Below are 71702 nucleotides of genomic sequence, written 5' to 3'. Positions count from 1 at the left end.
GGCTGCCTGCTGCTCCTGAGTAACTAGGATGTGTCAAATGCAGAGGACAAATTACCTCACAGCGTTCAATAAAGTTTATCTTCTTCTCTTATTGATGTAGAAGCAAGCTCAATAATACTGTATAGGTGTCCTCTGGCCAATGGTTTCCTGTATGTAGAATTACAAAACATGGAAGGACTGGGTAGAGAATGTCTGGAGAAGTACAAGATATATAATTGTTAAAACACGCCAACGTGTTTTAACAATTATATATCTTGTACTTCTCCAGGCAGAGGATATGTAATCTCCTGCATACTTTAACAATTTGATGTGTTTTTGTTTCGATCTTTTGATTCAAAGCACTTTAATTTTTCCTTCATGTTTTCTTGGAACATTTGAGTAATTAAGTCAGTGCATGCCTTTCTTTTGTTTCCAGTTGATCCAGGACAGAGACTAATCGACAACAAACATGAATTTTCCTTCACCTGCTTTTTCTGCAAGTTTGGGCCTCTTATATTTGTTACAAACGAGTGAAAAAGAAATCCCCCATCATACAGCACTCTAAAATCCATGCATTGCTTTTAATCAGAGCATAAAGTTTGATTTGATCACCTGGTCACACTTTAAAAAAAGGTTAATAAATTTGCATTAACTAATGTAGTTGTTAACATGAATTAATTATGGACAAATATGTTAATTAAGAATGAACTTTTAATGATGTACAAATACATTAGCAGAGCTGTACAGATTAACTTCTCAGTGGTAGTTAGTTAACAACTAGGCCTACATTAGTTCATGCCAATTCATGGAATGTTATTGTAAAGTGTGACCGACCACCTTTTGATGTAGGTCTGGCCTATTCAACTAAGCATTAAGTCACAAGTGTATTTGCTTGCCATCAAATGTTTACTGCATATATATTTTTTCCAGGTAAGAACATTCATTGTATTCTGAAGATAATGTGGCTCAGAAATGAAAGGTCTACATGGAGATATGACCTGAATATTTTGGGATAGGCTAGAGTAGCTACAACTCACAATCTCCAGAAATATTTTCAATAAATAATTCGGCTTTATAACGAAACCTATTGCAACAACACAAACTTGCAGTTTCGTTGCATTTTTTCTTGTGTCAAGTAGGGTTTTCCGTTACAGGGAACCACACTGCCTCCTAAAGGATATACTGAAACCAATTTTCCTAGGCAGGAAGATATATCAATTGAAAGGAGTAAGGGAAAAATAATTTGGAGCGTTGATTGTTTTATTGGTGATACCGAGAGAGGGCCATTCACCATAAATGCCTTCGATGGTGCAACTCAATGTCAATTTGTGAAACATTATTACATTATCCAACTGTTGTAAATCACTTCAACAGGCAACACTGCCCATTGGTCCCTGGGTAATTCCAGTACTGATCAATTTTATTATGAACTTACATAAACAGTTTCTGGTCTTTTCCTTTTCATATTAATGCAATCTTATCTTCAAAAAGCTATAGCGCTACTGCCGAGGGAGAAGGCAAGGAAGCACCTGCTTCTAACAAGGAGGTGGAGAAACGGCTTTCATTTAAATTTAAAACCGAACTTCTCTTGTGGCTCCATAACGCGCACGAGGCTATACGTCGAGTTGCCTACCTTACACGCTCTGGTCCTATTGGTCTATTCTGTTTCGCACTGGGCTAGACGGTGAACTGCTGTGTGTCGGTGTGAGTTTGGGAGCGGAGGAATGAGAGAGCCATACAACGAGCAAGTTAACGAAAATACGTAGAAGATTATCAGCATCATAAATAGATAATTCACCAGGAGGGACTTTGTAATTAAAACTCTGCCTCACCAAAATATAGCTTGAATATATATTTTTTACAACATGCCATTGACCTAGTTTGATTTATTTATCGCGATGTTAGATTTTACACACGTTACACGTTTTAACGCACTCTTGAGAATTTATTAGAGTTGCATGCACTCAGTTGTACGTTTTATCAGAAGCCAAAAAACCGCAGCCAAGAGTAGACATGCTTCAGCGCCTGGGCGCAATGTGCAGATTCCATCTGAAGTTTCATATGATTGTTAATAAGATATGGTTTGGACTAAGAATAACGGCTATTATAGCAGTGACAACGGCGGTGGCAGAATCCATCAGAAAGGCGGGATTGGAACTTTTTTTTTCGGTAAGAAAATTGATGTGTGTAAAGTAGGGATGCCAGCCAGGCGTGGCTTGTATTTGAATATCCAATATGCGAATGCTTGGGGAGTATGTATATAAACGGCTCTTTCCATCTGATAAACAGACATTTCCACAGTGATGAATAGCAAGGGACGATCAATGAAAGAATTGACAAACACCCATTCTAGCACGGGCGAAGTACTGCACGGCGGATACGTCTCGAGCTGCAGCATCTGCATGGGTTTGCTTTATCTCTTTCGCAGTGGGCTAAACTTTTTTCTCAGAGTGGACTGAACTTTTAATTGGGCAAACAGACCTTCCTACTGTGCGCGATGGCAGAGGTCGGAGGCTTTCTTGGGGCGCTCGATTTGGATTTACAAGGGTTTCCTTCGCTGGGGAATATTCCTTTGCCGGAATCGCCTGTGGGCTTGAATGAGAGATTGGGACAGATTGAAGGGAGGTTACAGCGAGGCTCTCTAACGGATTTTGGCCACCTGAAAGGCATTTTGCGCCGACGGCAGCTGTACTGTCGGACGGGTTTCCACTTGGAGATATTTCCCAATGGAACTGTGCACGGGACCAGACAAGACCATAGTAGATTCGGTGAGTAGTCTAAATATATTCGATGCCTATTTAGTACTGTTCTGTGGTTCCCATAATGTGACCCGGTTGTGAGATGAAATTCATTATTTTAATAGGTCTTGTCAGTTATTTCCGTTATGTCAGTTATTGTTTTAAATGTAGGCCTATGTTATTTAACACGACTTTGTACATGAGTGACAAGGTTTGGCATACACACACTGACATTCTGCTAATGAATGTGGGGGGAGGGGAGATCTTCAAACTCGTTTAAATATTCCTGCTTTATTAGCCGATTCTTACCACCGACTGCTGTCTTCAGTGCCGTAGTCGCATTGACGTTTCCTGTAGGCTACTTTTCTTGGAACCCTTCTGTCAGCAGAACAGAAAGCGACGCAGGTGTTTTTCCTCAGAAAAAACAAGCGCGCTGCACTGGGCTGTTTCTTCTTATAAGCTTGTTCAAAGGATCCAACCGACACAGGCACATACACTACGAATTACGCTATTAGTATAAATCATCCCGAGGAGTGGTTACAATTAGAATGGTAAACAAATGAGGGCACGACACAGAAATGCGAAGTTTCATGTCCGCAGTGACCCTGCAGGTGTAGCCGTGCTTCACAGGGCGGAATAACTCTAAATTAAAGCATGGCCATTGAAGAATTCGAGAAAGTTTAATGCTTACGTCTTCAGCCAAAACAAGCGAATTAACAAGATTGGGTGGTCCGTATGTTTGGATTTTGTCATCACCAAAGCCCGACTGCAATGCATTTGTCAGTTTTGTTAGAAAGACACGAGGGCAGCCTGACTTTAATTAAGCTGATTTTCAAACACGTTTTTACTCAGCAAGCGCTGGAAACATTTTTCGTGTATCCTGTCGCACCATCGCTTTTGACGCGTGTGAACTGGTGTTAAGCAAAATACCACACAGCACGCAGCAGCAATTTTATTAATATATTCATACATATTCATAAAACATGAATCGCCTACGTTGCGTGTCATACTATTAGCCTGTCTATATTTCAGTATGAATATTTTACCTTGTACTTGCTTTTTATAGTAGCGAACGTAGAATATATGGGAAAATATAGTACGACAAAGTAGATTACTTAAAAAACATTTCAAATTTATGACTTCACCACATGAGTTACTATAGGTCTGTATACAGTTTCACAAACTGCTTAAACTAACCGTGTTATTGCTTCTGTTGCTTGAATTAAAAGTATAGTTTCCTATAATCCTCCCACCTGCCAAGGTTTTGTGACATTTCATTAGCAGAGCATGTTCATTCAAACCACAGCCAGCTTAAACTCCTACACAATGTCTATTCTCTTGTTGAGAGAGATGTCAGAACTGAAATGGGATGAATGAAGGAAGATAAAATAACTTGGCAGCTGGTTAGATTTGCTGTGGTATGACATTAAATAGACTTCCCCCATACTAACAAGGTGAAATAACATAATTAATATAATACACTGGCAGAATTGTCCATTGTATGTTTCAAGGAAATGATCTGTCCATGGTCCTGCGCTGGTTTGGTTATTGTCATTTGCACACATATCAATCATATCAATCATTGCTGTGTGCATTTCACTCACCAACTCTGATTTTGCACCTTGCAGTCATGGGGTAAGTACACTCAGTGACCACTTTATTGGGCATTTTAAGACTTATTTTTTAGACTTATTGGTCTTCTGCTGCTGTAGGCCATCCACTTCAAGGCTTGATGTGTTGTGTGCTCAGAGATGCTCTTCTGCATACCATTGTTGAAACATGTGGTCATTTGAATTAGGCTACCTTCCTGTCAGCTTGAACCAGACTGGCCATTCTCCTCTGACCTCTCTCATTAACAAGGTGCTTTTGTCCCACAGAACTGCCGCTCACTGGATGCTTTTTGTTTTTAACACAATTCTCCATAAACTCTAGAGACTGCAGTGTGTGAAAATCAGTTTCAGAGATACTGAAACCACACTGTATGGCATAATTAATTATTCTGGTCAAAATCATTTGGATGACATTTCTTCCCCATTCTGATGTTTGGTCTGAACAACAACTGAACCTCTTTACCATGTCTGCATGCTTTTATGCATTGAGTTGCTGCCACATGTTTGGCTGATAAAATATTTACATTAACAAGTTGGTGTACAGGTCTGCCTAATAAAGTGATCATGCAGAACCTACATTTGCACCAATCCACCTGATTTTAGATTGGCAAAAGTTGAACATGTACAGTAGTCTTGCTGCTTGTACAGAACAGTACAAATATAGAAACCATAGCTCATGGTTTGCATGCCTTGGTTTCTTATTGCTAGAGTCACATGAGGAACTATAGCAGTTACTGGGAGGTAGAATTGGCAGTGGTGTACACCAGATTATATCACAAAGGAATCATGGATTCCTGTTTCAGGAACATTGCACCCTAATAAGCATATTTTTTCAGCTTACATACACAGACCTGAATACATGAGCTCACATTATGGTCAAACGCAGCATAATGTTGGGTTGATTCATCATAATAATTTAAAAAGTGTGACTAGATCTGTGGTATGTTCAACCATGCTGCTTCAATCACTGAAAATCACTGATGACCCTTCTTAAATAATGCTTATACATATGGTAAAATTAAATACTGGAAAACCCTGAAAATGCAAACATTATGATAAAAGTGATCATTTAAACTCTTGGGTTCATTGAAGTATTGTTCATTTTTACTATCAAATAAACCCAATATTTATCGTTTTTAAGGACAAAAACAATTTTATGGTGGTTACTGAACGTAAGAAACTGTATTTGTTGTAAAAGTCATATGTGCCCGCCACATATGGTCTTCTGCACCCAGTCATGTTATGTCCACCTAACTTATAAGTTGTGTCATTTTGTTTCAGTCACACAAATCACGTGCATGTTAACAGTGTTTAGCCCTTGCTGTGAGCAGACAAAGCAGGGTTGGTTGTTTTACCGGAAAGTCACCAGTGTCTTTCCTGTTGGAGACTGACTGATGTTTTCTTTGTCTCAGGGATTTTGGAGTTCATCAGCCTGGCTGTTGGACTGGTCAGCATTCGTGGGGTGGATGCTGGGCTCTACCTGGGCATGAATGCGCGGGGCGAGCTCTATGGGTCGGTAAGTCAGAGCCACTTATGTACGTGCTTAAACATACTTTACTTTCTCTCTGGATTGAGGGTCACAGAAGGGTTTGCTGCTGATCTGTTCTGTATGCAGTGAGGGCCTGCAACAGGCCTGATACCACTTGGTGTTATTTTAGTGGTAGCGGTGTGGCTTTATGAACTAACACAATCACCAAAATAACCAATTTAAAATAAAAACTGGCCAGAAATATTTAACCTTATTCTCTGTAAAATGTAAAAAAGTACTGAAGAGACAAACTTAGATCCACACCTTCTCACTGACCTTGACCACTATGTCTTCTAGTTTGAATTTTGCCCATTGCAAAAATAAATATTTTATGTAATTTATATTACATGCATTCGTTTTCTGCAAAGTAGGTTTCACATGACTCCGTTCTCAGAAAAAACCTCAGGCCCAAAGTGGCTGTCCCCTCTCTGTTCAGTGGTAAGCCTCAGCATTTACAATTCTCGTACTCATAAAAATATTTACATATTTCCATGGCACGCAGAACTGTTTTATAACCAGTAGAGACATGGCGGAGCCAGAACAGTGCACTGCTCTTCTTACTACACCTGCACAACATGTAGAAAACAATGTAAACCAGAGATACTCAAATCTGGCACTCCAGGCCTGGGTTACTGCAGCTTTTCATTCTTCCCCTCTAATCAGGACTGATTCAAACTGGGCACACTTGGGAACTATCAAGTAGTAAAGAAAAACAGCAGTACTACTGTCCTTGAAGGCCCGATGTGAGTATCTCTGATCGAAACAAACTACGATATTATAGTTTTAAGAGTCAATAAAGAAAGAAACTTAACTCAAAATGTAGAACTAGCGACATCTTAGCGAGGTGTTGAATTAATTAACAGCGTATTTCATTACATTTTAACCATAAATTCACACACATCTTGCCGTATGTTTTGCATAGAGCATGATGCCCAGCCTCATCACTGTCCTCTGTCCATGACCAGGATTACACCATGAGTCTGGAAACATCCTGATATCAAATGTAGTCTTAAATGTATTCTTGGGCCACTGAAAAAACATGATGCATTCATGTGGTGCATAGTAATCAAAGCAACACTTGATGAAGTGGTACGAAGACCATATTACTACATTTCCTCTTAATAATCAAATACAAGCCATCTCAGCTGTCATAATAAAAACATTTTTTACCATGTTTCTTTCTGATACCTGATACATTTTCTTTTATATAAAATGAAAGAATTTAGAATTTACAGTAATTCTATTTATTCTAATTCAGCTCAGTCTTTTAAGGAACTTTGGCCTTTGATCACACACTGTTTCACTAGAGTATAAGAATGAGGTAACACATATAAATTCCTTCTTTATCCATCAACAAAGAACCAAAGAACTTTCAAATCAAAAGAGACAGACAATTCTTGAGCTACACAAATTAAGTAATAGGTAGGGGAGACCGGGAACAATTGTAACACGTTTTGCTCCAACATGTATAACTCAATGAGTGTTTATGCTAGAGCTGTCCAACAAAAAACTACCCACATTGTCTGCTAATTTAAACTCCATCTATCAAATCACAGAATGCATGGATTAATGTCAAATACAAGGAGTTCCACTGTTATAACCTACTCCACTACTGAGGCAAGTTGCAACACTAGCTGGGAGTGTGAGTGAGTGTGAGTGAATATGTCAGTTGAATACCCATGTACATACAAAAGTGGTTTAGTGTCTGAGACAGCCCTATCTGTTTTTCTTTTCCATTGCCTAGGCATGCTGATAAATAAATAAATGCCAAAAACAATTAGTTTCAATCAGAAACAACCATCCCTAACCCGAGAAGCCATGAAAAAGTCAGTTATGTTGGCATGTGGGTTTGAAGCTAATATATTTGAAGGCAAATATCGGTCTGAACAAAACTCCTCACATTACCACAACTCATCCCTGGTTTGTCAAATTAATGGTGTTACAACTAATCCATTGTTTAAACCATCCCCTACTACAAACAAATACATAAAGCACAGTTAGAGAAATAATCAAGTATCAAACATCTGTAATGGTTGCACACCAGGAATAGGACACAAGTGCACCTTGTCCCCAGGTAGAGGGGAGTTTATATGCATCGTGAGATTACTGACAATCCACCATAAGATGGCACCTCCATACTTTCCAGGCTCTTTGGAAGGGGTGCAGTGCCCTTACTGACTGCAGGCAACACATTAAAGCATCTAGACAATGCCAAACATTGGAAACGCAACGAGGATGCTATGCTCAGGTGAGATGGTGTGTTTGGCATCAAAAGGGGGAGAAGGAAAAGCATCTCAGATCTACCATTACATAAGGTGGTGCAGGTCGACTGGCGGCTGTTCTTAAGATCAATGCCTCCAGCAGAAGTACATTGTAGTGAAAAACCTGATTGCCAGGAGGCTGAGAGTTGGCCATTAATTGACCTTCCAACAAGACAATGACCCCAAACATAGCACAGAATCTATTCAGAAATGGTTCTGTGTAAACAAAATCAATGTTTGCAATGAACATCTTAGTGTACTTAATCCCTATCAAAAACCTGTGGCCTTAATTGAAGAGGGCAGTCTGTACAAGCCAAGGTTCTCAGTGATCTTGAATGGTTTTGCATGGAGGAAAAGTTCAATATCAATAGTAATTATAATAATTTATTGCATTTTTATAGAGCTTCTTGCCTAAACATTCACTAATATGTAGCTCCCAAATGGGTGGTGAACAGAAACTATTTTTGGGGCAGAGCACTGGCCACACAACAAGGTAGCCACCTGTGCACTGTTGCAGTAAGTCTTCTTAGCCCCAAGGAGTCTGCACAACTTGTTCCAAAAGCCTTAATTGGCAGCTGAAAAAACACTACAGACACTCCTACAGTATAATTTTCTGTGGCTGACAACACAAACAAGTTCATTAGTTAATTGTCACATTTAGGAATATTGGGTATTGTTCAATTAATATCAAATTTTTTTTCACAAAGATGTTTTAACCCCTTAAGTAGGACCCCCCTTTCTTGACACAAGCTTGAAAATTATTATACCCAAAATAAAATGGTTTCTATTCTTGACCCATTTTGACTACAGGCATAATCCTGGTCTCTTCTGAAAGGTAATCCTCTGTGGTTTGTTTTCCAAGAATTACTCTAAACATTACTAAAACAAAGTTACAGAAGTTAAAGACAGTGGAAGTGGAATTGTTCTGTTTTTGAATGCATACAGATTATTGTGGCTTTTTAGAATTAGAAACTCGTATGCATTTGGTTCGCTGGACCCCTCAGTTGTTTTGCCTCCCACATGTTACAAAATAAGGAACTGTTGTCGCTAAAGCAACGGCATCTTGAAATGGGTCATGCAGATAGAACCGTGAGTTTAAATGCTTTCAAACGGTATATCCTGCTACCATAGTGATTGAAAATTACACCGTGAAAAAAGGAATGAATGCAAAAAAAACACAGCCCTTAAAATAGGACAAGAGCAACAAATAACAACTATTCTGCAAAATATTTAAAGATTAAAAATTGGTTAATTTACACCAAATCTGTGGGAATCCCAGTCCTGCCTATTATTATACATATTGTGCCCGGTCTTGTGCAATGTCCTGTACCCATTCAGCAAATAATTATCTCTCTGCCAGCAAAAGGCTAGGACCAGTCAATCACAAAATTGTGTTAAATAACAGTGGACGCATGCTAAACACTGAAATAAACATGCCTGGGCTGAAGTTGATGGTTAGAATGTTCTGAGACTGCCACTGTGATTAGGTCACAGAGTTTTACAAATTATGCAGCAATGTTTAAGAGACATTTCACATTCAGTTACTCGTGCATTCATTTGAGTCTGAAGGCCCATGGTGGAATGCCAAGTTCGGAGTCCACGGCCTAGCCAAGCCAGGGTTCAGTAGTAGGTGAACAGTAAAAATGTGTACAGTTCCACTCTTCAACCACATCTTTGAGGTTTTCTAGTCGTTTAAATATTCAGAAAGGAGCTAGCCTGGCAGTAGCATCTGTACCAGAGCCATGCTGTGGCCTGGCTGGCTGGCGCAGGAAGTGCGAAGTGGTGCCAGTGTCCAGTGGCGCTTCCCACAGTCCCCGCTCCGCTCGTCCCACCCTTCCCAACACGTTCTCACCTGCTGAACCCGCTGCGGAGAGGCAGGCGGCGGTGCACAGAACCGCAGCAGCTGGAGGGTTCACTGCGGTCACCGCGTCACGGAGGGGGAAGCAGATTCGCAAAGCGGGCGGAAAGGTTAACAGAGCTGGGGAGTGATTTTTCTTGTCCTGCAGCCAAAATCCTGCTGTAATTGCTCCCCCCCCACCTCTTCGTGATGTTCCCTCTAGCTCCTGCCAGCCTCGAATACTTTCCACTCTTCCTCCTCTCCGCTAACATTCGTCTGCACCACCAACCGTGAGACTCGCTCCCCCATCTATTCCCATTTTCTGTCTGCGCCAATGAAAAAGGCGAATATTTATTTTCTCCTTGATCTCATTGGTCCATAAAATGGGGATTATTGGGATGGGAAGCATTCCCATAACCGTGACAACTTCCTCTCGCCCAGAATCACATCCATTCATCACCACATACAGTACCCACCATGCCAAGGGAACATATCTGAGTGTGTATCTGAGCACACAGAGACAGACCCCAGCCATTATGAGCCTTTCTTCTATCTTGTGCCTGTGTTAGGCACCGGTTCGCATTTAGTGAACTAGAGCTGGAATGTTTGGCACGCTAACATTGCCTGACGCTTGCATACCTGGCCTGAGCACCACATTTCTCTTTCTCTCTCTCTCTGCAGAAGAAGCTGACAGCAGAGTGCGTGTTCCGGGAGCAGTTTGAGGAGAACTGGTACAACACCTATGCCTCCACGCTCTACAAACACTCAGACACGGGACGGTTTTACTACGTGGCCCTCAACAAGGACGGCTCCCCCAGGGAAGGGGGCAGGACTAAAAAGCACCAGAAGCTCACCCACTTCCTGCCAAGGCCTGTAGAGTTTGAGAAGATCCCACAGGCTTACAGGGACCTGTTTCAGTACAGGTGACCAGGTGCCTCTCAGTTAACTGGGCTAGAGATTCGGTTTTGGGGCGCGGGGGAGGGGAGGAGGAGTGTGGATGCACGAGGCAGGAAGGGCGACACGACTCCCCTCCTCACACAGTTGTGTTTGTGTTCTTCTCCTAGTCGAGAGGATGAGCCCTCTCCTGTGGTTACCGATATAAACAGTACGTGTGTGTTCCCCAATGCGTCTGCTTCCTTTCCTTAATGTGCTCAGAGCCACGGGACAGCGGGACACATTTTTCTTCTCAGCTTACTGATGCAAATCGATGTCCTACTGTGCTGAGAGGCACTGCCAAGAGAGCCCTGCGACTGCTGAATGTTATTCACCGCGTCGTTACCTGAACCACACTGTGTTACCTGGGACACGACACCATCCCGTGAAGCTCCCGTAAAATAAAACGAAACATTTGAAAACGGGAGCCCACAGCAGTTCATTTTTGCTCACTCAGCATGGATTTGCTCTCACTGAGGCTGTTCTTAAGATCTAGTGCACTTTGCAGCAGTAGACACTGTCTAAATTCACAGGGAATGAGGCTGTTTGGTGGACTGTGAGACCAGTGGTACCAGATGCCTCCTACCAAGGGGCATGGCCCTTTACAAAGCAAGGGTAAGCAATAGTACGTACTTACAGGGGACTTGAGACTGTTTGGACTGACCAGTGGGAGTTGGGGATTGGATCAGAGCTTACTACACACCAGGATGTGCCTTTGGAGTTCTCAACCTTACTCACGTTCTAGACACCCCAATGCCACACAGAATATTGCTCAAGTGTTTAGATAACATTTTACGAACATCTGACCCAATGAGCTTTGTCAACTGTATAGCCCAATTTAGATGTGGGTAGAGCCAGCAAGCAAAAAAACCTGGGAGAAGGGCAGAAGGAAAGAGTCACCAGAGCTGTTTGCTAGTGAAGGAAAGTCATGCTTTCAACCACAGGCAAAATCCATTAATCTCTGGGGTCAGGTGGGAATGGCCCTGCTCTCACTGATGAAAGGACTACCAACTGACAAACCCAGTGAAACAAATAGGGGAAATGGAAGACAGGAGAAAAAGCTTGGATTGTATTCTCAAAAAAAGAAAGAAAGAAAATCAATGGGAGTGCCAAGAGAGATGAGGGAAATTAATAAAAAAGATACTCACCTGGCTCCTTCTCAAAGCTTTGGACCACAGAAGAATGACGAGGCTAATCTCTTTCTCTGAGACCGTTTAAGATGGATGAGCACTTAACACCACTCCCAGAATCATCTTTCCTCTTCTCTCTGAAGTTACTGTAGTCTGCTCATCACAATGAAAATTAATGGCTTACATACTATGTGGCTTACCCAAAAAAAAAATGAAAGACCAAAAAAACCTAACAATAAAAGCTGCTGCAAATAAGCTTGGGATTATGCAACCTTTCTGCCAGAGCTGTGGTGCTGCCACAGTGGTTGTTGTGTTGTGCTGGCTTTTTGAACCGCGAGTGACTTGTAATGTTCAAGATGTCAGGAACATTATTAACACATACGCAATGATGGTGTAAATATGGACAAAACCTATTTATAAGATGTACAATATATTTATTTTCTATATATAAATATATTTATTTATTGCAAAGACTTTATTTTGTAATGAACTTGAAAAGTTAACAGAACTGTAGTTTCCTACTGAAATTGTAAAGAAGAAAAACATACATAAAAATGAACTGAACGAATACGACAATAAAATTGTCCTGCTTTTTGAATGTTCATTTTGAGTGACTGTTTTTGCTTGGGGAAAGACCCTCTGTACCAATTAAAATCTGCTTGTGAGAAATCCAAAAGCTGATCGAGTTGTCCAAATGCATTTCTCTCAGCTAACAATGCTATGAAATGGAGGTCGGCCACTCTTACGGTCAGACTGCCTGTGTATGGGGGCCATATCTTTGTCTGTACTTAACTTGTAAAGGGCCTTCAACAGGTCATTGGTAATATAAATCAAAACCATAAAGCTTTTTATGTACATTTAAGGACAGCCTATTCCACTTTAATCACACAAACATGGACTTTCCACGAAAAGACAACTATGCATTGTCCTTTCATGTAAGGCAGAATTTGGCCCAACACTAGGGTTTTCAAATACGACCTGTATCCACGTAACTCTTCCAGAACCAGTTCTAATGGCGTTTACTGTTTAAAGTTATTTAACCTGAGTCTACATTTCCATACTTAAGGATGAAAGCCCATCTGAGAATTTTTTTTTCTTTAACCTTTCTCTTTGAATTAGCATTCCAGTGGAATGCTGCACAGCACTTTCAAAGCGCTCAGCCTCTCTCCAGAGATCTCCGCACTCTGATGATGTAAAGAAAGTGCTCTTGGCCCAGGGCACCTGCAGGAGTGCTCCCTTTCCAGTTTGCAGACATATAAATCAAAACTGCTGGCTCACGCAAAGCGATAAAAGAGTGACGGACAGTAAGGGACAGACTGGTGGTGAAGCGCTATGAATCATAGTTCAACCCCATTCCCAGGCTTTTGTTCTCTCAAATAATGATTTGGCAAACTGCTGGACGGTCAATTTTCCAACTCAACTACAGGCGAGGGTAAATATCCCCCTTCAGTGCCCCCAACTGCCATTCATCCCAGTAATGGCATATTTATGAAATTATGTGTTTTATTTTAGCTAACCCCACAATCCATAAATAATTTCAATATTTGATATTACAGCAAAACAAATAAAACTCACCCAGACAGCCTCTGAATGTTGTAGAGTTCACAAACTTGTGAATGGCTGTTGAATTGCAACCCCCACCCCTCTCTTCCACATGCATACACAAGCTGCTCTCAGATCAGTGGTGCAGGGCGTGGGGGTGTGGGTGTAAGCCGGTACTACTCACTTTAAGTAGTTAACGCAGTACAAATCAGAGCCTAAAGCAAGGATGGGATCAACATTTCAACATCTGCAATAGTTGTAATGTTTCCTCTGCTGGACGATTTTCTGCAAGCTGCAAACGTAGGCTCCCAGGAGAGGGAAATGGAAAAGAATAAGGCAAGGGGAAAGAAATTCCTGGCAACCACAGAAACGAAAACAATATTGGGTAGAGAAAAAAAAAACTGCACATGAAAGATCAGGGGAGGGGAGTGGCCGGGGGGGGGGGGGGGGGGGGGAGAGTGGGGATGAGATAGTCTTGTGGTGTGAAAATTGAGAAGGATCCAGAGAAGACATCTGAGCATTGCGTTCTATTGCCAACAAAGTGTTTCACAAACAAAGAACTTAAATCTGAAAGATATCGGTAATTGTATAGTGCAACAATTCATTATGCGCCTGATAGATGAAGAGAAAGCTACTAGCTTGAGTCGGACAAGGCCAGACTCAAGATGATCTCAAAAGGTTGATGAACTACTGAGCAACAGCTGTCATGACACCCCCCCCCCCCCCTCCAAAAAAAGGAACGCTACATGTAAGAAGAAATGAGTCACATTGTTGAATTCCATGGTAACAAAGTCATGCCTTCACCTGCAGCTGTGCACCAGCTAGTCTCAAGGTTTTGCCCACTATATTTCATACCAAGACAGAAAGAACAGAAACCGTAACAAATAATGAGCAAGGTAGGGGCACTTATGCGAATTAGGATAACTTGATAATATTCACCGCTTTCTTAGACACTGACCATGTGGACTGTTAGAAGCACTCAACACTTCTTTCAGCTTTTGTCCCCAGCACACCCCAGCAAGTCCTATAACAACATTTCTATAATGTAATTTTCACTTTTAGAGACTTTCTGGAGGCTCGGTGTACTGGCTTTTCCTCACATTCAGGCTTCCCAATTTTTTCTGGGGTTCATGGAGTGTATTCGGGAGAACACTTTTCAGGAAGTAAACTATACTGTTTTTCGGAGGTGCCATATAGAGGAAGAGACACAATCATCTTTGGGTCCTAGTGCAATAATCTGAGAGGATTAAAGGGCCAAGGGCTTTTTCTTACAAGGGTAGTCTTACCACACTTCCGTAGTACTGTTGGAATAGTATGGAGGATATTTTGGACAGTCCGTACTATATGTGGACCATACATATTTTTAGGACACAGTAGTTAGGAAGCCACAAACACGCAAAAACCATGGCAGTACATAGACTCAAATTTTAAGTGACAAACTTCATAGAAACTTTGGCTACTTAACTTTCTCATCCAGCGTACTCAATAGTGTGGCTGTTTCGGACATGGCCAAGAAAGGGAAAAACTAAGCAATTGGAATGTACCCCAGTTTAATTTTACAACAGTTAAAGAAAGTTATTTTTAACTCCTTGCTTTCCGAGTCCTTTCATTGCTACAATCGGAGGACACAAGAAAGGACGCTAGCACAAAGGAATGAAGGAAACATGTATCAAGCAAATGGAATGTCCTTACACTTTCAAGACACTAGAACACTAGACACGTCAATTAGACATGGTAGATGGGGATACATGGATCCACAGGTCGACCTTGTATACTTGACACGCATTCCAAAAGAATACGCTAGAAGGGTGCACACTCATTTAACAGCTTAAGAATCCTTCAAGGAGCAACTAATGGGTTGGAATATCCTTAAAGATGGTGGACCTTGATCAATTTCCAGGTCAGTCGAGGACTGAGGAGAGAAGGATGGATAAAATTAGTGACTGGGAACGAGCCCTTTTATCACACTTGCACACTTGGCATGCGCATTCTGATGAGAAAGGCGTGTTCCATTTCTTGGATAATCAAGTGTGCAGGGTGCTTGATGTGTACTTTATCCAGACTTATGCTAAGAGGCATTTAGTGAAGAACAAAGACCCGCAATGCACGTTGGAGATGTTTATTGTTGTTGCCAGCTTATATTTACTGGAGAAAAATGCCAATGTAAGGAAGTGGTATTACTAAAAGTGACTAATGCTAGCAAGCTTGGTAAGTTTGTCTGTGGTTAAAAGGCCCACATCAGGTTTTGCATAGCTATTATCAGCCACTAATAGCAGTGTAACTAGAATAAATAATTTTAAATGGGGACCAAGGAACAAAAAGCGTGGCCCACTGGTTTAAAAAATCCCAGCCCTGAAATCTGGTCATAGATGTTCAAATTAATTCCCAAAACCGAAATCAGAAAATGTGATGAACTGCGTTAAAAAAAGGTGTAAGCATCATTGAAAATGAATTGCATGAGATCATGCGTATTCCAAGACGTAGGACCAAGACAGCTCTGAGTAATGGATACCGGCGAGTCTGAACAATACTGACTAAGCCTTGGGAGATGTCTGAAAAGGCCTTCTAACAAATGTAAAAACCACTTCAGAAATACGAGAAAACCAGCCTTTTGGTCACTTTATTAAATGTAATATTAAATACGTATCTAGTAAATAGCAGATCAGATTAATGGCAAAACAAGGAAGTGTATTTGCTAACATTGGTAACATTCTTGGGAAGGATAAAAGTTCCTCTACATTTCTTAATTACACCTTGTGCAATCTGGGGGGTGCACACCCTCCCAGTCTCCGATAAGTGAGGTCATTCCTCAACACCACACATCTACGCTTGTTTAGCACTGGTAAGCGAAAATGTGCAGAGAAAAACAAAAATAAAACACAACACAAGTGGAACAAAAGATTAACAAAAAAATTTAAAAATAACAGGATAACATTAACAGTACCCACAGTACTATGACTAGGCACACTTTACAACAAGAACTGGAAGTTACAAAAGTCCAGATAAATCCAGCAAGCAGTTTGAACGACACGGGCATTCCATATCATGATTAAGCAACAACTAGCATAACTGCCTCAAAGCATAATACAAAAGAATAAAAGATGGTATCCAACACTTTTTTTAATTATAATTTTACAAGATGCTCATAAACTTCTTATAAGGCCATAATTTACGCAACTAATTATTTTATTTTCAGGTATTGGTATCAGGTATATCCTGGAGAACCAGTTATCATAAAATTGCCGGTTATAAACTGATTAAGGACTTCATTAAGGGGAGAGGGTTGTTGCTTTAAGGAGGCAAGATAGTCAAATCAGAATAAACAAGCAATACTGTGGTCCCACTTAAGTGTAGTTAGGCTTTTATATTATACTTTTATATACGGTATAAAAACAACAAAAACAATTTATTCAACAGCCCTCCTTAAAAGGGAATTTTTATGTAAAGAATGATGCAATGCTTAAAAGCATTTGGGGAGAAATTGTTTTGTTATGTTTTTTAGCATTTTGAAAATACCTTGAAAAATGGGAATAAAATGAAGAACATTAAGGCTATATATACAACAACTTCAAATAAAATTGCAAGACCCCTTAGCACCATCCTCTGATGTTCTTGAATACTTCTCTTGGTGGGGGAAGCCGCAAAGAGGTGCTAAAAGTGGATTGAATCGCTCTGCCAGTCCAGAACCCAGATCCTTGAGCGGGTGTGTCAGACACGTCAGTTGCCCTTGGAGGACCCCGGGTTTTTGCCCAGCTGCATGTTTTGCGAGGCCACACCGGGCAACATCTGGGACATCTGCCCACCAAACTGGTACATTCCCAACAAGTCTATCTGGGGTCCCATCATGCCATTCTGCAGGGCCAGTTGGTTCAGGAGGTTGGCCCGGTTGGCCATGGCAATCTGCTGCTCCTGGACCTTCCTGTTGGTGATCACCTTCTGGACGTACATCATCAGCTGAAGGGACAGGAGGACAGGGTGTGAGAGGGACAGAGGCTGAGACAGAGAGAGACAGAGAGAGAGACAGAGAGAGGGACAGAGGCTGAGACAGAGAGAGACAGAGGCTGAGACAGAGAGAGACAGAGGCTGAGCCAGAGAGAGACAGAGGCTGAGACAGAGAGAGACAGTGGCTGAGACAGAGAGAGACAGTGGCTGAGACAGAGAGAGACAGTGGCTGAGACAGAGAGAGAGACAGAGGCTGAGACAGAGAGAGAGACAGAGGCTGAGACAGAGAGAGAGACAGAGGCTGAGACAGAGAGAGAGACAGAGGCTGAGACAGAGAGAGGGACAGAGGTTGAGACAGAGAGAGAGACAGAGGCTGAGACAGAGAGAGAGACAGAGGCTGAGACAGAGAGAGAGACAGAGGCTGAGACAGAGAGAGAGACAGAGGCTGAGACAGAGAGAGGGACAGAGGCTGAGACAGAGAGAGAGACAGGGGCTAAGACAGAGAGAGAGACAGAGGCAGAGACAGAGAGAGACAGAGGCTGAGACAGAGAGAGGGACAGAGGTTGAGACAGAGAGAGAAAGACAGAGGCTGAGACAGAGAGAGAGACAGAGGCTGAGACAGCGAGAGAGAGGGACAGAGGCTGAGACAGAGAGAGAGACAGAGGCTGAGACAGAGAGAGACAGAGGCTGAGACAGAGAGAGACAGAGGCTGAGACAGAGAGAGACAGAGGCGGAGACAGAGAGGGATAGAGAGACAGGCTGAGACAGAGAGAGAGACAGAGGCTGAGACAGAGAGAGAGACAGAGGCTGAGACAGAGACAGAGAGAGAGACAGAGGCTGAGACAGAGACAGAGAGAGACAGAGGCTGAGACAGAGAGAGACAGAGGCGGAGACAGAGAGGGACAGAGGCTGAGACCGAGACAGAGAGGGACAGAGGCTGAGACAGAGAGAGACAGAGGCTGAGACAGAGAGAGACAGAGGCTGAGACAGAGAGAGACAGAGGCTGAGACAGAGAGAGACAGAGGCTGAGACAGAGCGAGAGGGGCAGAGGCTGAGACAGAGAGAGAGGGGTTCGAGCCGATGTGATCCTCAGGGCTTACCGTCTGCTGCTTGTTGAGTACGTCGCGGTACATGGCCTCCCTCCGCTTCATCTCCAGCTCCACGGTGGACTGCCGGCCCAAGGCCATGGACTGCACCTGCACCTCCGTCAGGCTTGGGTTCTCCTTCCACTGCAAGATGGTGCACACCAGTTACATTCTGCCATCTTTCCACTCACACTACTGATGGTTATGTGTACCACACCAGCAATGTCGTACCACTGGTATGATCTCATCAAACCATCATCGTTGACCTCTGCCAAACGCAGTTCTAGGTCAACATTCATCCAACACCTGCCCTGGTCACTTCTAATTTTCACTCTCCTGCTTTCACCTGGCCTGCACAAACCTCTCACCCTTCACTAGAGTCGAGTGTCTGCCCCCCATCAGCCCTATCGCTCAATCTGTGCGTCTCCCTTCATCAGTGCCGTGCTCTGCTTTTCCCCCCCGGCCCCTTTGGACCTCAGTCCACACTTGCGTCTGCCTCTCAAGACCAAGGCCACAGTAACACTCTCTCTGTCACTCACCACTCGTGAGATGGTGTCCTCCAGGGACTCTCTTGGGATAGTCTGCAGGGCAGATGAGGCTTCCAGCACCTTCTGCCGGCCTTGGTTTAGCAGGTCCTGTCATGCAGAATTGGAAATGGGAAAGAAAAGTTGTGAATTTGTGAAATGTATACCATCAAATTATCAGGAGCCTTGGTAACCTGAGAAGAAAATGCATGTATGTAAGGACTGACTTAAAATTCATCTACAAGAAGCTCAATCAGAGATCAACAAGAAATTGGGAAACCAAACAGGATCCAAGGACAACCTCAGTATAAAGTCCAATCAAAGTCCAGATATTTCACCATATCAGAAGCCAAAACTACTTCTATGACGGAACCAATCTCATCTCATTCCATTTAATAATAACAAACAAACATGACTGCAGTTCACCAATACACTAAATATGAATAAATCTATGAGCAGATACATAAACGTGTACATATTTATACATGCATGTGCCTGTGGGCACCCAAGTATTTATGGCTGTATGTGCGTTTTAAAATGTAAGTATAGAAGTGCCAACTGCCAATTGAGGAACAAATGGTCCGGCCACAGACGCATGTCGGGATTAGCCATGGAGCTTTGGAATGCAGGGGTATGAACCACGGTGCTTATTGCTTACCTCCAGCTGCTGGTTACTCATGGCGGCCAGGGCGGCTACATTGAAGGACATGTAGTTGGCGGCGCCCATTCCCATATGACCGTAGGCTGACTGGTTCGCCCTCAAAGACAGGCCCTGGAATACAAAGGTAGGCCCTCCGTTATGATGAGGAGGAGGTGAACAATCTCACAAGACCACTCCAACCAGGCATCGTCTCATCCAGTGAACATTCCTAACACCTGCATTTACATTTTCCAGTTTTAAACACAAGTTATTTATAGGCACATCTCTCACATCTAGACGAGGAATCCTAGGATTAATTGCACCTCCTAACGATACAATGCAGAGGAAACTAAACGACTCCTTTACCTCAACTCAGTGTATAATATGTTATGTTCAGTACGCTGGGACTGAAAGCACGATGCGGTATCAGAATTTCACTTATGGCAACACAAGCCCACAGCCGTCTGGCAAACTGGCCGTAACGCTCCTCCCACGGTTTCATCTGTTTACCTTCAGTAAACACAAAACGTTCTCCTGTAAAGGTCACCGAGACAGTTGTGCTTGCTCGCAACGTAGACTGGACCACATGCAGTGCTGCTCCCTGAAGTGAAGCCTTCCTCTGTGTGTGCATGCATGTTAGCAGGTTATTACTTTGCACCAGCAGTGTCTCTCGGCCAAAAGAAGGTGTGCAGTGTAATTAGCGGAATAAGTCCGTATGACTTTAGTCATCAAATTTTTAGTGTAGACTAGTTCATGAATAACTAAAGTTGAAAGCAGTATTTTAGGTTACGTGAACTGCATGGCTCAAGTTCTCCTGTGGAGTTTTATTTATCTGTAGCTCCACTGTTAGTCTTGCTAACCTTTAACAATTTTATACTCAACTATTAGTCTTTTTTAGTATAAAAATAAGTTTCAGGCAATTAACTGAAATGGCAAGCCCAGCAAAATTCTGGCCCTGTGGATCCAAGGGCAAGGCGGCTGTTCGCACCCTGTGCAGTGTCAGCCAAATTGTCTGCTTGCAACTGAAATTGCTTTTCATGATTGCTTTGTTAGTTTTTTTTTCATGATTTAGATGGAGGAGAAGGGGTATTTCGTACCATTTCTTCTCCTTTAACTCCATTTGATACTGAACACGTAAAAAAACCTCAAAAGCTTACAAAGTTATGAAAAGAAACAGGATGGTGGAGTAGCTAGTCAAGGCTAGGCTAGGCTACCATCTGTGTTGATCAGCCAGAATGTCTTTTTTTTTTTGTGAAACCTGGCTGGACAAAACCAAGTTGTTTTGTTTTCAAACTTCCTATATTGAAATCAGAAATTCATCTGGTCTGGAGTTTGATAGGTTTTCTGCAACCAATTTCCTTCCTAAAATTTTACGGGATAAAAACGTCCAAGTAGCTCCCAAAAACATGCAATTTCCATCTGAGCACTTTATTTCTTGTGATGAAACAGTAGCCTGACCTACTTCAACACCCTTCTGATCCATTTTTCCCAGTAACATAATATCAATAAGCACACATTATATTGAGAAATCATTTCCACTCTTTGTGGAGATACTGCTCGAAGTACAATGGGAAAACAGTGGTGTGGACTGTTATGACTACTCTCACTAATAAATGATACTCATTAAAGAAACAAAAAAATATTTTTTATTTTTTGGTTGAAGCTTGAAGCAAGCCAAAGTTCTCACTACCCCTCCAGATTGAGACTTTATAGTAGGGCTGCATATGGGGCCAGGACACGGAGGGGAAAAAAAGAAAGAAAAAAGTGGCAAGGGTAGAAAGAAGCCATTGTAAAACCGAAATATTGTTGCTCCGCAATAAAGGAATTCTGTTCCCTTTCAAACGGAAGAAAGAGGAGGAAAAAGGAGCTTAAGATCAGAAGAGGGGCCCGAGAGCAGAACAAGAGGTTGGAAAAATAATAATCATTAAAGTGAATTACAACAGCGAGCAGACTCTAGGATTACACCGCCTCTGTGGACCGTGGAGCCCGGGTCCCACGCTGCAACCAGTAATTCCCCTCCAAATAAACTCCATTAATTAGCCGATGACATGTTGGGCTTGGGGGGCAGGACCCATAGCCTGTCCACCCCACCCGAGTAATCTGGACACAAAAGTAGGAATCCTGAGTGTGGTTCACAGGGGTCCAGTGTGTAAAAGGGGGTGAGCCCAGCGCCTTGCCTCGCCCCGTCTACCCTGCCCGCCCACTCTTTCTGCTCCAAACCTTCATGCAGCCGAAACTGACAGAAATAAAATCACACTTTTAATCGCCAGCGTTCCTCTGGGGAGATGAGTTCATAAGCTGAAAAGCAGCCGTTTCATTCCATGCAGTTGGGCCATGAATAAAGGGCTCCAACAAGGAGCTCTTGACAAAGTCCTGGCAGGAGATTTTGGTACCGATTTACCAAGTTTTGAAAAATTGATGGAGCTTTCCGCTCACAGAACCTTCTGGCTATGCACAAGACGAGTTTATTTCTGAAATAAATAGTTTATTCATGAAACGAACATAAATTTCTACAAGGCTAATGGTAACGGACAATTTGTTTAAGAGTGGATGACTGACATCTATAAGCATGGCTTTCCATCTAAAGCCAAAACTGTACAGGAATGACTACTAGCATCCAGACAGTTGGCAGGAAAACCCGCCTAGTCTGCCATGCAAGTTGGGTTCTACATGCAAAATCTTGGTTGCCTGTTGGCAAACCTGTTTTAACAGCTAAGCCAATGAGAGAGCACAACAGAATTGTGTAGCATGAGCCTTTATGCCAGGTTAACAGTGCAGCAGTAAAGGTAAGGGCACCACTTTCAGAAATTTAAAGCAAAGCAGGCAACTGTGATCTATCACGAAATTCAAAAGTAGCGGCGAATTTGCAAGGATTATAAATGGACACCCAACTATAAACAGACATACGGGTGGCCTAGTATTAAGGTTTCATAGGCCTCCATTTGCACAAAAAGAACTGAGCAGTCTAGTTAATTTACTAGTGCACTAAAATGATGTGCTGTCTATTTAAAAGCATGTGACTTTTAGACAGGCTATTAAATTCCTTTATGGCCAGGGTTCAGGGGAATTGCATTCTTATTTCTGAATATTTAGATTTGTAATTTGAAAAATGTCCTTTCCACCACATTCTGCATCCCCTGTGATGTGCAGGGAGGTCTAACTCCACTGCCAGTGGAAGTCAGAGCCACGCCCGTGCAGGTCTAATTATACCCATTATGAAGTGCAGAGGTGAACGCGGGGAGTCAAAGCTGGCTGACCCAACACAGCACCACTGCATTCCAACTGAACTATCTGTAAACAGGGCTGCAAAAATATGGCATCACGCTGAATGTTGCCTACACCCTGGACTCCTTTCACCTTTTTGTTGATGCCAACCCTGTATAATTTATTGCTGAAGGAATAAACTTACTCACGCAGTTACACGGCATGCCGAAAACAGTATTTCGTGTATTGGATGACGAGAGAAAACCAGCCAACCATGAAATTATATAAGCCAGACTGATTTGTGCCCTACTGTGGAAGAATGCCGGGATAATGACGGAGGAAGCCTGATTCAAACTGTACAGTGGAAGAGAGGTATAGGTGAGCCAGAATGGTCCTGGCTGTACTGAGAAAAGAGGAATAAATGAGCCAGGCTGGTTCTGACTCTACTGCGGGTAAGGGGCCAGTCTCAGCAACTAGAGTGCTCGCAACAACCGCTGATACACAGACGTTCGGAGCGCCAGGGCGCGTATTGCCGACGACCCGGAGGTAACCAACCTTCTTCTCCGCCTCGTACTCGGCCCAGGCGGCCTTGCGATCCTCTTCGCTCAGGGCCTCCTCCTCTTTGTGGTCCAGGAGGGAGTCGTGCTCATGATACCCCACGATGTGCCCCTTCAAGCTCTGCAGCATCTCTGCCAGGAAGGGGTCCTGCAGGAGGGGAGAACGGGGGGAAACAGGTTACCATGCGCCTTTTTCACAGCTCACACACGGCATGAGGACCTACAAGAAAGGCCCCATTCCTGAACGACACCAGCCAATTATGCAGACAACAGGCAGCACCAGCTCAGCCTTAACCCCACACGGACTAATTGGGTGAACACGATTCTGTCAGCAGATCTCAGGAATAACTTCTACCCCAAGACCTTAGCAACGGAACAACTGGTATAAGGTATGCTATGACAGCACTTAAAGGCCACCCCCCCCCCCCCCCCCCCCTCCCGAAACGAACCCCAGAGAGTAGAGACCGAAACCCTAACCCTAGCCGTTGTTTGTTTAAACTAATCAAAAACAAAAAAGTGCAAAAATAAATTCCCTTAATCCCATCAGAAAATGAGTAATAGCAAAGCAGCAGCTGGTTTGTGCTGGAAAAGGCCAATCGTTACCCAAGCGCCATCCCAGTGCCCGAGAGTGGACATGTATGTTTCAGAGGGATCTGGGGAGGGGGGTTTCAGAGACCTTCACGCAACTCCGGTTTCCATGACAACACTGTTATGGAAAACAATACCTGGATAAAACACAATTCTCGGCCGGCCCCGGCCACACAAACGTGGTTCAAATTACTCTCCGCGGCATATGTTTGCTTTTCTTTGTCTTGCCTTGCCTTTACATTAAATGGACCTCCGCAATCTGGAAACGACACCAGCGCGCAACGTTGTTCTCCGCATTCTTCAGGGCCTCGGCCTCAAGCCCGTTTGATCTCCCTCTCTGATTGAGGAGTGACAATGATTTCATGGGCAAAAACAAAATTAATCATTAATGTTGTCAAAAGTAAAAAATGGGGGGGAAAGAAATCCAGGATAGAAAATTAAGGATTGATTACAAAAGTTGCCTCGCACCAGGCTTAAACAGGCCGAAAATAAACACAGGGCCCAACAGTGGGAAACCGGATCCTTCCCCATGCAGGAGGACTGTGAACTAACCAGATCAAGCTCTATTTTCGGGAAAACGGAACACAAAAAGATAACGTGGCAGAGACAGGTAACAATAACAAGAGTCAGGCGTTCGGAGTTACGAGAGGGGCTGTAATGAAGTGCAGGACAACAGATCCCCACGGTATTGGGGCCTTCTGAGTAACTGGGTTTGATGGCTGGAAAATAAAAACATGTGGCAATAACGAGTTCAATCACTACGAGCACGGCCCACCCCTCGCCAGGCCCAAATTACAGACGCACACCCAGTCAGCCTGGCTCGCCAATTAAAACTTGAAAGGGCTGTTTCGGCCAGCTGAGGCAGCTACGCTCCGCACAGCCAAGGAAACGCTGTCAGTGAAAACAATATTCCGATGGGAACATCAGCCAGGCTGCATATGCAGGAGAAGTGCACATAAACCCCCCCCCCCCCCCCGAAAAAGAAGTGTTTACACCACACGGCCAATTTTTAAAAAAAGCCATTATACACCGTTTCGTTACTTCTAGAATAGTGTGTTCTTTAATCAGGAAGGAGGCACTTTGATCGCTGGGCCATTGCTTACACCTCCTCATAAATCCGTTTGAAGGACTTTCTGGTTTTAAAAGCACGGCTCGAACCTGAGCCGAGCATCTGTGCCTTATCTGAACAAGTGGTCTCGTATTGAGCTTTTAAAAATGGGTCACATAGCGCCCGGGGGGGGGTTTGGCGGGGGGGGTGGGGGGTTGGGTGGTCAAATGACAGAGGAGAGGGTCCCGCGAAAAAGGGGAGCACAGAGGGATCCTAATTAATCTCTCTCCCCCGGCTCGCAGGGTGGTCCGGTCTGTCGGCGGACAGGCGGAGAGCATGTGCATCTCGAGCACCCGCCGACGGTAACAAGAACCCGCGCCGGAGAACCGTCAGCCCGCCCCGCCGAGCTGCAATATGGCAGGAGGGAACACTATCTCTCCTCTGTTCCCCGGGTTTAAGAGCCGAAGGGCTGGGGGCGGGTGGCCGGGGGTTTAATGGCCTGAATGAGAGAGGGAGAAAAGAGTCGTCGTCGGTGGGGTGGTCTATAGACCTGCACGGGGCCCCAGGTGAATGGCTTTCCCTCCCAAGTCCCCAAAACACGCCTCAGAAACCTTTCTCCTATTCCCCAGCCCATTGGTTCGCCCAATGCAACTCAACTATAGAGAAGGAGGCGGGGGTGACACTCATACAGTAAACTGCCACCAAAAGAAGCTCTTACAAAACCGGGCCCACCCCTGGTACCGTGCACTGGTCAGACAGTGAGCTGTGACAGATTTTTTCCAGAAGTGGAAGCGCATTCCCCCGAGGAGCTGATGTTCTGAAGAGGAGTGGCTGTTGGAAAGTCCCGCTGGCGACGGGGGAGCGGCCCTGCGCACCGGGGCCCCCCGGGAACCCGATAATCTTTCATTCTCACTCCATGCGTCACGTTGGCGTGGCAGTCGCGCTTAATTAAACAGAGGGCATCCGAATGATCTATTCACGGAATGAGCGCTGTGCTCCAGAGACAACAGAGCAGCACTGGGAGGGACTCTCTCAGGTCAGCTGCACTGCTACAGGGGAACACCAAGTCTTGCACTTTGTACTCACTAATATTTTCTGACAAGCATTTCACATATACAACAAACAACAAACAAGCCATCTAAAAGGTTTTTTTAAAGGTCACGTCGTTATTTTTTATAGAAATTCTCATTCCTTCCTTTTTCGTTCTGCCTAAAATACGTTATTTTAACCCTGTCTAAAAGCCAAAGAAGAAAAACTACTTTGAAACGAAAGTATATCGCAGAGGCTTAATGCAAGTAAGAGATGGAAGGGGGTGAAATATACGTGCACACGCACACACAGACAAGCGCGCACACGCACACACAGACAAGCGCGCACACGCACACACAGACAAGCGCGCACACACATGCACACAGGTGCCTGCACCAAAACCTGGGTCTCTCCCAAGACGCAGACCTTGCCAGAGACGGTGTGTAATGCGCAGGTGTGTTAACCATAGCAACAGCAGGAGGAATGTGAGGGGGGGGGGCAGATATTTGCAATACCTAACCTCGGCCAGTTAAAACTGAGTACAGCTGCACACAAATTATACACACAACCTTCCTGCCCTTACTGTAAACACTTCCCCAGGGCGAGCGCCGCGTGTTCGGCAGTGCGCCTCACAGCGCGTTTCCCGGGGCGACGGGGCTCCAGGCTGGCGTTCCGCACCGGACCCTGAGTGACAGCACGTTTCCAGTGTCGTTAAGAACATGATGACAGAGACCCAAGTGAGGGCAAACAGGCCACTCCAGTCAAAGCGGGGGGTCTACAGCGCTCCCATTTTAGGAGCATTAGCTCCTGAAAACTGATGTGCGCTAACTGGAAGAATAATGCAGTAGTACATCTAAAATGGATACATCAATGAGCTCCTAAATTTTGTGATTTAGGCACATGAGCTGTTGCAGCAGCATATGCTTGTCGCCAAGTGGAGGCTTTTCTTTAAAAAAATGTTTTACCCCTCCGTGCCCACTAAAAGAGCCCATGTCCTAGCCCATAAAACGCACACAATCACCTGGCCGTCATTTCACGACACAATGGATTCACTGTGGATTGTCGATCAATGGGCCGATCATTTCTCACCGACAACTTAGGGGAAAATATGCAAACTACAGCACCCACTATAAAGTACAAAACATCGTTTAAAAACCCAGGTAATCATGCACAAGAAGTCTATCAGGCGTCTTACAGGTTGGTTCCTGCGTGGACTACTGCTGAACACTGATGGACAGCAGCTCGCCGCTCAGACTCTGCTGGCCTGCAGAATCAGTCCTCTGGCCCATAAAGAGCTCCACATCTGCACCCCACTGCCCCACTCTGTCATGAGCAAAACGTGCCACGCTCTTTCGTGTGCAAAAAGATTCTCAGAGGACCATAAAGACATTTTAGAGGGCTTTAAATAATGACCGCTCATCAGGTAGAAATATACTTATATATATATATATTTTTTATACAGAGCTCCTTTGAAACTTCAGAGACAGAGCGGTGAATCATTTTAACAGATGGCCCTCCATGATGTCTCTTCGCGTCGGGTTTGTTTGGGTGAAAGGAGGGGGGAACGAGAGACCGCTTCAGGGAATTCGGCTCTCAAGCAGAGGTCAGGTGTGGCCGGGGGGGGGGGGTACTCTTCCCAGAATCCACCAGGACTGAAACTCAGATGAAGAGCGGTGGGCAGGAGAGAGGCTGCAGAGTGTGAGCAGGGAGTCGGCCATTAAAGGAGAGCAGACAGAGCTCCTCTGTGACTGCGTAATCCCATTACCATTACCGGGACAAATCTGTGCACACTCATTACTGGGGCACATTTTTCCCACCCAGATGGAGAAGCCGAGCTGACCTTTACCCCTGCTCTGGGCTCACGCCGTGGCCACCATCAAAAGCTACAGTAAGTATGGATGTAAGAATGGATGAATACAATAGGTCATTCTTCTTGGACACATTACACTCACTTTGAAAATGTCATTTAATTGGATGGCATTGATGACGAACACCAACCCGCTCTACAGTCCCTGTCATTATTTCACATTTGAGAGCATTTCATGGATTAATATGCTTCCAGAAAAAAAATCTACATAAGAGGCAGAAGCGTATAAATGCTTTGAATACAAGTTGCCATGACAGATTCAATAAATATTTGAATGCACAAGTGCATTCATTTCACAAAATGAAGTTAACGGACTGAACATGACATGTAAGGCAAGTAGAGGTCATGGACACGGCTCATGAAATGTTTACGAACACCTTGTTGAAAAGACCAATCACAATCAGAATTGTACACGCTCTTCACAGTCACTGAAATACAAAATGTCGGACCTACATTACCTATGAAAAAGTGAACGTACCACCCTGAATCAGGACAGAACGGCGATCAATCACGCGCACAAAAAAAAAGCATGTGCGTCTCAGCGAAGTTCAGGGGGGCCACAGAGAGGACGCTAAACGCTGCGGAGGGTGACGGAACCGGCCCGTTTCAGAACGCACCTCCTGGGTATTCCCGCCGTCGCTTTCCAAATTCCATTCACAACAGCTTGCTTGGCACCCCGCGGTAAACACACATGGACAAAAACAGGCCTTTAAAAACGCTGGGGCCTGGACTCCGTGACCTCCGCGCGCGAGGTAAAGAGAAACAACAGCCTGAAGAGGAGAGCGATTATCTGCCAGGAGACGGAGGGGGGGGGCAGAAGGCTAAATGGTGAGCGGAGGAGATAATAGCGGAGACGTTAGCGGGCAGCTTCAGCGGGGGCTGTGGTGTAAACACTGTGGTAAATCAGAGCGGACTGTGGAATCCGCTCCCCAGCTGCGCGCGCTTGGACGCGCTCGCAGGCCTTTCTGTCTGCTTGTAAAACCTCAGGGGCTCGCTCCAGCGAAGGAGCACCTGCGCCCAGCTGGAGCGGGGCCGGGAAGGCCGCTCCACACTGCCCCCTGGAGGGCAGACGGGGGAGGACGGAAAGGTTATGCCACCACATGAACTGCGATTGTGCTGCTTAATCGGGAAGAGGGCGGATTTTGTCTTGTGTCTAACTTAGATTGCAATTATAACATTGATAAATTAAAGAGATGTGAGGATTTGGGACTGGCCATTTCCAAAAAATCCTGCTTTCCACACTGCTTTTTGTACACCAAGATGGATGTTTGTCCTGTTCCTTGGTGGGGGGGGGGGAAACAAATGATTCAATTTTGTTGTTTTTAAAGTTCAGGCCTTTAGGGTGTTCAAAGTTCAGCATGCAGCAATGCTTCAATATTATAAGATAATACTCATGAATTATTAAATATGCCATTTGAAAAACAAAAAACATCCAACAAACAGAAAATGTGCTCCTTGCCCTGGGTCATGATGGGCGAGTGGTCGATTAAAACCAATTAACATTGTGTATACGAGATGTCTGTCATTGATGAAACACACCAAACCTGACATTCCGTAGAACATGGGACTTGTCAATTTTCGCAAATTCTTCTCCAAATAGTTCTTAGTTTTTTTTCTGAAATGCTTCGTTTCATAGGATGAGAAATATAGGCTTTGACCGTAATTTGGCATCACATGACAACACAGTGTGTGGTTCCCCTTAAAAACACGGCGATTCCTTTTTAGTCCTTTAAAAATGAAGAAATCAAACGCATTCAGTAATCCATACATATCCAAATATTTATATAAAAAACTGAAATATTGATGGGCCCTACAAGCCATTATAACAATTTCATGTTTGTTGTGGAAAATATTGGTAATGGACGCTTAATTGGGAACACAGATTAAAATAAACCATCATTCACAATATTTATATCATCAGGAATTTGTTGACATGCTTTCAGCCCAATACGCGCAACCAATCAGGGTGCCAGTTCTCAGTGCCAACAAATCAGAGATCAAGGAAATGCAATAGATGAAGAAATAATCAGAGGCTTCTGTGCAGCCACAAATAAACAATTTATCAATCACTAAAATAGTTCAGTGACACCACAGCTGCTTTTATGATCTCTAAAGGAAAAACAATGCTAATCATCAAGCATCCAAGCAACATGGATGCATTGTGGGAGATGTAGTCACCTTGGGAAGCATGGGCGTGGCCCTCTTGCTCTTCTTCTCGGAGTTGGGATCGTCCAGCTGGTCGGGCTCAAAGGCGTACAGCTCAGTCAGCTCGTTCATGGTGAAATGGCGCTCGATCTGCTGCTGGTCCACCACTCGGAAGGACAAAGACTGTTTGGCCACCTGCCGGTCGTAGATCTTTTCCTCCATGGTGCCCTGCAGAGAGAAAGCAGGCAACAATTGTATTTGCAAATTCATTTAATATTCCAAAAGTATAATAAAGTGTTTTTGCAGCATTAGCATACTGGTAATGCTAGGGTTGCTAGGAAATCATATCAGCCTGGTTGACTTTTCAAGGACGGTCAGACATTTCATCACTCTCCACAACTTCATCACATTGTTGTTCCGGAATGGAAATTATGTTTTTATACCAGTTCAAGAATACATGCCACTGAATGAAAGGATATCATTGGAGGGGAATGGAAAACTGACAGACATTTGGCGTAAAGACACTCACTGGTACAATCACGTTCTCCACAAAGTGGATGGAAAAACTTTTGGTGTGAAAAGACACATGAATTATAATACTAAGACGTGGTTATTAAGAATAGACTAAATTGAGGAAAACGTTTTTTTGATTTCAGCTTCTCTAAGTGAATGACCTTTGTCATACGTGCAACATGAGGGAATCTCAATACCACATCATTTACCTGAGCCAGAAATCTGTAGACAAACACAGTCTTGACCTGGCCGAAGCGATACACCCTGAAGATACTCTGAATGTCATAGGAGGGGTTCCAGGAAGCATCGAAAATTATGACCCTGTTTGCCGCTACCAGGTTGATCCCAAGAGACCCAGCTCTTGTGGAGATGAGGAACAAACGACCCCTGGAGAGAAGAGGGATGGGAAGGATGGAGAGAGAGAAAGAGAGAGGACAACACATTTAAATTGAGAGAAATCTACTACAAAAGAACTTCATTATAGTCAACTACAAAATTACTACATTTCAGGAACATCACCTTTCATGGATCATATAAAGTTAGAGCAGGGGAGAAGAAAGGCAGTCGACTGTGAGTCTAACGTCTACCGGCGAATAAGCCGAGATGGAGGACAAGAGCTGAAAATATATTCAGGCCAGTTCCTTCCACTACTAGGAAATTACTGGATGGTCAGAGATGGTTTCATCAGGACAACAGGGAAACCCCCAAATCTGTTACTTGCCAAAGCCTCTGCAAAAATAAACCAGGACCTAATCTCCTTCCGCACCTCACCCCCAATCACTGCACTGGTACATTAAGTACCACCTACTGACTCATCAACACAACCTCCAGCAGCCTTTTTTCATGGGAGGTCTCCCAGCCAAGTGCTAACTGAGCCCTATCCAACTGAGCTTTGAGGCAGGAGGGGGCTACAGGGAGGCATGGCTGCCGTCAGTAATCCACTCCATACGACTGCATGTAAAGGCTGTCTGCATTCAATGAAAGCTGTCAAGACCTGCAGCGAACCACCACAATGAGCTCAGAGTCTGCACAAACCACACGCTTTCAGTGATTGCACAAATTTGCAACAGTGGGGTTTACAAGCCGAATGTTTCTTCTGATAGAAAATGACGACAGCCATTACGCCGTAATGTTCAGAGAGGGACGAGCTGTATTAGAAAGTAGCTTTCGGTAGACAGGGGGAAGGTCTTACCGGACGTTGCTCATGTCGTTGAACTCTTCGGCCCACTTCTTCCTCGTTAAAGCATTAGTCGACCCGTCTAGGCGGTAGTAGTCAATGTTTCGGAACCATTTTCCCTCACCTGAGAGAAAGAAGGGGGGAACAAACACTTACGGAAGAATTTTCCCACGGATGTCTGACAAAAAAAACTACGGAAACACTTTAGTTGTTATTCCTGAACTTGTGGTCTGAACCGGGGTGGACTGGCTGAATAGGGACTTGCAGCTAACCGTTGAAAAGTGTGAAGAACACAAGCCACATGCCAGTCCATGTCGCTCGGCCTTTAATATCACAGCTCCTCCGTTTGGTGTTTACGGCTGGCATTTCCAGCATGTTTCCAATTACAGGCCTGTGATCTTTTCATTACAAATTGCAAACCCTTAAGCAAACATTTCTGAGGAGAATTAGTGCAAGGAAAAAAAGGTCATGGTATAAATATTTTCAAAATAAAAGCAGGAACAGCTGTTTGAGCTTAATTAAGACCATGCAATGCACTCGAGGCTGCTTGTGTGGGTGTGCTTAAGTTTGCTGTTACATGTACTGTCTGTAGGCAGTCGCTATAAATCCATCTATCCACCGAATCACCCAGAGCACATCTGATTGGCCACAGAGTCCTGCGCATTCCTAACCCACTTAGGTTCCCTTAGTCATCATTGCCAAATGAAATTCATATCTCATTTGACCAACCTGGTTAAATAAAGGGAAATGATAAAAAGGTGTATAGATGTGCTGTAATGTTCTTTTGTTGCGGAAGGCTGCAGGCAAAGGTGGGAGAGTTTGGCCTGTTGGACCAGAGTCTGGGTGAGCAGGAGGCCAGCCCAGATTGGCTCAAGATAGTCAGGGCCAGAAGACTGGAACCAGCACAACCGTGCCTGCTAAACATGAGCAGTCGCAAAATGCATTCCAATATGAAAATTATATTCGACTTAAAGCCAAACATTTTCAGATACATACAAATAAAAGGCATGTTCTCATTCCTGCCATCATTGGAACCTTAGGTGCTCATAAGTAGGACAACCTAGGGAGAGCTACACCAATTATTTCCAGTGATCATCAAAAGACGCAGACAGACGCATGCAGGGCTACATAACTCCGATACTGTTACTTTAAAATCCAAAGTGGAACAGAATCACTCCCAGGTGACCCATGACTCAGCTAAAACTGCAACAAGTGATGAAAGGTACAGTGTCAGGAAGGAGCAAAAAGATCAGGAGGTCACCCAGCAGACACTTGTTATGCAATCTGCTGCTGGCACTGGTGTCTGAAGAGGGCCACAGTGTTTCCAGGAGAAGCCCCCAAACTGGCTTGTGTTGCAGCACAGGAGTAGACTGCTTCACAGAAAGGGAGGCTAACCTTTATAGGGAGAAGTCTTCCCTTCTTCCTTGGCTCTGCCAGCAAGCTCCAGGAAATCCTCAATGAGGTCCAGTGAAATCAGAGACTGACTGAACACCAGTCTGGAAATATATGACAGAAGAAAACTGGTCAGTCATTTCACATACTTCACCTTTGTATGTCATGGGCAAAAACAGACACCCTTATCCACATTACACTCTCTCACACAGACACAGTGGAGTACATGACACAATAAAATAATTGAATCGCATACACTGAAAAGTTAATCCTGTTAAAGCGATTATTTGATGCCCCACTTCCCTGACCACCTTTCTACAGTAAAACACTTACACTTTGTCTTCCATTTCCTCTGCCATCCGGAGGATCTCAAACAGTAGCACCATCTTTCCGGAGTGTTCCAGAATTTCAGAATCCGGCTCAGTGACAAAGTCCTTGTGCCAGTCAGGGGAAGGGCTGCCAGGAGCTGAACTGGAGGACGCTTTCACTGTGGAAATCAGAGCACAAATTCATACTTCTTCCTCCTTCAGACAAAAGGATTTCTTCTCCGCGTTACCATTTCTGTAGCAGCAAAAGGAAATCCATCAGAATTCAGAGATGAGTAACCAGTTAGCCGCATTCCATTTACAAATGGTTCAAACCTGAGTGATGTGAGAGTTAATAAAGAGTGGTCCTTGAGCATGTTTAGTGACTACTTTTGCTGCAAGTACAATTTTTTCAGGGATAAAATGCAGGTGTAGACAGGGACTGCTCAGTAGAGGAACCCAGTTCATACAATTATGGAGGGGGGGGGGGGGATCCTACCTTCCTCAACAGGCTCTGCCCTGTTCCGGCTCTCTGGGTTTCCCCCCCGGGAGCTAGTGTTCCACTCTTTGATCACTTCCAGGTCATCGCTGTCCGATTCATCCGTGCTGGCCTTCTTACCTTTCCCTCGTTTCTTCTTTCTATTCGGGGCAAAAAGACGGGTGGGCTGACTCCAGGAAGAAACAAAATCCTCCGGTGACCCATTTTGGGTCCAGACCCAGAGTTGAAGAAACAATGTTCTAAAGACATCTAAACCCCTATAGCAGCAAAAGAAAGTAAAAGGGTTGTCGGAGGGCACGTGTTTTCATGAAGTACCTTTTGGCCTTCTCATCCTCAGAGGTTAAACTCATGGAGGACTCCTCCGTTTCCGAAGCGATAAATTCCTCCATGCTGTCCTCATCGAAGTAGCCCTGCAACAAACAGCACGTCCCGTTAGAGCAGCTGTGTCTCCTCGGCCCGCCCAACAGCTGCGGGGTCACGCAGGGCGTTCGGTACGGGGGCAGCAGACACACAAAAACCAGCTAACAAATAAATAAAGTCAAATGTGCCACCTGTACAATAACCTCTGACAAGTTTTACACCTGTCTATCGCTCAGGCAGCCAGGCCTGACTGTTGGCTTGCCAACGGCAGACTCTCACATGGCAGACTGCGTGCCTCTCATCACTCCGTCAAGCCTCAGAAATGTGATGAGCGCAGGGGAAACTCCTGGGGGTGGGGCAGCTTGGGTATCTAACCTTGTTTTCCTTGCTGATGTAGTCCAGCTGAAGACACCACGGATGGGTCCAGATTCTGCTGAGCATCTGGAAATCCTGGAACAGCTTGGTCCCGGCCCGGCCTCGCCCCCCCTCCGGGGCGGCACCAACACCTGTCCGGAGACTGGGGGTTAGTCTACAGGGCATCTCTCCACACAGACTGGTATGGTCGTGCCTGATGACCGCAATACAAGCTTTCCAATGCAACTTCCCGTCTTGCTCATTACGCATGAGGTCAATCTGTCAAACATTCACCTTATACACCTTATCAACCAATTGCCAATACCTCACCTCCATTACAAGCCAACTTTCATTCTGCCCTGCTTGAAGACAAGTCGAAACATGTTGTGTTCTTTGCTTGTGCGTACACACATAGATGTTTGTCTTTTATGCTGTCAAAGGCTGTTTGGACAGCTTTGTGTTCCTTCCAGCATAAGATGGCCACAAAATGTATTCCTTCAGATTTCTAGTCATTTGTTCCGATGGACGCTATGCTCGTTGACTTCACTTTCACCCCCAGTTTAGGGATGGGAACATCCCAGCATCTGTTCAGCAGTCTCACCATTGTGGCTGGTGGGCAGAGACAAACACCTGCAGTCTGCACTTTATAATCGTGGTCCGTTTTGTGGCAAGACAAGAGGGAAAGCAACCCACACAACCAGACGAAACAACACATGGGAAGGTGCGGGGGGATTTGTTCAGATACCCTGGTGCCAATCACTGGCTGATCTGCAGGACACTAAAATAAATACAATCAGCACCCATTACATGACTATGCCACAAACAGCAACAGCACTCTGGAGACCGAAATCCCTTTTCTCGCCTGTGACCGGCTTTGGAGGCACAATGCAGAACACCTAGGAGGGTGTTCCTTCGTTGAGGACTTCTAAGCCAACTTCTGAAACGGTTGAAAAAGCCAAACAATGTCAGAACAAGCAGCGCTACCTCTGCAATCAGCTTTTAAAAGGGGCTTTCAGAGAAAACTTCAAAGTCAAGGGGAAAAGTATTTTTTTTGCGGCACAAAAACTTACAATAATGTCTGCAGACCAGGAATATGTTCTGCGATCAGAAAGAGTGAGGGGCCACAAAGCCAGGAGGTTTACCTGTGAAATGCTCCAGGTAGTATCGGTAGAGTTTGCACTGGATGGGTGTCACCCTCACTGCCAGCACATACTCGTGCTTTGGGGGCAGGAATTTCGTCAACGCTGTGTAATCCCGTCTCTGTAAGGATCAGGGAAAAAAAGACAATTCTCATTTGTGCCAGGGGCTAGAAATGAACAAATGAACCGGAAAGGGCTGAATGGTTTATCGGCTGTTGATAAGCTTTGCCAGTTGCAGGTATGCATTCCAAAGCATGAAATTCCAATTTAACATGATTCTTAACAAAAGGCATGTCAATACATCAAAATCATTTCTTTTTTATTTTGATGTTTTTTTAATCAAGGGAAAAAGTGACAAACGCCTTTTGTTAGTTAATGTTCACTTTTGTGCATAATTATCACTCATAAGTCACAACAGAGCAAAGGCATCATTTGTTTAACTACTTTCAAGTTAAAAACCTGTACAGCCGACCTCTCTCAGGACTAAGGTTTGCATCGCTGATGTTCCACTGCATTCTAAACAGCTTGGTGTATTAACAAGGTGCTAGCACCTTGAAGTCCGCAAATCACTACTAAAGTCTACTAAAAGCATCAGGTCCAAACTAAGAACAGGCAGCCAGATATCCCAAAGAAAGATTTTAACCTTTTAATTAGTAGCCCTGCCATGTTTTCAGGCGACTGTAGTAGGACAGAACAGAAAAGGGCAGGGCAGGGCAGGGCAGGGCAGGGCAGGGCAGGGCAGGGCAGGGCAGGGCAGGGCAGGGCAGGGCAGGGCCAGGCTTACCTGGACACAGCCAGCCAGCATCTCATACAGGATATGAGCACGCTTCTTCATAACTCGCACATCCACAAGGGTGGAGTCAGCACACTGGCCATTCTGGATGGGGTTGATGAAGCGATTCCGAAACTCTTTGACAGAGCCCAGGAGGTTCTCCTTGATGAAGTTCACCATGCAGTGATCTAGGTGAATCAGAAGGCATGTAGCACCATTAAAAATTTCATCATTCTTAGTTTCATCATCAATAGTAAAATTTCATCATTGTTTTGACTATTGCCCACTTCAACTGGCTAACTTATGTGGAGGTTAGGAAAGACTATAACGGTGGCACCCCACTGGTATTATCCCTGGCTATTATACCCACATATATCAGGAGGCTTTGTTCCCCCACCAGAACACTCACACTCAATGAGGTTATTCTGCAGCGGGGTCCCAGTCAACACCACTCTCCGCTTCGTTGTAATGGAGTTCATGGCTCTGGAAACAGCTGAGGCCTCATTCTTCAGGATGTGCCCTTCGTCACATATCACAAAGTCTGGGCCTGTGGGAGAGAGAAAAGGGGAGAACAATTAAGGCCTGAGGAAGCAAGGGAAGGGGAGAGCTCCAGAGCCTCATGCCTGAGGAACAGAGGGAAGGGAAGAGCTCCAGGGCCGGATGCCTGAGGGACAGAAAGGGAGAGCTCCAGGGTTGGAGGAACAGAGGGACAGGGAGAACATCAAGGCCTGAGGGGCAGAGGGAAGGGGAGCACTCCAGCTGGGTGGGAGTGGCTCTCAGTGGGAGTATACCTGGGTCCACCAGGGTCTTCTGAAAGACCTCCTTTAGCTTCTTGCTTTTGATGTTGCGGCCCTGAGTGAGGTTGCGGTACATCTCGTAGCCCATGATCATGACGCCGCCATCCTCCTGCCAGCGCTGCAGGGCATACGAGCGCTCCTGGGGCCGCTTCACCGTGGCCAGCTCGGTCACCTGCAACGCAACCGCAAGTTTGCTCCGGGGATGCATGTGTGTGTACATGGTATCTCTGCATGTGAGTGTGTGAGCATGTACGATTCACCCATTCATAATATCATAAAGTCTCAAGAATGATATACAGATAAATGTTCATGTAAAAGCAAAATTTCCTCTACATTAATCATATTTGTATTTCAAATCAAACAATAACTATAAGGGAAAATGGCTACATTCCATGACTTCTGTTTCAAGACATACCATGCAGAAAGAAGGAATTAAGTTTATTTCTGTACATATACATTTGTGCATACAGCGCACACACAAATAAAAATGATGGTAAAAGTGGCATGATACAATACCAAATCTGTACCTCCAAGCACTCCTCATCCTTCATGCCCTCCTGCCACTTCTCAAACTCATTGAGCCAGTTAAGAACAGTGTTGAGCGGGCACACCACCAAGGCGGTGGAAAAGTTGAGTTTCTCACATAGCAGCATTGTGTGGAGGAAGGTAACCACCTGCAAAGCCATGGTAGGAAGTTACCGTCCAACAGGGCATTCCTCACTCACCAGCCCAGGCCTCATCGAATTTTCCCAAAAACTCGCTGTACATTGAGATCAGTGAATCTCAAACTCACACCCATCAGCCCACTGGTGGCCGGTCAATAAAAAGTGCAGTTATTCTCACATCAGGCCAGCCAATCCAGGCACCCCGATACAATCCAAAGGCTCGTTCCCCTGCTTTACCCACACGGAGCCTTTAGGCTTAAACAGCTGATTTGAGATCCTGACCCCATCTCACCTCCCCTCCTCACCTGCAATGTTTTACCCAGACCCATGCAGTGGGCCAGGATGCAACCTGAGCCTGGAGACTTCTTTGCCTTCTTCAACGATTCACAGCAACAGTCCCACATGAACTGCACTCCTACAGGTACAAGGGAAAGCCATTAGGAGAAGTCATGTCGGGGTGGAAGGAGGGAAGATGATAGTAAGGACGGCTTGCTCAAGCAAACAAAGGTGGCATAAAAAATTCTTGACTGCAAGCATTTTCCATGAAACGGTTACGATTTACAATTTACGGTTAGCAATTTACTTGACGTCTGATCGCTGAACGTAATCACTGTAAAATAGAAAAAGGAAGAACTTAAAAACACACATAATCATTGTAATTATCCAGCATAGGAATGCTAGAACCCTTTGAAGAAGCACAGGTGGCCACGGGGCTGAGACAGATGCCTCGCTTTGATGTGCACGTCACAATGGGGTTTGACCCAAGGCTGACCTTTTTACATGTACACTTCAGGCATTTAGTGAATGCTCTTATCCAGAGCTACTTACAATTAGTGCACAAAGAAAAAGGCTTACAGGCTGAAAACACCAACTTTCCAAGTTGCCCCAGGACTCACCATCCACCTGGTGGGGCTTGAGCTTGGTCACCAGGTTCCTGTGCACCTGGACCATTGGCTCCTTGGTCTCCTCGTCCTCGTCCAGGACCAGTTTGGTGGTTATGGGGCAGGTGACCTGGGATGCCTCCTCCACAACTATGACCTGAGGAAGAGCCAAGTGGTCAGAGCCGGATGAGGATGGTACCACACGGTGCGGTGCTTGGACCCCTTTTTCAGTGTTGTACACTTGCATTTAAGTGTACAACAGCATACCATTTGAAATGGCTTACAGAGTTGAAGGTTTCCACTAGATACGAACATCAGTGAGCTTGGTCTGCAGAGTTGGGCAAAACATTTCTAATGCTTCACATGTTACTAGTTTAAGTTTGCAGTAGCGGAAATTACTGAACAATGCTGCGACAAAAAATAAAAGGGCAACCCCAGCTTGAAAGCAGTGCAAATTCACCCCCCCCTTTTCTGCCCACCTCTCTCAGCTTCTCCCTAAGCCTTTCCCGCTCAGCAATTCGCTTCCTCCTATCCTCTTCCTCTTTTAGAGCGTTCTGCGTCTCCGATCTGAGCTTGTCATCCTTGAGGATCTTGCGGATCTTCTTGCGGCCCTTGGGTGTGCTTTTCTCGTCGTCGTCGTCATCATCTCCATCTTCTTTTTCATTGTCATCATCATCATCATCGGAACCACTCTGAAGAAACACAGCACAGTCTGTAAGCACAATACATGCTTTCTGAAATGCCACCCGTTCCACTCGGCAAATTAAATGTGGAGCTCGATGTGGAACATTCACACCATTCCTTCACTCATTATGAGGCCTAGAGAATTACACCATTTTAGCACTTCATGACAAGCACACTAAGAAGCTGAGCTTAAGATCTTGTTGAAATAGACGGGTCTTCTCGTGAGTCTGTTTTGGTTATTTGAGAAAATGATCAAAAGAAGTTGTTGCACACTCTGAAGCAGTGCATGATGGGTAATGAGCAGTAATCTCCCTAAATGACAGTGGAGCCTGTCTGACGGTATTGTAAATCAAACTTCTGTTTGGCTACTTGCGTACAAATATTTATGCCATTTTAGAGACATAGAACAGCATGGACCACCACCTGTCGTCGTTAACTAGCAATTTCTTGTCAATATCACTGGCACTTGGCATGGCTGACCTTCTCGTTGCTGGAGGAGGAATCCTGCACCTTGATGCGACGCCTCTTCTTTTTCTGGTGGTAGCTCCGCTGAGTCTCCTCCTTCTTTGAAGATCTATAGACAGAAACTGGACTGCTCAGTGATGTTCAGGATACATCATTTTACAACTTACGATTTGAAGTCTATACCATGATGAAGCACAAGGGTGGGATTATTTTTCCATCAGCGCTCTCAAGTGAATTGGTAATCAGTTATGCAGCTTGAGCTGCAATTTGCTGAAATTAGGCAAATTGTGCAAAATACTGCCACCTGGTGGCTACATGTAGCACATGAGGACACTGAAAATACTCAATACAAGCTATTACAAGCAATTACAAGTTAAGTATTTCCCTCACAATTTAGACATGGGTTTGTGTGCAGTTAGACGTAAAAGCCTATGTTGACGTTTTTCCCTACACAATTTCTGCATGAGCCACAGACAATCAATGATTTTCATTACGAAGGTGATGCTTATTATTTTGAATGGGTTAACGGGAACCTGGGCGTTTCTTCACCTCGTTTTGCGTCGGCCGTCATCCTCTGACTCACTGAGCTCATCGCTAACGACAGAATCGTCGCTCCCGCCTGACTCTTCGAAGTCCGAATCGGCGGAGTCATCGCTTTCCACTGCAAGACGCAAAGGGTGAACACACTTACTACTAAGTTAATGCTACATAGGAAATTAATAAACAGCAAAGCGCTGTGTTTAATGCAAGCCGGCCAGTGAAACAGGACAGTTGCTGAGTGGGTTAATTATATTTCAGTGTATTTTTGCACACATTTTTTAAGGAGGGTTAGGCAAAAAGCTATTTTGCAATGACGTAAGGAAGTATTTTTCTCCACAAAGAGCTGTTAACGCATCAAATAGCTTGGCAGGTCATGCAGCACAGATACTGGAGTATTCAAGGCCAGGCATCACACTGTGATATTCACTAGGGGAACTGAATGGCTTATATTTGTCATTCTTTTGTTCTTATGCAATCATTTCTTTCTATTATGAATTATCAGCAATAGTCACTGTGACCTTATGCAACCGCTTTATAGTTTCTCATAATATCGAAAAGCTTTGGCCACATGAATGTTATGTCAAGCACTAAAGCTCTTTCTTGGCAGGAACGAGGGGGAAATGCGGTTCTGATACGAAGGATACCAGGAGGACCATGCTTCCCAAACTCACCCTTCCTGCGGGCTTTCCTCTTGACTCCGGCTTTACCCTTGGCGGCAGGTTTCTCGTCACCCGACTCTCCTTCGCTCACCGAGAGCTTATGCCGCAGCAACTTATGACGGTGCGGAGTCTTCTTTACATCGTCTTCTGAGTCCGAGCCTGAGCCTGAGCCTGAACCAGAGTTGGATGTGTCGTTCTCTGCAGGGAAGAAGGGATGGTGACATTTATGGAGAGCTTGGGGTGTCCTCCAGGGGCCGTGCCCAATATAGGCCTTCATTTTTCAAAGGTCTTTTACTCCTGATTTCAAATGCCCAGTCATACAACATGCCCCCTTCATCACTGCAAGATTCTTGATATTTGAGAGACTGCAGAATTGGAATTACTTTTACTCCTTAGTGGAACAGCTGAGCGACGTAGTCGGTCAACCAAGGACCTGCATAGCTGTCCAATGCAAAGCAGTGTGATGTTCACCAGAGTGAACATGAGCACACAACTTTCATGAGCACACAAGTCTCCAAAATGGTTCCATTTTAAAACTGAAATAATAAAATATTAAACTTCCAAAAAAGGAGATGTGCGCTAAAACAATGGGGCAAGTCATCCTATCATTACCTAAGACACATCACATATAGGTGCATTTAATCCATCCATCCATCCATCCATTATCTGAACCTGCTTATCCTGAACAGGGTCGCAGGGGGGCTGGAGCCTATCCCAGCATACATTGGGCGAAAGGCAGGAATACACCCTGGACGGGTCGCCAGTCCATCACAGGGCACACACACCATTCACTCACACACTCATACCTATGGGCAATTTAGACTCTCCAATCAGCCTAACATGCATGTCTTTGGACTGTGGGAGGAAACCGGAGTACCCGGAGGAAACCCACGCAGACACGGGGAGAACATGCAAACTCCGCACAGAGAGGCCCCGGCCGACAGGGATTCGAACCCAGGACCTCCTTGCTGTGAGGCGGCAGTGCTACCCACTGCACCATCCGTGCCGCCCTGCATTTAATCCATTTCTCACAAAAATTTGAAGAATCCTACTGAAGCACCTACCACCCTGGGGGGGACCATCTCACTTACCATCTCACGACCATCTCACCATCATCTCACCATCATCTCACTCACCATTATCATCTCCATTCTCTTCCTCATCCCCTTCTTTCTTGGAGGACTTCTTGCCCTCCTTCTCAGATTCGTTGTCTGAAGAGCTGTCATCTCCTGAAGAGTAGTTGGCTTTGATTTGAGCCAAGAGCAACTTCTTAGCAATTCTATCAGGGACAGCAGGGAGAAGATTGAGGTCTCTGTTGAGCAAAATCTAATTTAATCTAAAACACAGCACTTAAGATTGTAGTGGCCCCAATTTCCATCCTACTTTACCCATTACCTAAATTTCCTAATCTAACAGCATACCAAAATGGCAGTCTATAATCCACCAAAATAATCTATCAGGAAATCGGTCGACTGGTTTTTCATCTCCAATGATTCTGAGAGATAGTCAGGTCCATAAATATTGGGACATCGACACAATTCTCCTCTTTTTGGCTCTATACACCACCACAATGGATTTGAAACAAACAAGATATGCTTTAACTGCAGACTTTCAGCTTTAATTTGAGGGTTTTACATCCAAATCAGGTGAACGGTGTAGGAATTACAACAGTTTGTATATGTGCCTCCCACTTTTTAAGGGACCAAATGTAATGGGACAAACTAACAATCATAAATCAAACTTTCACTTTTTAATACTTGGTTGCAAATCCTTTGCAGTCAATTACAGCCTGAAGACTGGAACGCACAGACATCACCAGACGCTGGGTTTCATCCCTGGTGATGCTCTGCCAGGCCTCTACTGCAACTGTCTTCAGTTCCTGCTTGTTCTTGGGGCATTTTCCCTTCAGTTTTGTCTTCAGCAAGTGAAATGCATGTTCAATCGGATTCAGGTCAGGTGATTGATTTGGCCATTGCATAACATTCGACTTCTTTGCCTTAAAAAACTCTTTGGTTGCTTTCGCAGTATGCTTCGGGTCATTGTCCATCTGCACTGTGAAGCGCCGTCCAATGAGTTCTGAAGCATTTGGCTGAATATGAGCAGATAATATTGCCCGAAACACTCCAGAATTCATCCTGCTGCTTTTGTCAGCAGTCACATCATCAATAAATACAAGGGAACCAGTTCCATTGGCAGCCATACATGCCCACGCCATGACACTACCACCACCATGCTTCACTGATGAGGTGGTATGTTTTGGATCATGAGCAGTTCCTTTCCTTCTCCATATTCTTCTCTTCCCATCATTCTGGTACAAGTTGATCTTTGTCTCATCTGTCCATAGGATGTTGTTCCAGAACTGTAAAGGCAAACTCTAATCTGGTCTTCCTGTTTTTGAGGCTCACCAATGGTTTACATCTTGTGGTGAACCCTCTGTATTCACTCTGGTGAAGACTTCTCTTGATTGTTCACTTTGAAACACATACACCTACCTCCTGGAGAGTGTTCTTGATCTGGCCAACTGTTGTGAAGGGGTTTTTCTTCACCAGGGAAAGAATTCTTCTGTCATCCACCACAGTTGTTTTCCGTGGTCTTCCGGGTCTTTTGGTGTTGCTGAGCTCACCTGTGCATTCTTTCTTTTTAAGAATGTTCCAAACAGTTGATTTGGCCACACCTAATGTTTCTGCTATCTCTCTGATGGGTTTGTTTTGATTTTTCAGCCTAATGATGGCTTGCTTCACTGATAGTGACAGCTCTTTGGATCTCATATTAGGAGTTGACAGCAACAGAGTCCAAATGCAAATAGCACACTTGAAATGAACTCTAGACCTTTTATCTGCTCCTTGTAAATGAGATAATGAGGGAATAACACACACCTGGCCATGGAACAGCTGAGCAGCCAATTGTCCCATTACTTTTGGTCCCTTAAAAAGGGGGAGGCACATATAGAAACTGTTGTAATTCCTACACCGTTCACCTGATTTGGATGTAAATACCCTCAACTTAAAGCTGAAAGTCTGCAGTAAAATCATATCTTGTTCGTTTCATTTCAAATCCATTGTGGTGGTGTATAGAGCCAAAAAGAGGAGAATTGTGTTGATATTCCAATATTTATGGGCCTGACTAAGTGTGATCCGGTCGGATCTGATGCTTGTATGGGTCTGAGTAAGAAACATTAATGGAAAGGGGCTCCCCCAAAGTAACAGGAGCACGACCCCTTTGCTTTGTAGCAATCCACCTGAGTATTTGTCGACCCTGATTAGTTCCTGCCCAGTTAGCTTCCATTTTAACTGCTTTTGACAATGTTGCCAGTACAAAGTGACAAATTATAAGCTGAAGCAATAGACAGATGGTGAAGTGACAGTTTAAGCTCCTCGCAGTATGCCAAATTCACAGCAAGCAGATGCTTTAATTAATGCCACAGGGTTTTTGTTTCCTACTGAAATAGTAAATATTGTGTTGTCGTCACAAGGCCAGTATCCAGTTGCTAAGGTGGATCTGGCAGAAAACAACACCACCACTGCATGGAAATGAAAGTGTGAAACAAGGACACTGCAGTGCAAGTCTGGACATATCTGTTACTAATCTAGGCCTTACGTATCTTTGCCCACACACAGACTTGATTTTGCACAAGAAAGCAAGAACTCCCATCAGCTGATCGTCATAGACATAGTTATCTAATCACTCATTATAATTAATAATTTGCTTTTCAATGACAAGGACTATTATTGATTTCTAGATAGACTTACTATAATGGTGGCACTAACTGGCAAGCTCCAGCTATCCAAATATAACTGTTGCTGGCACAATTTAGGGAGATAATTTGGTGACAACACAATTGCAATCATGCCTGGCTGCAAGAAGACTTTTTAATTTTTGTTCAGGGGTGGGGGGTTACAAATGTAATTTTTCTTTCTTAAACTATTTTGGACTGGTGGGGTGGTACAGTATAGCCTTCATAAAGTCAGTGCATTCTTTGTGTGTCATGCAGTGTTCTACACAACATAGCTCATAGAGGACACATTACAGATGCACAGAAGACCAGAGAACGGTTGGCTGTGGAGGCGTTTCTCAAGTGAATGTACATTCATCCAGTGCATGTCTGAAATGAATGAAAATGTTGAATTTGTCTACATTAAGCAAAATGTCGCATCAAACTAAAAGTCTTCTTTCCCGTCCCCTGGTTGGCAGGCATGATGTAGTTAGCAGGGGCAGCAGTATGACGGGGAGGCCGCCTGGAATGAGGTGTCTGCCAGCTGCCTCCTACTCCTGCCCAGTCTGGTAATATTTATCCAGCATTGTTCATGGGAACCATTTATCCAATTTTTTTGTCATATAAATTGAAAATATGAAATGTCACCTTTGTCTAGATCTCACAAGAAATTGCAGGAAGGCTTTATAACATAGCCTCTCAATGTGCTTCCTATTCAGCCATGACAAAATTAGCAGTTGGCTCTGGCCTCAACAAGTTTTTAAAGGGAAATAAATTGGGCAACCTAATTGGCAATAATAAAGCCAAACACTGCCAGTTGATTTATTCCTTTTGAACATGCCACTTTTTTTATTCCGCTTTTACCACTGCACTGTACTACCAATGCCGGGAGTAGCAAAATCATTGAAACTGAGTTGACACACCCCGTTCCACCAGTGGCTTGCGTTAGGGCTCTCATTTGACAATTTGCCTTAACTGCGGAAACAGGGCCCTTATTGTCAGACATTTGCATTCGATTTTGCGCACTACACGAATACCAATCGATACATATTTTTCTTATTAATTATTCTCCATCAAACAAGAAAGGTTGCCTCATGACTAATTTCTAACTTATAGTGATGACTTGTGGGAAATGCAGAGGATTCTGCAGGGGGTGATATTAGTTGCAAACAATCAGTTTGGCACCAGCATATTGCGTAATTACGTTAAAGAAAAAGCATGGTACTCTCGGCTTCTACACTCCGTGAAGCAACTATGGCTATACTAGTCAACCTCACCTAACTATGCCGGAAAATCTCTTGCATTTTTTAAAAAATTTTTTACTTTTACCTGTTTTCCGGATCATCATCATCGTCCGCAACCAACGTGGGACCAGATTTCAAAGAAGCTTCATCACCTATGGAACAAAATGGAAATAAGTAACAGAAGAACACATCAACTGTCCTGCTGTTCTGGACTGTGCTCATGTTTTCCTGAAATGCTTTTTGTTTAGTCAGTACAGAGCACAGAAGCCATAATCAACCATATATTATCATCAGCATTAAAATCTATCAGTATTTTATGCAAACTAGCTGGTCCAACACTGACATGACCAAAAAGCTGAATCTAAAGACACAAGTCAGTTGCCTAATCTGCCCATTTTAGTGCTCTGTGCCTTTAAAGATCCATCTGAAAGGACCCAAGGCAGCAACACTGGCCTGAAGGGCAGATGTTGTTATTCCTCACATGTTCTATTGCCTAAGCTAGTGTGTGCCTTGAAGGTTAAAGATGGTATCTTCACAGCAGCAAACCGGCATGGACAGTTAGCAGAACGTCTATGAAAATAAAGTTATGCACAAGGCATTAAAATTACAGTTCTAAATAACTTAAGGATCATTACAAAGTACAATGATCTGAGCTTGCAGCTGAATGCAGTCATCTGGCTGCAATTCTGAATCGAACACCCTGTAGAGTTTAGTGAATGCCCCTGTTGGCTCTCTAGAAATCACAGGTTACTCTACACATTCAGAACATAAGATAAAATGCATACAGAAACTACATGCTGGGATGTTTTAATGTGTTCCCACAGCAAAGAAAAAACTGGTAGCCAACCTGATGATTGCTGGAAAGATTCGAGAGCTGCCGCAGCCACCTCCTCTGTGATTGGCTTAATCTTCTGCTGATCATCACTGTCCTCTGCAAAGTTTGCCGCCTGGTCTCCATCCACTTCCTCCCCCTCCTCCTCCTCCTCATCGTCACTTGAGGAAGATGATTGATGCGTTTTTGTTTTGTTTCTTGACGCCCTCCTTTTTGGCTGAGCAGCTTTCTTCTTCTCCGTGGCCGCTTTGCGCCGCTTTTCCGCTCTTCCTTCTTTCTCTTCCTCTTCAGCTTCTTCCTCCTCCTTCTCTTCCGCCTCTTTCTTGGTCTTCCGGCGACTCCTCTTGACTGTGCCAAGCTTGCTCAGGCTCTTCATCTCTTTCTCCAAGTCCGAATCATAGTTGGATGAGTCTGAGACCCTCTCCTTCTTTACCCTTGTGGATTTCCTGGGGGCGGTCACCTCGTCCGGGTTCGAGGAGCTCACGCGCACCTTGCGCTTGGAGGCAGCCTGGTCCCGCGATGGAGCGGGGCTCTTCTGCAGCTGGAAGAGGCATCGCCTTGACACCTTTTTGGAGGCGTCGCTGGCGCCACCCTCAGTTTCATCCGAGCTGGCCGTCATGCTGGCTGTCATGTTGGCCGTCTGGAGCAGCACAGCAGGGACTTCATCAGAGTCGGAGTCATCTCCCTTACTGGAGGACGCCGCTGTTTTCCCTGAGTCTTTGTCCCCATCTGCTTTCACCTTGGCGGGTAAGTCTTGATCTGATTCACTCTCACTCTTGATCTGTTCGGGGAGCGGCTTGCTTTTGCCGTCTGCCGGCTTTCGAAGGGGCGTCGTCTTCACCCGAGGTGAGCGCCTGTTCTCAAGTCCCTCTTCCAGAGGCAGAGCTTCCTCTGTGTCCCCAACCATCTCCTCATCGCTGACCCCACCCTCTTCAAGTTCCTCCTTCACCACAACTCCAATTTTACTCCCCTCATCCTCGGTCTTAGTCCGGACCCGGGGTATGGGAGATCCCCCCATTGAAACAGGCGTCAGCTTCACCACCAGGTTTCTGGTCACCTTGTTGCGGCTCTTCGCTGAATCAGGGGACTTCCTGGTGGATCTGGAGGTTTTCCTTCCTCTGGCCCCAGCCCGCTCCTTCCCGTCTGCCACAGCCAAGGAATCAGCAGTACCATCAGCCTTGTCAAAGAGCTCGTCAGGTACAGAGAGGGGGACTGAGACTATGTCCTTGTCCAGGGAGGACTCGCCAGCTGAGCCAGACCCCTCCTTGTCACCTGCCTCCTTTTCAGAGATGACCCTCTTTTCCCTCAGCCCCTGTCCTCCCGGGGTCCTGCACCGTTCCGTGGGAGAGGGTGGGGGGCTCTCCATTTCGACCTCGTCTGATATGGCATCCACTGCACCATCCGCTGCTCCGTCTGTAGTGCCATCCTCATCAGGATACTCACAGTTTCCCCCTGTAGTGCCGATGTCGGTCTCTTTGGCATCCTCTTGCTTGACATGGTTGCCCTCTTCGGCTGCCTCTGCCTCTGCGACTTGCCTCGCACTGCTAACGTCGCATCCCATCTCATCTCCGTTCTGTAGCTGCACACCCTTGAACTCCTGCTCGAGGGACTCCTCCAGGGCAGAGTGGGCCATCTTCAGGTCGGAGAGCACCGACCGGAAGGCCTTTAGGTGACGCAACCGGACCATGCTGGTACCCTTCGCCATGGAGGCCTGCTGGATGAACTTGATGAAGGTCTGATTCAGGCTGGTCGTGGTCTCGATCAGCTTCTTGGTCTTCTTGGCCAGTTCCTTGGGCACCTTCAACGCTTTGTAGGTGAAGGTCAGGGTGCCGGAGCTCACGCCGTCCAGGCCGTGCTCCTTGCCGTTGAGGGCCACCTTGGCCATCTGCGAGTGTCTGTGAGCGTCCTTGCCCCGGCCGGTCTTCTCGTGCTCGCCTTTGGCACGTTTGCGGTGTTGCCGCCACAGCTGCTCCAGATTCTGCAGCACGCTGTCGCAGGCCGCCACCAGGTCCTGCAGGGGCTCGGGGCTGCACACATAGCAGTACCACTTGCTCTCCTCGTCCATGATGCCCGAGAGCTCCTTCCGCCCCAGGTTGCGCAGAATGCACTTCTTGCAGAAGGCGTTATTGCAGAAATCACAGCAGATCAGGTTACCCCCTTCTGCGCACCACCTGCACCGAGCAAACACGATTCATTATCCCAGAGCATGAAGGCTTTATTCATCAAAAGTAAGCCTTGCCAAAAAAAAAAAAACTCCCAATAAATTATTGATAATATGTTCAATGTTCATTTCATATTTTGGCTTAAAATACAGCACAACCCACTTCTATGCGTGTAAGATGCAAGAATAACCCGTAATTGTTTCAATTCACATAGAAAGGAAATGCAGCGTATGCTATGAATGATTTTTGGTCCAGCCTAAGAATGACAGTCATAGAATGCATCTGTTAATACCATGTAATTATATACATTTTCTTTTCAGCAGAAAAGAAAAAAGAAGGCAATGTTGAATTTAATTTAACTCAGCATTGCAGTTTGTGTGCTAGAAATGTGTATTTTTTAAGAAAATTGATTAAAAAAATTTCACTGGACAGTACTACGTGTCCTGCAGCATTTCAAGGTCAAGTTGCCCCGGTCCACAGAGCACAAGTTTTCACTCAATGGCTTGAGGAACATGAAACTGACACCAATTGTGTCACAGCCTTCTCAATATTTGAACTTAATTATATCTTCATAGTATGATCTGCAAGTAAGTGTATTTCTAGAACTTATTGCACGATGTTCAAGGCCTGTGATACAAATAATAATGCGATATATTTAGGCCCTCGTAATCATAAAAAATGTGCACATACAAAAATAAACTTGCAGTGGTTCTACACATGATGCTTCAGTTTTCACAGTATATCAGATTCCCAGAGATAGGACCTCCGCTTGTAATATAAATATTGAACTGGAATGCAGGTTCCAGAAATAGTTAAGAGAATGCTTTTTCTGTTAATACCAGGTCAAAGGAATAGATACCCGATAATACGCCTTTTTGCAACGGCACATGACCTATCCATTTTGACTTCCATAAACATATGCTTTCACCTTGCCAAAAGCATGTCATTGGTGTGTTTCTGACGAGTGCCGTAACCTACCTGCACTGTTCATCCATCCCATCTGAATCCCTGCTGATGTCATCACTTGCGTAGAACTTGAAACATGACTGGAAAAAATAAGTACAAAGTGACATCAAACACGTGTCAGATAAAACCCAACACTGAATCACAAAGTGGTCGGCCACTAATAAAGCCCAAAGCATCATCCTCTACAAAAGATATTGGCAGATGTGTTATTACAAATGGCAAAATATGATTGACTGGCATCATTTTCATCATGTGTAAAGACTAAAAAACATTGTTCCAATGTTCCAAAAGTCAGATTCCATAAGCAGAAGGCTGTGTGGTGAAAAGCCTTACCTTGCAGATGAGCACTTTCAGAACAGGGTGCTGATAGAACGAGTCCCTCTGGAAGTGATTGACCTGCTGTCCACAGGCAGTGCAACTGACAATACTCTGCAAATGCTCACCTGGGGCAAACACAGATTTCAGCAGGTTTTCCCTTTCATATTCAATTCAAGATAGGCCCATTCATTCAACAATGGTTTCCATAAAAACAAAGTTGGAATGAAGAAAAATGTGCACACACAAACAAATGCCCCATTGGCAGAAACGACTCCCATGTCTATACATATACATTTCATACATTTCTCGGTCTTCCTGACTACAGCTTGGTCCCATGTCTTTTTTGTGGGTCAATATAGAACAATACAGACAAGACACAAAATGACACAAGACTGCCTTAATTTTAGGCAGTGCTCTGTACGGTCCTCGTCAGTGGCATCACGATTCAAACTCCATGGCTAAACACTCCAAAATCACCTACTGCCATCTAGTGGGGAACAAAGTACTTGCACATCCATTCAATTCCATCTACTTCAGTCTATGTATACGTCTAATTAAAAAGCTAGACATATGAAAGTACTGCTCACATGAAAAGCAGGCATGTATACACTGAGCAAGGGACAGTTGACTTAAAAACTATGTGTGTGTGCGCGCGTGTGTGTGTGTGTGTGTGGGGGGGTTCGATGCAGCATCGACTCACCACATCGTTTTCGCTGCGAATCAGTTTTGAATTTAGTTGATCCTCTGCTGCGAAATTCGGGTCCTCTGAAGTCATCTTTAGCTTCATTTCCCACAGGCTCCGGCTTCACCACCACTGTGCCTATGGGAGGGCAAGGGGGTGCAACACTGAGCCAATCAAATGCTATGTCCCACTACCTAATCTACCCAGTAACAATCAAAACCACAGAAAGCTCTTAAAGGGGAACTTCACCCTAAAAATTTTCTAAATTGTAAATTGATCAGGCCAAAAAAAATATGATAAAAATATACCATACTCCGCATTATTTGTCGACCAGAAGGCCTTTAATAATCTGCTATAAATCACCATACCCACCATAAAACAAAATCACAACGGGATCACAGAACGTAACAAATTAGATATCAACAAAATACACCCAAGGTCCTTCCCTCTGTGAAGCCTGGAAAGCAGCAGCTTACAAATGAGGGTTTAGGGTTTCCCTTTCAAAACAAAAGTTATAGTAATTAATACAGATCACACAGGCGCATGTTACCTTTTGGCAGGCTGTTGACATCCAGATTTGCCTCAGAAGGGTTTTCAGAGGTGGCACCTTCATTCCCACTCTCGTCCGAAATGTCGGATTCATCCAATCCGGTGTGCTTTGTCACAACAGAAGGTTTCCTGAAAAGTTAATAACAAATTGGTCTGTTATTGCTCATCACAGGCTCCAGCCTTGCATGAAAGATGTCAACATATGACATCATCAGTTTAAAGGCTTCATCAATTACGTTACCACTAAAAGAGAACTTTGAAAGTGGACAACCAAAAAAAGTGCACCTTTTTGAACGGGAGGAAGAGGGTTTCACCGTGTCCGTTGAGCTTCCTGGCTGCAGTGACACAAAACAACAGAGATGAGTGGACTGAATGGATTTTCATAATCCTATACGAATATATATTCTATGAAAAAGGGTCGACCGAATCCGAAGAAAATTAATCCTTCAGGAACCTGCATACCATTCTGTAAAAAAACACTGGATTTTGGCAGGTCACACAAAAAAGAACAGTAGTGCTGGAAAATGAGAGACACAGTAATTGCTATTCAAATGGGCTGGGTGGGGTGGTTGGGGGGGAGGGGTTATTGGCCTGAGCTTAGACTTAAAATTCTAAGGAACAAATGAATCACTGCAGTCTGTAGAAAGGCAGAGGTTAAATGCCCAAAACAAGTCAGTCAGAGAGGAAACCACCTAACATATACCTAGGAAATTAATGTACTGTATCACCACCATTGCTGGTGGTTGAGAGGAGTTTCTTCCTCATCACTGCAAAGCACTTTCAGGTGCTGGCAGTATGAGAAAAGTGCTATAGAAATGCACAGAATTATTAATCAGCTAAATAAAGGCTAGAATACTTCCTTAAATATATTTTCCCGAACTATGTACTGGCCATGTAGACTGAATGTTGCTGTTATTACCGACTACCATCACTTATCCAGAGTGAGTTCTTACATGGCATTAGATGTTCAATAAATATCTAATTTAGCCCCACATTGGCTTAATTCCTAAAATACAGGTAATGATTCACCAATGACTTCCCAAGGAGATATCTATGGTGGTAACATGTTTGGAGGGGTGCAGATATTCACTGCTCCAATAGACCTTGTGTCACGTGAGGACTTTGTCGAAGACCCACATTGTCACGTATTGCAGGTGGAGAGTTAACACACCAGTGATCTCCTGTATTTCTTCAGCACCATTAAACACCATACATTCCTGTGGCGTCTGTTTGGTCAGACCATTTCCACTGCAAAAGGCCTCCAGCAATGGAAAAACACATAAAAGCCATACCACCAACTCAATGACTCAGTGGTCATCAACAACACAGTACAGTCATTCAGTGGTCAGCACATTACAAGTGTGTGCAAATTAAGGATTCTCACGAATTAAGCTCTTGTACCAAGAAGTAGAAAGTGATTTTTTTTCACTGCAGAATAAACATGTGAACACATATTTATTCTGCCATTTTTAACTGACAATGCTTCTTCAGACACTGTTATGCCACCGGCACTGATGAAGCAATGCATTTGTCAAAGCCATGCCCAAAATGTAATGAGTCAGACAACTGGTCACCTGTGACCAGCCAGCACCAAACTGCTTCAAACTAATGCTGGAACAACTGAAGGACCCCAGGGGAATTTGAACCTACCCTAATCTTGTCAGGGTATCTGTGGCAAGCACTTTTAGTGACTAAGCCCAGAAGCCTTAAGTCCCCCCCACAGTACAGAACCACACCCTCAGATATCAAACAACCCCATTAATAGCCAATACACTTGGGAGGAAACTCAAACCGGTAAAACTTTAATCGGTCTCATCCTGTGCTGCCTTCAGAGGTAGTACTTCATTTCTGTATGTTGTGCCCCACCCTTTATCGTTTAGACCCAAAGAAGTGAAGCATTTTGTGAGTATTTCCTAACGAATAGGCACACCAAGTTGGAAAAGGCATCCTCTCAGGGCATCCTACTCTCAACAAAATTTACGAACCAAACAAACAAAAAAGTAATTGTAAACGTACCTCTTCCATTATTTGGTCTGTAGTGCTTGATTTGCTGGAAATTTTGTGGAATTGACCTGTAAAAGAAAGAAGATGACCAAGTATTTTTTTAACTGAAAATATCAATGTTCATACATTTGCCAAATATAACCTGTATACAGACAGAAGGATCAATTTGGAAAGGAACACAGACTATACTGCACCCTAGAGCATCTTCCGTCTGCAGTGTCACATGACCCCAAGCCCTTTAACAGTGAATCACTGCAGTTACCATCCCAGCAATCAGAAAGGGGCACATTTCTAGGTATACCACCTGACCAGTCACATGACATCTGTGTCACCATGCTTCCTTACAGGGGTTTCCCCACTGCTGGACCCAGAACCAGGCCAACCTCTGAAGTTCTGGTTGCGGAGAGTCTTAACGACCATGGCTTCAGGCTTATTATCCTTTTAAAAAGCTGAACAAGAGTCATGTAATTTAGAACTCCCTTTAATATCCCATGTAATGTTGCCCTGACGGCCACAAGTCACAGCTTATTTTGGCAAGGGTCGATACAAGGGTATCAAATTCATTTGAAAAGATGGCGGAAAACCTACCGCTAATATCTGAAAGACATTTTTTTAATAGCTTTTGAAAAAATATGTGCTCCAGAGTAAATTAAACATTACAATATGTTAACTGTGATACATTAGCTGACTAGCCATATAGTCTGCAATCTTAAAAGAGCCATTCACTTGATAGTTCACTTCACTGCTTCCTACAGTGGCTAAAATTACTGTCTAGCCACCAATGCCAACAATGAAAAACTCCCACCTGCACCACCAGCTAACTCAGCAATTTCCCCATTTTAAAAACTGCTTTAAATCACCAGCCAGATTTGCCCAAATTGGAAATGTACACATTTCACCAGTTTAGGAAATATATTTGTTGATGCCCAAGTAATGGGAGCAGAACATATACCTACATTTGGTTAGTGATGGCCATAATCAAGTGAATGGCTGGGCTGCTTTAGCATTCCAACAGACTAATCTCAACACAGATCAAAGTTACATATATAACACTGCAAGCACCATCTTAACACAACAGCCTTATTTGGGAATGCTTTTTTCCCTCACTTGATTTTGTTGTTGTAACTGAATGCATATTTTTTTTCCAAGAATAACTAATTGGCAATTGTCTATCAGCTTTGGTACCAGTAGATTTTCAGTCATCTTGTTAAAGAAATTTGATACCTCTTAGTGTTCTCTGATTCGCTGGGTCTGGAGGTGGGCGGGAGCAACCAGGATCAGCTCTGTGAAAGGAAAGGCAGTGAAAACAGGAAGAGGCACCGCTGCCAGCCTTTTTGCTTGTGATTCTTAGTACTGCTTTAGCCTGGCCTCAGTTTGGAGGAGTTACTACTGAATCCAGAATCCAAGCACAGCAAACCATGCATTAGCGGGACAACAGATGGGAGTGAGGATTCATGAACCTTCAAGTTAAAAACAGACTGGGGACAGAAGGGGGCTCTCAAACTCATCCCTGTGCAGGGTTTCAGTTTCAAACACAACTGCAATTCTTGAATTGAAATTAGCTTTTCATTGTTCATAATTCAACACTCTCAATGTCTACAGAAGGATGCTTGACCATCTCATCCTTTCATAAGTCCCGATGAATGCCATGAAGAATACATTTCACAGATTCACATGCCATTATCAGTAAGACAAACTAATGATTCCTTATGGCAAACGAGGAGGTTAGGCCTACACTTTTTAAAGCGACTACATTATAGACTGACAGGTGAAATTAATAGCATGCTCACTAAAGTGTGGTCACCTGGCCACAGAAACAAAACCATGCATGGAAACCAGTTAAAAGAAAAGCGCAACATCAATGGGCTGCATATGCACTGTGTGAACATACTGTAAGTCTAAGGGGAAGAAATATATTTGCAACAACTTTTAATGATTAAAGAACTGACAAAGCTATCAGTGTCAGCCCAAACATCTATTTTACACAGTATAAACAAACTTAAAAACCGAAAATGCAGATGAAATGCATGAAGCTTGGATGACATGCAAATTCCCACACGTTCAAATGTTCACAGTATGTCTTGGCTTTGATTAGGAATAGTTAAACCTACAGAAGTAGAATTCTCTTTGTGACCGAGTTCAAATATGGCCTTCACCAACTAGCATCAACCATTTAGCGGAAAAGGCCCTGAACAGGCCTAACCAAAGCAATGTCAACATTTAGCGCAGAAGGTCAAACAAACAAGGGCCTCTTTCAATCACAAAATTCTTCATGCCCTCCTACTGCAGGCCTCAGGGATGAGACAGATGCTTGATGGGGAGCCAATAAGTCCAGTGGAAATGGCATGACAAACATTATAATTATGAATCTAATTAAGACTTTTTAGCATATATCATTAGGTAGGGGAGATAGTCCAATAAAAGTCAACTTTTGAGGGCCAATGTCTCCTGAATGGCTGGGTCAGAAAGTCATAGATATCTGTCGGAATGCACCAGAAGGCCTAACAGAATGTGCTGCTTTCATCATCCTGCATACAATTTTTTCCTTACTGCCTGGGATAGAAAAGGAAAATATGGACAACTTGTGAAATAACACCCCTACTGTACACCACACTGCCACCCCTAATGTCAGGTGCTGTATAGCCTGGGGAAGAGGAAAGTGAAGCTGATGGGATTCTGAAATGAATCTCCATTCTGAGGCCATTCATCTTTCATGTAACCTTCCCTTTTGTTAAATTTAAGAAAATAAAACAGAAAAACAACAGACGAACAGCACCACAATAATTAAAAAAATAAAATCCCGCAATTTCTTACAGTGACTGGTGAGACCTGCAGTGAAATTTTCTACATTTTACACTGATCTCCTAATTCCTTAAAGAAAGCACTTGCTTCGTATCAAATTCATGTATACATTGAATTTGGTACTAAGCAAGGACTGTATACAGTCCTTGCTTAGTACCAAATTCAATGTATACACACAATCCTATATATATATATATATATATAGTACTGTGTTAGTATAAAAGAAAACATTTGAGATTTCCAAATACTCATTTTCAAAAAGATTTAATTTTACATTTTTGTATTTAATTTTTTTAAAGTAACATATTACTGTAAGCAATTTACTACTTTTTACGTAAAAACTTACACCCCCCCCCAATTTACCAGTGTTTCAATTATGAATCTTTTTCCAATCCAATGACAATGGCTTCTGGTATGGAGATGCATCCCAGAAATTGTTCACTTTACTCTCATGTTCAGCTTTCCAAACTTATTGGGCATGTTCTCTCATACAGTTAATGAAAGTGCATGTTGTTAAAGGAAGAAAAAAAAGGCTACAAAGAGGAGAAATAACCAGATATAAATTGTAATCACATGGACGTGTTAAGAGACCATTCACTTACTGTGGGTTTTTGTTTTTTTTACTTTTTCTGTTTCAGTTTCAGTGCTTTTTGATTGGCCCAGACAAATGTCTTGTGCAGAGAAGGATATTTCTGAGCAAACAAGTTTCTGATCAACTGGCGATACAATGGCTAGTATGGGACATTCAAGGATTTGTCGTCTAAAGCAAGAACATGCACTTAAGCAACCCCAAAGCAGCTTATGCAGCAACATAAAACTTGGATCTGTGCGATGCAGCACCACTCACCATGGGAGATTTCTGGAACCTGGACCTCGCAATTTTCCTCTTCTGATGAATGGCCCAAGTACTCATGTAGTTTTGTCACCAATGTATTCAACTTGCTGGTACTAGCAGGGGTGGTCAAGGGGAAGCAGAGAGAACAGAAACGAAACCTTTAGTCACAGGAAACTTGTATACTCCACCAGTCGATACAAGTTGAAGCGACTCTGCATGTTATAAAGTGCTAATTTACAATTACACATTGAACGGTTTCAGCACAAAATGACTGTATGAGAACAACACCAGGTGATCTACATTTGACCAAAAAGAAAACAAAATAGACATTATGCCACTGGTCTTGAGGCATGCATCTAGAAGGTGTCATACAACATTGTGTCTCATTACATGGGTCTAGCTCTTGTGGTGTTTGCTTGCTGGCCATGCAAAATGTACTTATGTAAACCGATCCATATTTTTTTTCCTTCCAATTACTGGACTAAATTATAAATTGTATGGAATATTAGATTTATCAAGAATCACCATAAAATCCACACTACCGTTTATTCAAGTTAACTTTTTGGTTGAAGACTTTCACATAATACGGGGATGCCTGTACATACTGTGAATTGTCAATGTATCCACGTGTTTACAAACAAGTGTTAATGCCCAAGCAAGTTTATTTTTGGTGCGGTGCCCATTCTGATACAAGATTAAAACGCTCTTAACTGAACAATTTAATTCTGATGCAACACCCACCACTGATAACTGAAACTAAGCTGAAAACATTCCCAAAAAAGTAATCGTCAAAGGTTAATTATTTTTTTCTAAAATTGGTAGGCCTATTTCGTGCCAGCGATAGCACATTCTGATTGAAAGCGTTTATGTGCCTTGTATAAGCCTTAGCAAAGATCACCAGCGCACAAAAGATGTTAATCAGTCCTATAGCTAACGTTAGTTAATGGGCTACATATGACCCCTGACGTAGCTCGGTGAATGTCACCAAATACCAGTCTTTAGATGTTTACCCATTGTTGGGGGGGGGGGAAGCGCATCACCTCGTTTTCGCTAAACAGTTGCACTGTTGTAGACAGAGCAATAAATATTACATGTTCCAGTGGGATTGGAACGTTAGATTAACGCTAGCTTTCCGGTCGAAGAAAAAACCGGGAAGAAGGCTTACTAATTATTGGCTTGACACTTGCGCAACTTAGCATGTTAATGTTAAGTTATAAATATGAATTGGCTACACTACATGACCATTCAACTACAATAATGCAATGTAGCCACTTATTTGCAAATTATACAATTGTTTATTTTCCATGACGTCATACATATACATATTTTTTGCAAAACCCATTTACTAGCTAGCTCCCTGCTACCAGACATTATCCTGTCCGAGCCGGCAATTTTATTTTCGTCAGAGCGAGCTAGCCAAGGTAGCTAGCTAGCGACAGCGCCTCGACGTGTTTTTTGTTTATATTTGCGTCATCACATGCAGCTAATCAAATGCTCGGTCTCCACTCCATTAGCTAGCTAGCTATGAAACTAGCTAATGACTGTCACAAAGTTGACTGCTTGGCTCCTATATTTCTCCGAAATTCCTTTATAGCTAGCAACCTCTTTGTCTGTACAGAGGCCATCCATAAACAGATAGCTTGCTAACCATGATTTTGTCTGGTCAATTTGCGAGGTGAACTGACAGTTTTGCATCCTGTGATATTAGCTTTTTAGTAAACTGACTGGCCAAATCACATGTTGTCCGATTGTAATATGGTCAGCATTCCATGAACCGTTGTTACATAGCGAATGAGCTGAACTGGCATCAGTAGAACACCCGTTTTGATCCATCGGTCGCATTGAACTCATGCAACCAACCATGCACCGGCATGCATGCGTGCATGCACATCTGCACCCTCCCACTAAATAAAATAAGACAACTGTCTTGCTTTATAGCAATGAGAAACTTAACTGAATTTCCGCAAAACTCTCATCCAGAATACAGCACCGACATCAATTATTTGGGAGGTTGCGATCCTTGCTATTCAACTAGCAGGCAACTAATGCTACAAAGAACTGGGTACACTGCAATTTATGCTCGAAGCAAGATGCCGGCTCTGTAGCACCGGTAGCTAGCTAACGTTAGCTACCGATGCAAGTAACACACTCAGAATATAGCGAGGGAAAGCCTATCAACCTTTCTCTTGTATCACACTCACCTGCAAATCTCTGCCGTCATTTCTAGCTGGTCCAGGACACTTGAAGCTTACGATACCTTTTATCAGAGAGAAAGTGCATAGAATTATCACCAATGTATCTTTTGGAGAAAAATACAGAATATTGAATTAACCCGATCACTGAAGACAAAGCAAACCCGCCATCTTGCCGGATGGCTTCAGACGCACTAAAATGGCGCATCCTGCTCAAATCTTAGAAACCATCCCATTGGTTAACGCTAAGGAAAATTCTCGCTTTCTGAGTGGTTACAGAGTGATGCGACAGAACATTGGTTGAGAGATGCATAATGAAATGTGCGCAATCAGATTTGACTGGCGTACGAAATACTGTACAAAGAAAGTTCCACCCGGTTGGCCGGGACCTATTTTTGTTTCATTCATTTAACATTTTTGCGAGAACAGTTATTTTTTTCACTCCCTGTTGGCGAGCCTTTGTGTGAGAACGGATTGGAGGGGGGCGTTGCTGGCGCAGTCAATTACAGGAGGTTGTTCACATCTGCCTGAGGTCGGTGACTTCTGCAGCATGTCTGTGCTACAGCCTTCTTTCATCTTGAGTTGGAACACATGCTAGTGAGTCCGATGGTTTCATTAAAATTCCTCCAGACATGCTATGTATTTTGACATTTTATTTTGCCTAAAGCAATGTGCTGTAAGAAAACTGATTACTAATTATATTTCTGGTGGATTTTATACAGCATAACCAACAAAACATGCTGGTGCTGAATTACTCAAGATCAAGGTCATTCCTGCTATGCCACATTAGGGACCCTCCGCCACACAGGCTGAATCAAGTATAAAGACTGCTGCTGTGTTTGTAAATGAAATAGGATACAGCGACATTGCATTCTGCATCCATGTGTGCATTTGTCTCTCTTTCATAAAATCTTCAAACTGACTTGTAGAATTTGGCATCATGAGTCATTCTGGCCAAATTGAACTGATATTTGTTATAATCTCTTTTTTAGTTCAAACAATTGCGTCCGATATGAGGGAACAATAATTATACAGTCCTTTTCAGTTTATACAATGGGGGGCATATTTACTATGTATTACCCCGCTGGAAACACAAACTGTTTTCCCTGAAAAGGTTACTGAGGCGGTTGCTTTTTGCCGGCATCATATACTGAGCCAGATGCATTCCAGCTCTCTCCGGTAATGAGGCCTTCCTATGTGTGTGTGTGTGTGTGTGTGTGTGTGTGTGTGTGTTTAAGAAAGTGTGTGAGAGAGAGAGGTTTCCTTCTCATGATCACACCATAAAATACATGTATTATATATTATGGGACTTTTATTGATGCGATTGTACTCATATAATTCTTTGTGAAAGTGGCACTGATTTAAGTTACCTCTTTTACTTGTAAATTATCATTTACAGTAGATCATTGTTTTCTTTGGAAATCCCATTTCAAAAAAAAAAAAAAAAACCCTGAGTAAAAGGTTCTTGAGACAGTGTAGAATTTTTTCTTTCCCTGTGTTTTAGAGGTAACCGGCAGTATATTTCAATAAATAATCACACATAATTTGTTTTAATAGATAGATTAATTGATAGAGCTGCAATGCATTGAACTGCCAGATGCATGTATAGTGCTATTAGTGTTATCTGGGAGAAGAAGGAATTGGGCATGAGACATGAGGGAAGTGTCTATTAAACCTGATTTGAGCTGAGATTTAGTTCTTGTATTCCTAATTTTGCTCCCAAATTTGCTTTCCAAAGACCATTTGTACATTTTTAGCCATACACACTGAAATGTATGACACTTGATTTATGGAGTGTGTAACAATGTGCTGAGGTAAGAAAAGAGGTTGGTCAACTATAAGGAAGGCAGGAGTGAAAAGGTGAGTAGGTGTACCAACAGTAGGTGTTCGCACAGGCTATTACATTGAGGACATACAGAATATAACATAGGTAATGTTTAATATTACGGTATATTCATTGTATCTCCAAACAAGCAGAATTTGATCATTATTTGCGAGAAAAATCTATTCATTTAAATTTGCAACATGTCCATTTATTTCCAGATATTTAGTTACCACACAGAGCCATCAATTAGATCCAGTATTAGACCGTTGTTACAACGTAGCAAATTGACAATCCAATCAATTCACTCCATAACAAGCTAAATTTGGTCAATGTAGCTGGTTATGGAGATGTAAGATTTGTGTCCTTATTTAAACATTTGTGATACAGTTACATAACAGTATGTCCTTTTTAGTGCAGTCATGATTGTCTTGTGACCATACTGTAAGTAGGGCCTGGAAGAAAACTTGTATTTAATTCCTCTAACACCCAGGTGTTGGTGGAGCCTCTAATTCTATTTATTTTTTGCAGCACTCATCACAATGATTAATTAATTGTATTACCAGTCATATAAACAAATAACAGCACAATGTGTATGTGTATGTCCCTTGTCACATGTTGTGTCATATAGTGACCTCATCCCCTAGTTGTGTCATACAGTGACCTCATCCCCTCGTGCAAGAAACCTTGGAGTGGTGATGGACAACAGGCTGTCCTTCTCCGAGAACATTGCTACGGTGACCCGGGCGTGCAGGTTCTTCCTGTACAACATCCAGAGAATCCCGCCTGGACTATTGCAATTCTCTGCTGGCTGGCCTTCCAGCATCTGCCATCAGACCCCTACAACTGATCCAGAATGCTGCAGCCCGTCTGGTATCCAATGTTCCCAGACATTCACATATCACCCCCCTGCTCAGCAACCTCCACTGGCTGACTGTTATGGCTCGCATCAAATTTAAAACTTTGGTGCTCGCATACCAGGCAGTTAAGGGATCAGCCCCTGTATATATTCAATCCCTTGTCAAGACTTATACACCAACAAAACCCCTCCGTTCTGCCACTTTGTGCCGTCTGGCACCTCCCCCTCGCCCCACCTGCACTTCACACTCACGACTGCTGTCTGTCCTGGTCCCACGGTGGTGGAATTACAGGTCCTCTTAGCACTCATACTTGTGTTTGAGTTGCACTTCATTGTACATCATTCTGGATAAGAGCGTCTGCTAAATGCCATGTAATGTAATGTAATATAGAATATATACTGATGCTCCAAATAGTCCAACAAGAGCATGTAAAATAGAGGTGGCAAATAAGCAGCTATAGTAAATATTTTAAAGCGAAAAATAAAATATAGCTGCAAGCAACCATTAAAATATCGTTTTGAAGTTAAAAAAACGGTTGAGTGGTCTAATCTACAAGTGAACCAGTGTTGATGTATCCAGCCAAACTCATTTTATGCTTAGAACTGTATTCTGTGGTTTTGTGGCTTGAACCTTCTTATTCAGTTATGTGGCTTGTACCACAGAACTGTTTACAAGCAGTAGACGCAGTAGACTCACTCTTATAACAGTAATCTGTCTGTAATAAGCTCTATGGTATGTAAAAATGAAAATGGGCCAATAGAAAAACTGCACGGAAAGGAATCTGTTCACGTGGTCGCGCGACGCTCCTTCGCGTCATCAGGACGACGTACTCCGAGCTGTCCGGGGTAGTGCAACTGCAAAAATGTTTCTGAAAGTTTTGTATGGGTTTTTATTTGTTCTAGTACTTTATGGAATTCCTTCAAATGGACAGAAGAAGAAGGAGGTATGAAGTCGCTGCATGTTTAATGGAAGGTTACTGAAGTTAACTGAGGATTGCACGTTGACGTGAATTGGTAGCTTGTTAGTTAGCTTGCGAGTGTGTTCATCAGGAAGTGACACTTCTGCCTGTTTGAGCGTGTTTGAATGAGTTTTACTTCGAAATAAATTTACAAGCACCTATCAAAGCCGTGTATGATTTATCATACAATGTCCTTTAAAATGAATCAATTGATGCGTGTTGTCCTAGCTTCATATTTCCTGATTTGTCCTTAACGCAGTTATGTTAATCGGTTAATTATAGCTAAGCAGGTTTGCACAGTTAGCTGACTCGATAATGCTAGCTATCAAGGTTAAGCTAGACTGAAATCCAAGAAAGGAATTAAGCCATGTTATTTATCTAACGTCGTGGCTTGTAAGACTTACTTATTGGTTGTCACGACATAGTAACAACATTCAGGTTCAGGAATTGCATGTAGTTCATTTATAAGCGTCTTATTGTATTACTAAGCGCCGAGAGGCATTTAGTTAGGCTATCACTGTCACATTGCTTAAAGTAATATTACCTAATTGTAGAATATCATATTTTAGTAATTTTACAGCTTTGTCAAAAGTGGTTAGTGGCGTATCACCTTAGTGAAGTAAGGTCACTTTTTTTCCAAAGTTTGCGCAAAAATCTTCATAAACGTAATGCGTAATACATAATGCAGATTGGTGGTCCCACACACGCACAGGATCATTGGCCTTGGTTAGCATATTCTATGCCTACTGGAAAGCTGAGATCATTACCAAATAGGAATGTCTTCACTCCTAGTTCTGTCCTGAACCGTGAAATCGAACTAGCCGTCTTCTGTTGCAATACGTGGTCTATAGGGGGTAAAATAGCCACTGGCATGCAGAAGATTGGCAAGATGGTGTAAATTATACTTGCAAAATGGTGAGGGTAAATTTGTGAATTATCAGGGGATGAGTTGTCAACACGGAGGTTTTTTTTTTGTAGTAATCCTCGGCCAATCCATAAAAGGTTAGATGACTGTCATTTAACCGGAAAGCGTGGTTTGATCCATCTCCAGGCCGTGCTCTCCGATAAAGTGGCACAGATGATGGACTGGGCCAGCAGGCGGGCAGTGATCCGGATGAACGGTGAAAAGTTCCGCCGCTTCGTGAGGGCTCCCCCGCGTAACTACTCCATGGTGGTGATGTTCACTGCACTGCAGCCTCACAGACAGTGTGGAGTGTGCAGGTAATGAAGCAAGAGCTCTGCTTTAATGAAGGCTGTGTTCAGTGAGTGAGTCATTAGCATGACTTATTCAACATGGCTTCATTCATGTCTTTATTGGTGTTCTTGTCATTCCCTGAATAGCTTGACTTCTAGTAGTCTGAAAAGACCAAAATGTCTGTACATACATACATACATACATACACACACACATATACACACACACACACACACAGGTATTTAAAGTGTGTCCTTCTCTAACCTACTGCTGTGGTTCTTTGTGTGCAGGCAAGCTGATGAAGAATATCAAATCCTGGCTAATTCCTGGCGCTACTCTAGTGCGTTCACCAACAGGATCTTCTTTGCCACTGTGGATTTTGACGAAGGCTCTGACGTCTTTCAGATGGTAGATATCCTTTGGCTTTCCATAGCTCTGCTTATATCATCTTCAGATTCATTGGAACCTAAATGTTTTATTCTGTAAATGCAAACATGGGTGTGCATAGCACCTACAGAAATGCACACTGGGCTGTACTAGCATTTACTAGCTCTGCAAAGTAAAATTAACCTTACACTGTCTGCTTTTTATATTAGTTAGTTTTTAAAGAAATGTCCTTTCGCTTGTGCCTGCAGCTGAACATGAACTCGGCCCCGTCGTTCATCCACTTCCCGCCGAAGGGGAAATCCAAGCCGGCCGACACGTACGAGCTCCAGGTCCGAGGCTTTGCGGCGGAACAGATCGCCCGGTGGATTGCAGACAGGACCGACGTCCACGTAATATGGCTTCTTCTCTCAATCGTCAGGCCCCACTCAGATGAGACCAACTAGCTCATCTTTAATCTGATCTTTAATCTGCTATGTTGAGAGAATCCTTCCATCAGAGTCAATGATAGGGCAGCCTTATTCTGCTGCAGCTCATACACAAGTTGCTTTTATTGTATCTGTATGTAAAGCTGAACTTGTTGTTTATGTAATTGTGTAATATTACCGAGTAGTATTGACTGCAGAATTATTCTCAGTCCAAGGGAAATTAACAGTTTCTTACATTCTAGACAGGAATTGCACCAGTAATGAGTGCTTATTGCTGGGTCAAGTAAATCGTTGAACAAAAGATAAGAGCAGTTTGTAAATTACAGCAAGTGGATACGCTCAGAATTCTAAATTCCTGGGAGGCATCAGCTGAATTTACCTTTATTTTGGTAGTAAATGTTTGCTAATGCAACCCGGAAGTCTAATAGGGAGGTAAACCGGAAGTCCTGCTGAATGGCATGTCCGATATACTGATGAGTGCTATGCTAGTGGAATTAATCATAGACTGCAACAACAAAGACTTCATATAAGCAAATTAAGCATTTGATTGTTCTACAAACACAAAATTACAAGGCTCCAGATCATCCACAAATTTTACTCCAGTACCAACGGGGTCCTGACACCTTCTGCAAGAGCCAGCCATAGCTGATGACACGCAAACACCAGGCAGTCTGTATCCCGATGCTGGGCCGATGCTGTTGTCAGTTGACCGTTGGCTTAGTGTATTCCCTGCTTGATTTAAGCCCTTGTTTTGTGCTGTTTATTACCATACTCATAGATGTCTTTTCATGCTGGGGCAGAGAGTCCTGGTATGTGTGTGGTGTGGGACAGAGGAGTCCTCATTACAGTCCTGAACCCCCATGTTCTTGATCCACCTAGATTCGGGTAATCCGACCGCCAAACTATGCTGGGCCACTGATGCTGGGCTTCCTCCTGGCTGTGGTAGGGGGGCTGGTGTACCTACGGAGAGACAACCTGGAGTTCCTGTACAACAAGAATGCCTGGGGCTTCGGTGCACTGGTACAGTACACTTAATGCTCTTTGATGACTTGTATCGCAGCTATGCTTCTGTATCCATATAGTAACAGTATATGAACCTGCTCTACTGCACACAAACAACAACAACAACAACTGTCTAATGGCTAGAACTAAGATGGCTTAGGTTTGGTTAGTACTTGGATTGGAAACCTTGGAAAAGCAGGTCGCTGCTGGAGGTGGGTCGGTGGGTCAGTCACAGGGTCAGTAACAGTAAGGGATGGTCTCTCCCATGGCATCAAATTTATCACATCTTGTTAGTAATGTGACTTATACTTCTTAATGGCCAGTAATGATCAGATGTTCACTCTACTTTCTTTTAGCCTATTCCTCCTTGCCAAATCTTTCTTAAAAAACTTCTATTGTTGTTCTATTGGCCATATCATGATTGGGAGGAATTTAGGAAATATCGATGCAAAAGAAAACTAGATTTACCTGTGTGAACACAGTGAACAAAATCTGATCATGCACTCCATGCACACGGCCGCTGTAGCTTTCCCTCTTTGTTAGTGGCTTTCCTGGTACATTGTGCTGAGTACAGTGCAGCACCACATCATACTAATGCCACCACTGCAGTTAGAATAAAATCCACCATGTGCAACGCTTGTATTTATGTTTGTTTCGTGCACCGCTGGTCCGAATTTTGTGGAGGTGGCACAAATTTCAGTCGGTGGCTGTCTCAGAATTCTCTATGCTGGAAAACCCTGGCAGTGCTAAAACTGCAGAAACCGCAGATTACAGGACTAGTCTGATGCTCTTTCCATGGACCAGTTAAAAAGACCTGTCCCTTAGTGCAGTGATGGGGACACTGTGTGATGGTGGAGATTGTGTCCACTGTGCTTACTTGCAGTGGTCAATAAAACTCCCAGATCTCTTGTATACAGGAGATTGGTATCACATTACAAACTGCTTTTCCCAGTATAGCCCTCATAACTGATTGGCTGTCCAATCTACTGAAACCCCTACACGCCTTTCCCAGATTATCTTCAATAATAAGAAATTAGAGCCCGGTTTAAGGTAGTAAAGCTTTCCTGTTCATAATGGTAATGTGCATGCTTGTCAACTCCTCTCTCTGCAGTGCATTGTCCTGATCATGACTTCAGGGCAGATGTGGAACCACATCCGTGGGCCTCCGTACGCCCACAAGAACCCCGGTACTGGACAAGTGGTGAGGCAGCGCCCCCTTCAGGCTTTTCTGCATGTGCGGTACACAGAACAGTGCCCCTTCATTAGCTGTGTGTCAGAACTGGTTTGTCCATAGTCTACATTGGTTTTGCACAAGGATAAGCATTCACAGGCCACAGCGAGGAGCATTACTTGCTGTGCGGCTGGCCCAGTTATTTAACTGGAACTGCTGAGCTGGTGAAAAATCCGCTATTTCTGATTGCATGGCCTTATCTCGGTTTGCAATACCGTTGTCACATCACGTGTTGTTGGGGCTGCCACACAGCTGGTAAAACTAGATAAAATGTTGCTGTGTGTGTGTGTGTGTGTGTGTCTCTGTCTCTGTCTCTGTCTCTGTCTCTGTCTCTGTCTCTGTCTCTGTCTCTGTCTCTGTCTCTGTGAGAGAGTTTCTCACTGGTGTGCTCTCTCCTCCACTCTCCCCTGTTTCAGAGTTACATCCACAGCAGCAGCCAGGCCCAGTTTGTGGCAGAAACGCACATAGTTCTCCTGTTCAGTATCCTTTTACCATGCAGTGCATACCAGGAGAGCAGAGGTTTAGTTACCCTCTGGTGCAAGAAGTGGGGCTTGGGGTTTAGTTGATTTCTCGGGCAGGAGCCACCCTCGACCATCGCAACAGCCCTTAACACACCCCTCTAAGATGCGGCCGTCACCCTCGGGATGGTGCTGCTGCATGAGGCAGCCACATCTGACATGGACATCGGGAAGAGAAAAAGTATGTGTGTGCGTGTATGAGAGAGAGAGAGACACTGTCCTTCCCCAAATATCTGTCCTTGGACCTGACACTTTTAGAAACTTTCATTGATTCTAGCTCTTTACACAACTCATAACGAATGATGGTGCTTGTAAGAGCTTTCTCTGGCACACAAAAGACACACAAATTGGTCCTGCAGTTTAATGACGACATGTCTGTGAGATTTTAGTCAGTCTTGTTAACAATGTATAAAATTTGTGTAAGATTCTATGTATAAAATGTGTGTAAAGATTCAGTGTTGAACAGGCAGAGTGCATGGTGCTTTCAGGAAGTCACTCGTGTTACAGTGATGGGCAGTAAATCCTCTGTGTTTAACGCCATTTCCTGCTCTCAGATGACTGGCTGATAAGTGACTGGTAATGACTGAAGGTGTGGTCCTAGAGGACTGCTGGAGTGAACTGCTTCTCAAATCTCTCTTCCTCCCTCTTGCTCTTCTCTTTCTGCCATCCCCCTCTCCTGTCTTTTTTCTTTGTTCTTTTTGCTCCTTTTCCTTTCCCTTCTCTTCTCCCTCTTTCTTTGCTGTCTTTTGCCCCCTCTTTCTCCATTCTGTCCTTCTGCAGTCATGTGTGTGGCTGGAATAAGCCTGGTGGTCCTCTTCTTCAGTTGGCTGCTGTCCATCTTTAGAGCCAAATACCATGGGTATCCATACAGGTAAGAGTTCTGCTCTCTAATGCTATTTAAGGGCTCCCCATTTGTATGCAGAGTAAAGAAGAACAATGACTACAACAATAACTATAATTGTTCTTACTCAAGTGGATTGTGGAGTACACACCACAACTATAACAACAACAACAGTGATGAACGATATTGTTGGGGGTCACTTTAAAGCAATTCTTCCAGCTGCCTGAATGATAAAACGCAGACAGCCCATCAAAAGCCGTCCAAATTGACTTAATTTACTTAATAAAAAATGGCAGATGACTTTGCCGAAAGACTATTTACAGAACATCTCATTCATCAGTGTGGATGCTCACATTGTTATCATTATAGTTATCATTATAGTTACACTTCTTGGTGTGGATAGGCCTTAAATTCTCTTGAATAGAAGGGCTTGGTCTTGAGTGATGTATACAGCGTATATACTCTTTAAGAAATTACGCATCTTTGAAAATAATGTTTATCTACAGTAACAAGAGCATACACCAACCCCATCTTTCTTGCATTGCAGTTTCCTGATGAGTTAAAGAATCAGGCTGGGAGGATTTGGAGTCCGATCGGTCTTAATATGGAAGAGGCCTCATCCCCTTTGACAGGAACCAAATTGAAACAAGCAGCACAGTTCAGATTTTAGTGCCTTAAGTTTAAGTACAATAACTCCCCATTTGTTAGATGTTATTAATACTGTCCCTTTCCTTATTTCCTTTTCATACCTGGTGTTATTTTTCCATTTCTAAGCGTTCCAGCTTGTCATTGATCTCTGATTTGCATTTGTATTCATCTGCTTGTGGAAAGTAATTGAGGACGCTATAAACACAGGTGCACACGTACACACAAACGCAGAGATGCTAAGTTGGACTACCTCATCTCACAGGTAATTCAGGTCTGTGCACGGCATTGTCCAGTGACATGTACTGTACACGTACATATACACAACTCTCTCCTTCAAGGGCTTTTAAAACAAATGAGAGATATGGCATTGACATTTTTCATAACTATATTGATAAAGGCAGTATATTATAAATTAAAAATGGAGAGGCTTTTTTTATTGTTAAATATTGACGGGCATGTTCATTTTCTTTATTATGGGACAGCTCAAAAGGTCATTAAATCTTTTACAGCTTAAGTGTGTCATGTCAGATAGTGCGTATGCTGCAAACATTAGCCCCATTAGTGTGCAGGGGAACCACTGTGCCTCAAGCCCAAATCAAAAGTGTTTCAACATGGAACGACTCATTACTGATACATGTGAATGCTCTTGTATGACACAGTGCATTTAACCGACTGACAGAAGTAGGAATAGAATTTATTCTAATGCCAACCACGCTGTCACTTTCCAAAATTCTGTCCTGTATTTCTTCCTGTCGTATGAAGTGACATGATATCCAAATGCAAAATCCAGCCAAAGGCAAAGCTTCTATCACTTTTTTGTGAGATACAATTTGCAAGAAAAAAACAACAACTGGAAGAAGCTGATAGGATGTGTCTGACAATATGTGTATCTCAGCAGAGCTAAATTCACAAGAGCTCTAGGAAATGGCAGATTACACTTTTCCAATACAGTCCCTTAAGAGTTGTTCCATTATATTGTCTTTTTGTATGGATTTCCTTTTTCCTGTTAATGTTTTTTTGTGAACCTATGACAAGGTACAATTAGTGTCTCGGATGCAAATGCAGTCTACATGGGAGTGCTTCAGGTGATGCTTTCTTTGCAATTAAAGTGCCTTAAAAATTTGTCCAGATTAGTTTCATTTTTTACATTAATGGTAATGTTGCCCATAAATGGTAGTTTTACTCTGGATTTAAGAGCCAGACATACTAAGAGGTTCATTTTTTCAGGACACACATTTCATTGGTATCATTCACAAGGGTAATACTGGGGAATAGTGTGCCATTTAAAAGAGAAAAAGAAAAAAGGATGGCATATATTCTTTTAACTTGAAAATCCTGTCAAATGCTGCTGTAGTTACAAGGAACATGCAGAAACACAGTTAAAGCTTCTGATCGTATGAGAAAGCCACCAGCTTCAGAGCACAAGTTGTTACCTAATGGTGTTTCTCGTGAGATCTCCACCCAAACTAATATTTCTAGAAAATGCTTGTGTAAACCGCATCAAGTGCATCCAATGAGATTAACAAAGGCAGCAATGAGTCTTCTGCAATGCTAAATTGTGACACTAGATGGCGCAGAATCATGCTATAAAAATTAACAAAGAATTCAAGAATTGAATTGAGAGGACTATATGAATGAGAGAGAATTATAATCGAAATTTGCAACAGCAATACCATCATGCATCTCCTGCCAAATTTCTGAAGCTACAGTGAGCGCATGTGGGCTTGGTTAGTACCTGGATGGGAGAAGGTGTTCCTGGAAATGGTGTTGGTGGGCCAGTAGGGGGCGATCTTCCCTCTGGTCAAATTATCCCCAATGCCCCTGCACAGTGATGGGGACACTGCCGTAGGAGACGCTGTCTTTTGGATGAGATGTTAAACTGCGGCCCTGACTCACTATGGTCATTAAAGATAACATAACACTCTTCGTAAAGTGTAATGGGGTTCCCTGGTGTCCCGCTAAATTCCCAATCTTGGCTCTTTCAAACTGCCACCAAATCATCCCCTGATTCAATTGACAAAACACATTGTTCTCTTCCTTTCCACCTCAGCTGATAGTGTAGTGAGAATTCTAGTGTGAAATGGCAGCTGTGCATCACGCAGGTGGGTGCTACACATTGGTGGTGGTT

At 43.6% G+C, this 71702-nt stretch overlaps 3 protein-coding genes across 5 annotated transcripts; 2 read left to right on the top strand and 1 right to left on the bottom strand.

Annotated features, from left to right (window-relative positions):
- Nucleotides 1-2476: 2476 nt before the first annotated feature.
- fgf16 (fibroblast growth factor 16) lies at nucleotides 2477-10880 on the top strand. Its single transcript, XM_061236734.1, has 3 exons — nucleotides 2477-2747; nucleotides 5740-5843; nucleotides 10635-10880. Exons 1-3 carry the CDS (start codon nucleotides 2477-2479, stop codon nucleotides 10878-10880), a joined length of 621 nt encoding a protein of 206 aa, XP_061092718.1.
- A 5271-nt stretch (nucleotides 10881-16151) lies between these two features.
- Nucleotides 16152-59867, bottom strand: atrx (ATRX chromatin remodeler). 3 transcript variants are annotated; one of them, XM_061234616.1, is made up of 36 exons: nucleotides 59697-59722; nucleotides 57508-57608; nucleotides 55083-55141; nucleotides 53871-53926; nucleotides 52140-52189; nucleotides 51856-51983; nucleotides 51324-51443; nucleotides 50639-50748; nucleotides 50318-50385; nucleotides 47193-49348; nucleotides 46431-46497; nucleotides 42526-42701; nucleotides 41402-41587; nucleotides 40740-40851; nucleotides 40206-40299; nucleotides 39521-39733; nucleotides 39057-39198; nucleotides 38466-38575; nucleotides 38023-38169; nucleotides 37490-37667; nucleotides 37108-37245; nucleotides 36711-36886; nucleotides 35930-36047; nucleotides 34809-34939; nucleotides 34389-34483; nucleotides 34074-34213; nucleotides 33603-33756; nucleotides 33273-33373; nucleotides 31893-32001; nucleotides 30910-31087; nucleotides 30221-30415; nucleotides 23509-23658; nucleotides 19768-19881; nucleotides 19125-19220; nucleotides 18601-18729; nucleotides 16152-17512 (listed from the first exon to the last, which is right to left on the bottom strand). In XM_061234616.1, exons 4-36 carry the CDS (start codon nucleotides 53877-53879, stop codon nucleotides 17276-17278), a joined length of 6327 nt encoding a protein of 2108 aa, XP_061090600.1. In that variant the 5' UTR covers nucleotides 53880-53926; nucleotides 55083-55141; nucleotides 57508-57608; nucleotides 59697-59722; the 3' UTR covers nucleotides 16152-17275. The 3 variants fall into 3 exon arrangements, with proteins under 3 accessions (XP_061090600.1, XP_061090598.1, XP_061090599.1); XM_061234614.1 differs by lacking the exon at nucleotides 55083-55141 and having other exon boundaries at nucleotides 59697-59867; XM_061234615.1 differs by lacking the exon at nucleotides 55083-55141 and having other exon boundaries at nucleotides 42526-42668; nucleotides 59697-59867.
- Nucleotides 59868-63158: 3291 nt separating this feature from the next.
- Nucleotides 63159-70696, top strand: LOC133124114 (magnesium transporter protein 1-like). Its single transcript, XM_061235016.1, has 10 exons — nucleotides 63159-63312; nucleotides 64379-64548; nucleotides 64813-64930; nucleotides 65158-65298; nucleotides 66214-66354; nucleotides 67448-67537; nucleotides 67984-68047; nucleotides 68192-68266; nucleotides 68866-68956; nucleotides 69474-70696. The coding sequence occupies exons 1-10, from the start codon at nucleotides 63232-63234 to the stop codon at nucleotides 69487-69489; spliced, it is 987 nt and encodes a 328-aa protein (XP_061091000.1). The 5' UTR covers nucleotides 63159-63231; the 3' UTR covers nucleotides 69490-70696.
- Nucleotides 70697-71702: the final 1006 nt, after the last annotated feature.

Source organism: Conger conger, chromosome 3 (assembly GCF_963514075.1).
Source record: "Conger conger chromosome 3, fConCon1.1, whole genome shotgun sequence".
Lineage (NCBI taxonomy): Eukaryota > Metazoa > Chordata > Actinopteri > Anguilliformes > Congridae > Conger > Conger conger.
This window is presented reverse-complemented; position numbering and strand designations above follow the sequence as displayed.

Excerpts from the sequence above, each read along its gene's own strand:
- fgf16 (XM_061236734.1), top strand. The coding sequence starts at position 2,477 with ATGGCAGAGGTCGGAGGCTTTCTTGGGGCGCTCGATTTGGATTTACAA. Across the intron at positions 2,748-5,739 it reads ACAAGACCATAGTAGATTCG|GGATTTTGGAGTTCATCAGC; the intron begins GTGAGTAGTCTA and ends TCTTTGTCTCAG. Across the intron at positions 5,844-10,634 it reads GGGGCGAGCTCTATGGGTCG|AAGAAGCTGACAGCAGAGTG; the intron begins GTAAGTCAGAGC and ends CTCTCTCTGCAG.
- atrx (XM_061234614.1), bottom strand. The coding sequence starts at position 59,716 with ATGACGGCAGAGATTTGCAG. Across the intron at positions 50,386-50,638 it reads TGAAAGTGCTCATCTGCAAG|TCATGTTTCAAGTTCTACGC; the intron begins GTAAGGCTTTTC and ends TATTTTTTCCAG. Across the intron at positions 40,852-41,401 it reads GAGGAAAGCCCGCAGGAAGG|TGGAAAGCGATGACTCCGCC; the intron begins GTGAGTTTGGGA and ends TGCGTCTTGCAG.
- LOC133124114 (XM_061235016.1), top strand. The coding sequence starts at position 63,232 with ATGTTTCTGAAAGTTTTGTATGGGTTTTTATTTGTTCTAGTACTTTAT. Across the intron at positions 64,549-64,812 it reads AGACAGTGTGGAGTGTGCAG|GCAAGCTGATGAAGAATATC; the intron begins GTAATGAAGCAA and ends CTTTGTGTGCAG. Across the intron at positions 68,048-68,191 it reads GCACATAGTTCTCCTGTTCA|ATGCGGCCGTCACCCTCGGG; the intron begins GTATCCTTTTAC and ends CACCCCTCTAAG.